The 70,752-nt window shown below is 47.8% G+C and overlaps 3 protein-coding genes, 1 non-coding gene and 1 pseudogene across 4 annotated transcripts; all 5 read right to left on the bottom strand.

The window, feature by feature from the left end:
• Nucleotides 1-1,481: 1,481 nt before the first annotated feature.
• Nucleotides 1,482-4,314, bottom strand: CCDC8 (coiled-coil domain containing 8). The gene has a single exon (XM_068992663.1). It carries the CDS (start codon nucleotides 3,648-3,650, stop codon nucleotides 2,046-2,048), a length of 1,605 nt encoding a protein of 534 aa, XP_068848764.1. The 5' UTR covers nucleotides 3,651-4,314; the 3' UTR covers nucleotides 1,482-2,045.
• A 14,708-nt stretch (nucleotides 4,315-19,022) lies between these two features.
• Nucleotides 19,023-19,625, bottom strand: PNMA8C (PNMA family member 8C). Its single transcript, XM_068991782.1, is given in 3 exon segments — nucleotides 19,023-19,069; nucleotides 19,072-19,420; nucleotides 19,422-19,625. Coding segments are annotated over 3 exon segments (600 nt in total).
• Nucleotides 19,626-22,815: 3,190 nt separating this feature from the next.
• On the bottom strand, nucleotides 22,816-24,672 carry LOC138096844 (actin-related protein 2/3 complex subunit 3 pseudogene; annotated as a pseudogene).
• A 4,560-nt stretch (nucleotides 24,673-29,232) lies between these two features.
• On the bottom strand, nucleotides 29,233-29,305 carry TRNAR-UCU (transfer RNA arginine (anticodon UCU)). The gene has a single exon. It is a non-coding gene; the product is annotated as a tRNA-Arg (tRNA).
• Nucleotides 29,306-46,099: 16,794 nt separating this feature from the next.
• PNMA8A (PNMA family member 8A) lies at nucleotides 46,100-48,094 on the bottom strand. The gene is made up of 2 exons (XM_068993098.1): nucleotides 47,909-48,094; nucleotides 46,100-47,623 (listed from the first exon to the last, which is right to left on the bottom strand). The coding sequence occupies exons 1-2, from the start codon at nucleotides 48,092-48,094 to the stop codon at nucleotides 46,100-46,102; spliced, it is 1,710 nt and encodes a 569-aa protein (XP_068849199.1).
• Nucleotides 48,095-70,752: the final 22,658 nt, after the last annotated feature.

Raw genomic sequence — 70,752 nt, 5'->3', positions numbered from 1 at the left:
GTCCCCTGGGCGCTGGAGGGAAGGGGTGAGGCGGGCGGTTGCCCGGTGGAAGCGCACTCAGGAGGCAGAACATCCCGTGCAAAAGCCCCAAGCCACTGTGGAGATTAGGGTTTATTCATGTGTAACTCTTGAAGCCTCGGGTGCCAGGATTCCCTGCTGGGCATAGAGGGACCATGTCTCCAAACAGGCCACCTGCCTTCACAGGGCTGCCCGTCTAATTACATTCCACGTGACTGGAGTTGTGAACTCTGCCGAGGTCCCTGGGGTCGGAGCGTGCAGACATGCCGAGAGCGTGTCCCCTTCCCGGTCCTGGGACCCCTAGGAAGAAGCTGTCCCGCCCCTCGGTCTGCTCAAACGGAGAGAGGGGCATCCTGAGATTCTCGGGAGTGTCATCTGGTCCTGAAACGGCCCGGAGGGAGAAGCCAGACACCGATAAGCTTTTCCCACTGTCAAGTTCTCTAGGGTCCGGAGCCCACGAGGCCCCGCCTTCCTCATTGCAGGCTCGGTCTCACACAGCATGCCCCGCCCCGCTGAGAACTAGGCCTGCGGAGGAAGCGTCCACCTAGGCAAGCGCTGTCGTGGCCTGTTCATCCACTAGGAGGCGCCCTAAGATCAATAGCTTAAATCATGAGCGCCATTACCCTTCTTGGGGTCCACCGCTTTGAAGTTCCGCCTGTTTTCTAAATGCCAGGCAGCCCAAAACTGACTTTCTAGTAAAGCTGCAAAGTAAGGTCCTGAGACCAACTGCATCCGCATCTCCTGGGAACTTCTTAACAATGCATATTCTCAGGCCCACCCCAGACCTACAGGTCTACTGAATGACGTCTAAGAAGTCCAGGCCAGGACTGCAGCCTGTAGGGAGGACCCAGCTGGGCTTTAGCCCTACCTCTAAGAATTTCCCTTTATCCGGCCTCTATCGAGGCCGGGGCATGGTTATTTGCTGTCTGTTTTCCCCCACGTTAGGGGGACACAGACAATACAGAGAGAAGTCCCCCAGCTCCCAGGGTGTGTAGCAACCCGATTATAAGCTCACTGTAGCAACTTGATACACTGCTCACTACCACACCACAATCCAGTTCTTTGGCTTGTTCCTAGTGCAATGATTTTTTCCCAGTGTATCCGGTGACCAAGCTGCCCCAGATTCTTGGGCCGCATAGCCTGCTCTAGCAATTCACAGCTCTGATGTGAAGGGCCCCTGAACCCACACGTTGGACATGTTTCCCAAATTATTCTTCTGTATGTGGTAACCAAGAAGGGATGAAGCATGTAAACTGCAGGACCTGGACCCACCAAGTCTGCAGAACCCAGGTGGGAGTGGCAGGAAAAGTGACTTTAACACGGGTAGGCATCACGGACGGTGGGAGTAAAGGGGACACGAGGCTGTGACAAAATCACCCCGGAGCATTTTTCAGTTGCCAAGCCAGAGCCAAGAAATAAGCTGGTAAATATTTTTATTTGCATGTTGACCTGCGCCCTCTTTTCCAGTTCCAGGAGGCAGTGAGTGAAAGTGTATGGGCAAAAGGGGGAAGAAAAAGGGGAAGAGGAAGGGATTTCTCCTTTGCCTCGCTCCCTTTTCCAGGCTGAGCACCTAGAGTTGCATTTGAGGAAGTTAAAATCATAGGGGATGCAACTCCATTGTATGGGTTTCTTTCATTACATTCCTTGGGTTACTATAGAGAGTCTGTATTTTTTTTTTTTAAAAATCAATGCAAAAAAAAAAAAAAATCAATGCATAGGGAATTCCCCGGCAGTCCAGTGGTTAGGACTCAGCACTTTCACCACTGGGGAGACCTGGGTTCAATCCCTGGTCAGGAAACTAAGATCCCACAAGCCATGTGGGAAAAAAGAGAAAGAAAGATAGAAAAAAAAAATCAATGCATAGAAAATACAGTTTTAATAAGAAAGGGACATTCGGTAGAGTCGTGAGAGGCACTGCCAGGCCCTCATTCTACCTCCATTTTCAAGTGTGGAGAGTTAGACACATGCCGTGAGGGACCCACACTGCGGCAGGTGCTGAGGTCCTCCGCGGCCCCCCTGCCCTCACCTCACAGCTGGTCCTCTTGCTCTCCATGCTCTGCCTCCGCTCTGGCCTCGGCCCGCAGGACCCTGAGGCTCCTGGCCTCGCCTGCCCTGGGCACTCTCTTGGGTAGTGTGGGCAACCGAGGAGTGTGCCAGAAGGCTCTCCGGCGCTTCCGAAACCATGAAAAGCGTCCGGGGGTCTGGAACCTCACTGTCTTGACTGGTTTCCGGGTCCGAGCTCCTGCAGTGGCCCCTGTGGCCCTTCCGGCAGCTGAGGATTCAGCCTCCTGAACAGCCGGGGTCTCTGCCCTCTGATTACAGGCAGCTTCTGCCCTCTGGACCGATCCAACTTCTTCCCCATCAGGTACAGCCTCTGCTCCCTGGACAACCGGGGCCTCTGCCCTCGGATCCTCTGCAGCTTCTGCCCTCGGGTCAGCCGGGGCCTCTGCCCCCTGGACAGGTATGGCCTCTGCCCCCTGGACAGCCAGGGCATCTGCTCTCTGATTATCCACAGCCTCTGCCTCCTGGACAGCTATGGGTCCTGCTCTCTGATTATCTACAGCCTCCCCCCTCTGATTACCTATAGCCTCCCCCCTCTGATTAGCTATAGCTTCCATCCTCTGATTACCTATAGCCTCCACCCTCTGATTACCTACAGCCTCCCCCCTCTGATTATCTATGCCCTCCCCCCTCTGATTATTTGCAGTCTCCCCCCTCTGATTATTTGCAGCCTCCACCCTCTGCTCATTTGCAGCCTCCCCCCCCTGAGCTCTGGAAGCTGTTTCCTCCCTCCTGCGACGTCTGAAGGAAGCCCAGTTGATCTGGGGCCTCCATCGCCTTGGGGGGGTCTCAGCCACCCGCCCATCTCGTGCATTTCCCAGGTTACACCCCAGGCTGGCGCTGCCTGGCACCGATGCACTGTCCCTCTCCACCCTGGTAGAGGCCTGCCTGGCCTCGCCCACCCTGGGGCTGGACTTCGGTGTCCAGCCCTTCACCCTCCGCTTCAGCTTCCCCCAGGACACCTGGCTGACACACTCCCGCCACCTGTCCGCTTTGGACTGCTGGGGCCCTGGGCTGTCGTCAAACATGGGTACAGGCAGGTTCACCCGGCGGCGGGGAGGAGGCGCGCTGGCTTTCTTCTCCCCTCGCCTGAGGAAGGCCTCCACCAGTTCCTCATCATCCTCGCTCTCCAGGTCGCTTCCGAGGAACTTGCTGCCCAGGTAACTGACGGGCATTTTGCGCACCTTCCTGCCACGGCCGGCGCCTTTGCGGCCCTTGTCAGCCTTGTTCCTGGAGGTCTCGAAATCGCTGAACTCGCTGTCACTGGCGTTACTGCTGTCATAAGTGCCCACGACCAGCCGGGGGGGTGGGGTCACCATCTGCTGAACTCTCCTCCTCACTCGGGGCTCCTTAGACTTTCTAGGGGGCTGGGGTGGATGCGGGGTGCTCTTCTCGATGATGCGGGCCACGTCCTCCAGGGTGCGGCCCTCTTCTTCCAGAAACTGGATCAGCCGTTCCCGAAATTCTGCCTCCTTGGTGGCTGGCTTGGAAATGACCCTCCAGACGCCTCCGGCCAGCCGGACCTCGCGGGGAATGAGCAGATAGTCCACATCTTCCCCAATCTGCAGCATGCCCACGGTGGAGTCCTCCTCCCGGCGGAACACCTTGCCGATTTTCTTAAAGGTCCCCACGGGCTTCAAAGCTTCCACGAGGACGTCCAGATCCACGTCTTTGCAGACGTCCGGGACGCTCCAAAGGATGAGGCAGTCGGGGGACGGGAGGAAGCCCCAGGGGAACCAGCCCCCCACATGGCTTTTCTCGAGCGTCTTTAAGATCTCCAGGGTGAAATCTGGGCTGGGGGCAATGAGCCCAAACTGCTCGTAGCCTCGAGTCTTGGGCGAGGAGAGGGGAGTAGGTTGCTCTCCCCGCAGCGCTGTCCAGAGTCTCACTTCCCACTTTTCTCTGCAACAAGTCCGGTCTCGATCCGCTCCCCGCGAAGGATTAGTGGGAATCAATTTCCAGGATGCTTACGTGAGCCCGGGTGAGGTCAGTTCTGAGGCTCCCAGCCCACTGCAAGCTGCAGACGCGGTGTCCCGGCTCCAACTGCGGGCGCAAGGGCTGTCCGGTGGTTCTTCCTGTGCCACAGATGCGCCTGGAACTTGAGAGAGGACTTCGCAGACAAAGGCGGCTCAGCCTTGGCTATTCAATATGGCCGAGGCGCTCGGAGGCCGCGGCGCAGCTCCCCAGGAGGGTCTCCCACTCCTAGGCAGGCTGCCACCTCAGGCCAGGCTGACCTTGCCGCGCCTCCCGCCTCCCGGCCGAGGAGCGCGCGCGCGGGCAGGAAGTTCCTCCTCGCCGGCCCCCAGGATGGGGCCCACCTTCCCCCTTCTCATCTTACACTCCGGGACTCGGGTAGACTGACAGGGGGGCTGTCCACTCCCTTCGGGACGCCCTCATTCCCCTCCCCCACAGGGGTGTGGCTGCGCCCCGGGCCTCTCTGAGGCCCCGTCTTCCAAGCCGATCGCCCCGAGCCGAAGCGAAGCCCACGTCAGCAGCTTTTCCCGGGAAAGGCGGCCGTTCCCAAACCTGCCATCCCAAACGTGCGGGTTCCAGCCAAGCCCGGAATGTGGGCGTGCAAATGGGGCAGTCCCTCTGAAACCCGTTGGCATGGTGTATTACTATTTTAAAGTCACGTGACTTTTGGTATCAGCACTTCCTACCTATAGACCCAAACAAGTGGGTAGAGAACTTGGTACCAGCTCCAGGATGGAGCTTGGCACACAGTAGGTGCTCTAGAATACTTCTGAGTGAATGAATGAATGGTTGGATGGGATCACAGGCTTCAGTGGACAAGAGACTGAGCAAACTCCTGGAGATAGTGAAGGACACGGAAGCCTGGCTGTGCTGCAGTCCATGGGGTTGCAAAGAGTTGGACACAACTTAGCCACCAAACAACAGCAACCTGATCATCAGTAGAAACTCAGTTCTTTCAGTAAAATATTAGGCAGCTATGAAAAAAAAAAGTAACTGAGGATAGTCACCTTTTATGGAGCACTGCAGCTGCTGCTGCTGCTAAGTCGCTTCAGTAGTGTCCGACTCTGTGCAACCCCATAGACGGCAGCCCACCAGGACTAGCTATGTATTAATACTAGACATCACCCTATTAATACAAATTAACGCATGAAATCTTCACCAAAGCATTATGAGACAGGTAATACGATGCTCATTCCCATTTTACAGCTGAGGAAATAAAATCACTTGCTCAAGGTCACATGAGCAAGAAGGATGGGAACCTGGATTTGAATCTCAAATAGCCTGACATGTGGAAGTGTGTGTGTGTGTGTGGGCATGTTCACATGCATAGGCCAAATGGCATAGACAGGAGCCTGTTTTCTTTGGCTGTATGACTGAGTGAGTGAAAGTCACTCAGTCGTGTCTGACTAGTCCCTGGAATTCTCCAGGCCAGAATACTGGAGTGGGTAGCCATTCCCTTATGCAGGGGATCTTCCAAACCAGGGACTGAACCCAGGTGTCCCAGATTGCAGGAGGATTTTCTACCAGCTTAGCCACAAAGGAAGCCCAAGAATATGGGAGTGGGTAGCCTATCCCTTCTGAGAATCTTCCCGACCCAGGAATTGAATCAGTCTCCTGCCTTGCAGGCAGATTCTTTACCAATTGAGCTATCAGGGAAACTTTGGACGTATAAATGTTGCCAACAGTGGCTGTGAATGGGGAGGGGGACGGGGGACCCCCAGAAGTGGCAGGCATATGTACTTTTCACTCTATATTGTTAGATAGCATAGATTTTTTTTTTAGCAATCGAAAATGTTCATTAAAATAAGCTAAATTAGGACTTACCTGGTGGCTCACTGGTTAAGACTCCGTGCTTCCAATGGCAGGGGCACAAGTTCAATCCTTGGTTGGGAAAGTTCCACGTACCCTGCAGGTCAACCAAAATAAATAGTTACACTTTTGAGGATTTCAAGGTTTTTTTTTTTTTTTTTTTTTTTTAGTTAAATTAAATAGAAGGTCCTCAGATGTGGCCACAGACCTACGGGGTCAGAATCCCTGGGACTTGGGGCCCAGGATTTGCAAAGCTTCCCAGGTAACTTTGGAGGCCCACACGTGCCTCCTCACTGTTCATTCAACAAACAGGCTCACTGCCACCTCAGGGCCTTTGCACAAGCTGTTCCCCAAGTCCAGAGAGTTGTGTTTCCCCCTCCTCTTGGCACTCTCCCTCTGCTCAAAGGTCATCATTTTATAGACGTCATACTGCACTGCCCTCCCCGTCAAACTATTGGGTGACCTCTACCCTCGCCAGGGCCTTCTAGCCCAAGAATCCTTAACCCGTTCTGTGCCATGGACCCTTTTCAAGATACTGTTTCAGTACGTAGGATTGCGTCCATGAGATTACAAAGGAGAATGATTATAACGAAATAGAATTGTTAAAGAAAAATCCCAGCAACAACAAAATCTGTAAACTAACCACGTTAACATAAGATAAAAATACGTGTAATTTTGTTTAAGTCACCACGTGTGATTTTATTTCACTCTTGAAGGAAACACGCAGATGTTTAGGGAAAGTGGGAAGGGAGCTAAAAGAACGGAAGGGAAAGAGGGAAAGAAGGAAGAAAAATGCTTGAGGGCGGGGGAATGGGGGGACGGTTAAGGTCTCAGCGAGGCCTTGGCACAGTTATTGGCTCATTCCGGTTGTTTTTGTTTTCGCAGAGTCGGGTCGTTAGGCTTCGCTGGGTTTTCTCCTCCTCCTCCTTACAAACTCCATCCCAGTCGCCGCCGGGCTCAGCCCCCGCCGGGCCTCCCTTTTGCACAATTTCTCGCCTAGCCGCCCAGCGGTCTCCATGGCAACGAGGTGCGCTCCTCCACTCGGGTCCGCTCTAAGGAGGTGGGCGGAGGGTGGGGCGGGGCACTTCTCAGCTTATTACTTCCCTAAACTTTATTCCCCAAATCGGCTTCCCAGAGAAGCTGTTTTCTGGAAGCTAAAAATCTCTAGGACACCTGTGGTTGAGGAAAGCTGGTTTAAGAATCCAACTCTGAGAAGCCAAGCCTTCCACGTGAGAATGACCTCGCAGATTAGGCGTCGGATTTTGTAACCGGTAAAAATCGTGTGTGTGGTGGGGGAAGGGGTGGAGGATTATCCTAGAAATAAAACCCTCAAATGTTCAACATTCTTACAAAAATTGCCAACCCCTTAGCCGTCCCGCTGCTGGGTGTTTTAGATTGCCTTCTTCTCTGGCAAGCTAGATTCTTCAGCCGCCCCAGAAAAAAATGATAATTATAGCTCCCACTTGTATTCTTGTTTAAAAGAAATGAAAAAAATCCAAAGAGGATGGAGGAAGAAAACAAAACGTGGTTCAGATTTCTCTACCCAGCTATACTTGGTTGCCACTTTAAAAAAACGATAATAAAAGTGACGCATTTAAGAAAACGCTGAAGTTACAGAAAGGTGTAAAATGAAGAATGGCTCCCGCTCCCAGCCCCAAGCCTGCAGTCTCTCTCCACAAAGTAACCACAGTTAAATGCCTCTGTACTTTTCCAGAAAACAAAACAAAACAAAACTTCTTGCATGGGTAGAATTTATTTACCCCATGAGGATTTTTAATATCCTGAATTATTTTCATCGCATCACTTACTTCCTCCTGGTATCTTCTTGTTCATTTATTTATTGTCTCACCCTATGAAAATACTGGGGATTCCCTGGTAACTCAGCTGGTAAAGAATCGACCTGCAATGCAGGAGACCCCAGTTTGATTCCTCAGTCGGGAAGATCCGCTGGAGAAGGGATAGGCTACCTACTCCAATTTTCTTGGGCCTCCCTGGTGACTCACATGGTAAAGAAATCCACGTGCAAAGCAGGAGACCCAGGTTTGTTCCCTGGGTTGGGAAGATCCCCTGGAGAAGGGAACGGCTACCCACTCCAGTATTCTGAGAGAATTCTCAGTATTCTGGAGAATTCCACGGACTGTATGGACCGTGGGGGTCACAATGAGTCGGACACGACTGAGTGGCTTTCACTTTCACATGAGAATACTAGCCCCATGAGAGCAGGGATATTTGTCTGCTTTGTTCAGTGCTGAATTCACAGAATCTAGAACAGTGCTGATGGGAGCTCGAAATATTTGTTGAATGAATGAGTGAGGGGATTGGGCTGGACCTAGTGCTGTAAAACTTGCTTTTTTCACTTAATAGCATGTCTTGAACTCTTTCCATATCAAGCAGATCAATCTCAGTTTTTCTCAACAGCTTTCCCCCTTGTGTAAGATAATTCATTTTTTTCGAGTACCTATTTTGCCCCTGACCCTGTGTATTTTCTCTTTGAATCCTGCAACCCCTCCGGAACAGGTATTATTCCCATTTTCCAGAGGAGGAAAACTGAGGCTAAAGGCAGTCACACAGCCAAGAAGTGGCAGAGCTTTGAATTACTCAGGTTTCTGAGGTTCTAGCCCTGTACTATTTTATTATTATTATTTGCCACACTGGATCTTCATTGCAGCGTGCAGGCTTTCCTCTCTTGTTGTGGCCCCCAGGCTTCTTGGTGCGTGGGCTCTCCAGTTGTGGAGGGCAGGCTTAGTTGCCTGGCAGCATGGGGGATCTTAGTTCCCTGACCAGGGATCCAACCAGCGTCACCTGCATTGCAAAGTGGATTCTTAACCACTACACCACCAGGCAAGTCCCCTGCCCTACACTCTTAAGCTCCTTTATCTGTCCTGTTGCCTGTGGAGGGTTCGGGGTGGGGAGCAAGGTTGACAGGCAGTCTCTGAAGACTTCCTTCCCAGGTGACGTATGTAACCTTGGCACAGTCACTCAGTTCAGTTCAGTCACTCAGTCGTGTCTGACTCTTTGCGACCCCATGGACTGCAGCACGCCAGGCTTCCCTGTCCATCACTAACTCCCAGAGCTTGCTCAGACTCATGTCTATTGAGTCAGTGATGCCATTCAGCCATCTCATCCTCTGTCATCCCCTTCTCTTCCTGCCTTCAATCTTTCCCAGCATCAGGGTCTTTTCCAATGAGTCAGTTCTTTGCATCAGGTGGCCAAAGTATTGTAGTAGTCTCAGCTTCAGCATCAGTCCTTCCAATGAATAGTCAGGACTGATTTCCTTTAGGTTGGACTGGTTTGATCTCCTTGCTGTCCAAGGGACTCTTGCCACAGTCCCCATGGGAACACAGTCCAAGGGACTCTTGGCACCGTCACTAGATTTGTCCTAAACGCACATAAATCAGATCCCTGTCTAGAATGAATAGGATATAAATTATCCACACTTTTAAGACAGATACTACTGGGTTAACTGACAGCACATAGTAGGTCCTCAGCAAATACAGCAGGAAGTAGCCTTGTGGTCCACACTCTGCCCACATAATCAAGTCACTCCCACCTCCCACCCTCCCTAATCCCAAATCTAAAGGCTTTTGATGAATACAGAAGCAAAGCTGGCTGTAAGAGCAACCATATATTTAAAGAAAGATTCATTCATTCATGTGGTATATTTCTCTAAAGTAGTGATTCTCAAATCTGGTTGCACACTATAATCGCTGGGGAGAGTTTTAGAAATCCCATTTTCCTGAGTCTAACCTATTGGATCAGAAGGTCTTGAGGTGGGGGGTCTGGTACTGCATTAAAAAATCTCTCCAGGGACTTCCCTGGTGGTCCAGTGGCTAAGACTTTGCACTCCCAATGCAGGGGACCTGTGTTTGATCCCTGGTCAGGGAACTAGATCCTACATACTGCAACTAAGACCCAGCACAGTCAAATAAATAATAAATACATATTTTTTAAATGTCTATTTTTTAAAAAGTCTTCCCAAATGACTCTGATAGAGGTGATGGCTGGTGGGGCTGGGCAGAGGTAGGAGAGAAACTGAATGTCCCCATAGGAACCTGACCGACTGGAAGTGCCACAGTACCAGCAAAAAGCCAGATTGGAAATTAGGGTTTGTCCGATGTTAGCAATGGAGACAAGCCCTTTAGAGTGGTGGAGGTGGGGAGGTCTCTCAGGTTGAAAAATATCTACCCAAAGATTTTTCACCCTAATTCCTGGAATTTGAAAATGTCGCTTTATTTGGAAAAAGGGTCTTTGCAGATGTCAGTCAAGATTTGAGATGAGATTGCCATGGATTATCTGGGTGGACCCTAGCTGCCATCTGGAATGTCCTTATAAGAGAGAAGCAGGACTTCCCTAGAGGTTCAGTGGTTAAGAACCTGCCTGCCAGTGCAAGGGATGTGGGTTCGATCCCGGGAAGATTCCAAATGCCACGGGGCAACTAAGCCCATGCACCACGACTCCTGAGCCCATGTACTACATACAGCTACTGAAGCTTGCAGCCTAGAGGCCATGCTCAGAAACAAGAGAAGCCATCGAAACGAGAAGCCGAGCACCGCAGCTGGAGAGTAGCCCCTTCACGCTGCAGCTAGAGAAAGCCTGCACACAGCAATGAAGACCTAGCACAGCCCAAAGAAAAAAGAAAAGAAAGAAAGAAGCAAAGGAAGAGGATGCAGACATAGAGAAGAGGCACAGAATCAGAGGAGGCGATGCGGAGACGGAGGCAGAGGCCAGAGTGATGGGGCCCCAGCCCAGGAACACCTAGAGTCACCAGAAGCTTCAAGAAGTAAGGAAGCCTCCTTCGTAGAGTGTCTGGAGAGCACACAGCTTTGCAGACACCTTTATTTTGGACTTCTGGCTGGCAGGGCTGTGAGAGAATAAATCACAGTTGTTCTGAGCCAGCTGGTCTGTGGTCATTTTTTACAGCAGCCACAGGACAGGAACCCAGACCCCCTAGTGTAGCTACTAATTCTTCAGATTCCAATGGAGAAAACTTTAAATTAAAACCTTCAACTTTTATTCCTTGACCTTGTCTCTGCAGAATAATTATTGCTGAAGTGAAAGAATTCTTACGCTGTGTCCTGACCCCCAGCAGGCTGTTTTCGGTGATGGGAACCTTGGAAACGTTTTAAAATGCCTCCTGGGCTGGCCTGCAGAATTTCTGTCTGCTGCCTGCCCCTGGTTGCCAGCCTCATACTAGGGCAATCCAGTGGTTAGACCTCCCTTCTCTCAGGAGTCAATTAAACCTTTGGCGTTTATGTATCTTTCACTGAACTTTCTCGCAAAGTCGTCTCCTCCTTACTGACCACTTGATCTTACAGACAACATCTTTTTGAGTCTTCTTGACCACTCTCAGCAATAGGTACTATTATTATCAACCCATTTCACAGATGGGAAAAATTGAGGCATGGAAATGAAGTACTTTACTCATGCAGCCCACCTCCAGACCACCCCACTGTTTATTTCATTGTCAGCTTTACTGAAAGTATGCTTTACATCTTATACAACATATTCTTTTTAAAATGTCCCCTGTGGTAAGTTTTAGAGTCATGATCACCACCAGAACCCTAAAAAAACCCATCCCCCCAAAAATATATAGAACCCCCCAAACTTCCCTTGCACTTTTTGTGGCAGTCCCCTTTTGCCTACCCCCCGACCACTGATCTGATTTCTGTCCTTCCAGTGCTGCTTTTGCTAGAATTTTATATTAAAAGAATCATATAGCATGTACCCTTTATGTCTGGCTTCTTTCACTTAACATCTTGATTTTGAGATTCATTTGTGTTGCTGTGTGTATCTGTAGTTCATTTCTTTTTGTTAGTTATATGTGATTACTCCACAGTTTATCTGTTCATTGTCAGTGGAGATCTGGGTCCTAGTGGTTTTATGATTAAAGTGTGTTAGTCTCTCAGTTGTGTCTGACTCTTTGCGACCCCCTGGACTGTAGCCCACCAGGCTCCTCTGTCCATGAGATTCTCCAGGCAGGAATACTGGAGTGGGTTGCCATTTCCTACTTCAGGGTTTATGATTATAGCTGCTATGACTATTTCAGAGCCTCTGTTTTTCACTGCAGGTTGTATAATCTCTGGTTGCAAAGAATCTATAGCATGGGTACCGGTGGCCCCACTTTACAGATAAAGAAACTGAGGCCCAGAGCAGTGAAGTCAGCTCCCTGAAGGCACACAGCTAAACAGGTGGCAGAGTCAAGAGTTGAACCCAGGCCTGTGTAGCTGCGGATCCTTTGCCTCTCCCTCTATGGTGTGTGCTGTTGATGCCAGCCACAGCTGGGTACTACTGTCTCTTGAAGGTCAGAACTTTGTGGATTCACCAGCCTGCCCCTTGGCATCCCACATTCCAAAGCAGCCTTTTGTCAGCACACAGAGAACATATTGTCTCCTGAAGGAGCTTGGTACATATTTGTCAAGTTCCGGAACCAGAGATCTAATACCAGGTTGACGTGTTCTTTGTCAACGCAAAATGCCAACCAACACTGGACCCAGGATCCCAATGGCCCACACTGAACAGCTTCCCCCTGTCGGTCACTGCTAAATCATTTACACATCTGAACAAATTTAGTCCTCCCATAAACCTGGTGAAATAGGTTACTATTATCCCCATTTTACAGATAAGCAAGCCGAGTCACCGGGGGTTAAGTGGCTTGCCCAGGCTCACGCTCTGCAAAGTGGGGGAGCCAGGACTTGAGCCTAGGCCATCTGTTCAATACTCCTCCTCACCTTCAAACCTCCACATACCAGACATGCTCCTTTAACTGGCAGGCTGCCTAGTGAGGAAACCAGTTAGAGGAATTTCAGAGTTAGCTCCACTATGCACTTGCAGAGATATTTATCTGTGTTGTGTCAAGGTTTTGGATCAGGAGATATGGACCTGTAAGTCCCATAGCTCAAGGGATGGGAGGATACAACGAATTAATGAGGATGAAGGACTCTGCCCAGTGCCTGCAACACAGGATAGCTGTTACTGTTTTTATTCAAGAGAAAATTTTCACCTTTCCCATCAGCCACTGGAAGCCTGTGGGACAGGAGAAAGCTGTGTGTTTTGTGTTCTGCTGGCCATGAGATCTGATAACACCCCTTTTCAAAAACAGTGTGGGGGCTTCTTTGGAGGCTCAGTGGTAAAGAATCCACCTGCCACTGCAGGAGACACAGGTTCGATCTCTTGCCCGGCAAGATTCCACATCCCAGGAACAGCGAAGCCCCTGCACCGCAACTGTAGAGCCTGTGCTGTGGGTCCCAGGAGCCGAAACTACTGAGCCCACGTGCCCTACGGCCTGTGCTCCGCAACAGAAGCCACCACAATGAGAAGCCTGCAGGCCGCAACTGGAGAGCAGCCCCTGCTAGGGAAAAGCCCACACAGCAACGGAGACCAGCACAGCAAGAACAAATAAATGACGTTATTTTAAAGATAAAAACAACGCAGCCCTGGAAAACTTCGGGCACCCCACAGAAGCTGTTTTCAAAGCTTTTTTTTTTTTTTTTTTAGCAGTCAGATTGCTTCTCCAAATTAAATCTACCTTGGATCCCCCAACACATCAAAGAATGGGCTATGATTGCACTGGATGTTCATGCTCAGTTGCCAAGTCACGCCTGACTCTTTGCAACCCCATGGACTGTAGCCTACTAGGCTCCTCTGTCCATGGGATTTCCCCCAGGCAAGAATACTGGAGTGGGTTGCCATTTTCTTCTCCAGGGGATCTTCCCGACCCAGGGATCGAACCCACGTCTCCTTTGTCTCCTGCATAGGCAGGCAGATTCTTTACCACTGAGCCACCTGGGAAGCCGTTTATTTTATAAGTTCCTATTTGTATGATATAGCATCAACCCCAATGAACAATGATTTTTAATTGAACCCACGTTTTGAAAACGGGTTTACAAAGGCCAGTCGCAACCTTCCATCAGCTAGCACATCCAATTTACTTAGGGTTTGCAGTGTGTCAGCCGTGTCTGGACCCACACTGATAAGTAGCTTCAAGTGGCAACTGTTTCATGCAACAGTTCACATTACAATCTCAGGATACTCTTCAATTGGTCTAGAGAAACTCGAAAGAGAAGTGGTAGGAGTTTGGGGTTTTATGAGCAGCGTTGAACAATCACTCATGTGATGTCTACAAACGTGAATGTTTATGGGAAACACCCCAAGCCCACGAGAAGCACAAATGCAGTTGTTGTGCCCAAGTCACAAAATCTCCCAATGACCACCAGGGAGCCGGTATCCAATGCAAAAGCAAGAGAGTTTTTATTACCAAGCTCGAGCTGGGGCTCCCACCGGCACCAACGCAGCGGCTATAGGGAGGGAGCCCCGAGTTTTGGGTTATACTGCTTACATAGGGAATATTCAGGTGAAAGGGTAACAAAAAGGAGTATTCAGGCTGAAGAACTACTGATTGGTTTCCCTCTTCTGTAGGGTTGTGTGTGGATTTCTGATTGGTTTTTTTCACTTACACGGTGAATCATTATTTCACAAAGGTAAATCATCACTTCCAAGGTAAATCACAAATCCTTGAACTTAAAGTCAGGACATTTATCCTAAGGGCTGATTGGTTTGTGCACAGCGGGGCAAGTTTAGGCAATATCCAAAGTCTAAGTCTGTTTGTCTAGTACCTTTGCAAAAATGGAGTTATTTTACAAAATGGAATAGCTTAGGCTCTTCACAGTCTTTTTTTTTTTTCAAATGCAGTCTTAATACTGCAATATGATGAGAAGAAATGTCACACTGGCCTTTGTTGCTATACAATGAATGTGCCTTGATGGGAGAATACATACTCCACAAATGAATGTGCCTGAGGGTTGTGTAGCCTTTATTCTGTAAACTCTGAGGGAACAAGAGACAAAACAGTACAATATTCTGTGAGTGAGTATGCACAGGTTGGCAATTTACAAGGAATACAAAGATGAATTGTTCAATCTTGTCTGGCTCTTTGCAACCCGGTGGGCTGCAGCACGCCAGGCTTTCCTGTCCTTCACCATCTCCAGAAGTTTGCTCAAACTCATGTCCATTGACTAGGTGATTCCTTGGTGGCTCAGATGGTAAAGAATCTGCCTGCAATGCAGGAGACCTGGGTTCAGTTCTTGAGTCAGGAAGATTGCCTAAAGAAGGGAATGGCAACCTGCTCCAGTATTCTGGCCTGAAGAATCCCATGGACAGAGGAGTGGGTTACAGTCCATGGGGTGGCAAAGAGTCTGGCACAACTGAGCAACAAAGATCAGTAGAGAGCTCCAAACTTTCAGACCATGGACGCTTTTGCAAATTGTTCAAATATACCTGTGAGGATGGCAGGAATGGCTTTATCCCAACCATTGACCTAAACAAAGGCTTCCGAGGCTGATGGTAGACAGCCAGCTTGCGGAACGGACAGAAATCAGAATCTTGCAGGCTTTGGATCACGTCAAAGCAAATGAACTCTGAAACTTCCTCAGTCTTGACAGCCGCTGTAAATGCAAGGTCTTAACAGGAGTTTCTGACTGCCTGAGGGTGGTGGCTTGCCTGCATCCTGGCTGCCAAGGTGGGGGCATGGGGAAAGGACTTCCACCTCTCGGCTCTGGGAGGGGGGAAAAATAGAGGTAGCCTTGCAGAAATAAGAAAGGGGATTGGATGCTGGAATTCACAGACATGACTGACACCCACCATCATAATACACTGAGTGGCAGGGGAGGGGCGCCGTCTCCACTATTACAGTTTGGCAGGTAAGGATCTGAGTCTGTCTCTGTAAATTGCACTTAAACATTATTTATTTATCTGTGGCTGTGCTGGGTCTTCATCGCTGTGTGGGCTTTTCTCTAGTTGTAGAGGGGGGCTACTCTCGAGCTGCAGTGTGTGGGCCTCCCATTATGGTGGCCTCTCTTGCTGTGGAGCACGGGCTCTCAGGCACTCAGACTTCAGCAGTTGCGGCCCGGGGCTCTAGAGCACAGACTCGCTCAATACTCTGGCCCAGAGCACGCAGGCCCAGCTGCTCTGCGTGGCATGCGGGATCTTCCCGGACCACGGGTCGAACCTGTGTCTCCTGCACTGGCAGGCGGATTCCCCAGCTGCATTTTAAAAAGGAGATTCAGCTCACATCTCTGAAGACCCTTGAGCTAATGGAAGTTTGCAAACTTCTAAGTCAGATGTCCTGACAGGAGCTCTGTCTATCCACAGACACTTGCCTTTTGCTTGATTGATTTTCACTGTGGTTTTCCCTCACCCTTACCGGGGACTCAGCTTATAGACTTGGGGGCTACCCACTAATGTTGTAGTTGTTTTTTTGCCATGCAGGCACGTGCGATCTTAGTTCCCCAACCAGGGATCGAGCCCATACCTCCTGTAATGGGAGGGTGGAGTCTTAACCACTGGACCCCCAGGGAAGTCTGTAAATTGATCATTCTTGAAGGTAACCTCTATCATTGCTGGTTTTGGACCATTCCCTGGAAGCCTCGTCTTTTGTTCTTTAGAGAGTAGAGCACAAGTTGAGCTTCTGGGATTTAATTTGGGAAGAACCATATCCTCACCCCAGATCTCCCAGGTGGCGCTAGTGGTAAAGAACCCCCCTGCCAATGCAGGAGACGTAAGAGCCGTGGGTTCGATTCCTGGGTGGGGAAGATCCCATGGAGATGGGCACGGCAATCCACTTCAGTACTCTTGCCTGGAGAATCCCATGGATAGAGGAGTCTGGCGGGCTACAGTCCACGGGGTCGCAGAGTCGGACAGGACTGAGTGACTTAAGCACGTGCACGTACACGTACCCTCACCCCAAGCGCCACTCAGAGCAGAAAGGTCCCACCACTGATCAATCCTGTAAGGGAGACCCAGCCTGTAGAAGACAGTGACAGCTTTTTTCAAGTCACACGCAGAGCGGTGAGGTTTCCATACCTGGTAAGGAGGCGCCTCACATTCTCTGCGATGGTATCTGCTTGCCTTGTGCAAAAGGGTGGCCCATTGTGGACAAGCTTGTACCAGATGTATATTAGAGGTGAAAGACAAAGTTGCTCAGTTGTGTCCGACTCTTTGCGACTCCATGGACTATACAGCAGGCTCTGTAATGGAGTGGGTAGCCTTTCACTTCTCCAGGGGATCTTCCCAACCCAGGGATTAAACCCAGGTCTCCCGCATTGCAAGGAGATTCTTCACCAACTGAGCTATCAGGGAAGCCCAGTCCTTATAAAAGACAAAACGAAACAAAAAATGGCTCTAGACTTTGCAATGGGCGGATTTCCAGCAGATCCCAAAGCTGAAGGGGTCTGGGCCCCTCCCCGCAATACCCACCCAGCAAGAGGGTTTGTCCCCAACATCAGGCCGCCATGAATGGCAAAGGGGATCGTGGCCTTGCTCCCAAGCACGGATCTCCCTGAAACGTTCTTCCTGCTTGGCTATTCCTCAACTCTGGTAAGAGACCTTCTGCAAAACCCTGGAATTCCAGACCCTATTTCCTCTTCCACTTCTCGAAAACACCTGTTTACGCAGGCGCCAGAAGCAGGCCACAGTCTCCATAGCAACCCTCGGACCGGCTGCTAGGCTCCAACTGCGACTGCGCAGCTGGTATCCCGGCATCTCCGGGTTGTTCCAGTCTGTGGATCTTTGGGACTCATCCTCACTCAGAAGTTACCCTCACCCCACTCAAATAATACCCACATGCGTATTCAGGTATCACTCCCACAGCTATTTCCTTTTCCAGATCTTTCAGACCCAGGGAATGAACTCAGGTCTCCTACATTTGCAGGCAGATTCTTCACCTTCTGAGCCGCCAGGGAAGCCCCAAATGTTGTGCACAACTACTCAGATATTACCCATTCGAGTTTATGTACTCATTCATACTTGAGATGCCACCCACACACTCAAGTGACCCATGCTCCCTCATATGTATTCAACTATTCAAACAACTCAGACGTTACCCACATGTACTCAAATATTTAATATGAATGCTGCGAGGGCAAGGTTTGGGTCTCTTTTGTTCCCTGATGTATCCACAGTCCCTGGAATAGTGCCTGGTGATGCTTTCAAACTGCAGAGCTGCAGAAGACTCTTGAGAGTCCGTTGGACAGCAAGGATTTCAAACCAGTCATTCCTAAAGGAAATCAACCCTGAATATTCATTGGAAAGACTGATGCTGAAGCTGAAGCTCCAATACTTTGGCCACCTAATGTGAAGAGTTGACTCACTGGAAAAGACCCTGGTGCTTGGAAGGATTGAGGGCAGGAGGAGAAGGGGGAGATAGAGGATGAGATGGTTGGATGGCATCACCAATGGACATGAGTTTAAGCAAATTCAGAGAGATAGCAAAGGACAGGGAAGCCTGGTGTACTGCCATCCAGGGGGTTGCAAAGAGTTGGACACGACTTAGCGACTGGACAACAACACTGTAGGTGTCCAGGAAACATTTGTTGAGTGAATGAATGATTCATACTCAACCAGATATTATCCACATCTGTTCTCATGGTACCCACACCCACTCAGAGGTTCCCAAGTAACTCAAACATTAACCACTCACTAGCAGGGGTGTGAAGAGAAGGTGATGGCATCCCACTCCAGTATTCTTGCCTGGAAAATCCCATGGATGGAGGAGCCTGGTAGGCTGCAGTCCATGGGGTCACTAAGAGTCGGACATGACTGAGCGACTTCACTTTCACTTTTCACTTTCATGCATTGGAGAAGGAAATGGCAACTCACTCCAGTGTTCTTGCCTGAGAACCCCAAGGATGGGGGAGCCTGGTGGGCTGCCATCTATGGGGTCACACAGAGTCGGACACGACTGAAGCGACTTAGCAGCAGCAGCAGCAGCAGGAGGGGTTTGAAGGTAGAACCTTGTGTTGGGTACGCTCAGTTCTATATCCCCAGCTCCTGGAACAGTTCCTGGGGCATGGTAGGTGTGCAATGCACACGAATGAATGGACCAGTGATCCCCACTCAGCTAGATGTTAACCGCACCCGCTAAGATGCCACCCACGAGTTCACTCAGATAAAAATACCCACCTTCACTCACACTAGTCAGATGTTACCCATTCTTACTCAAAAGTTACCCACTCTCTTGAATGATACCCATCCTCACCGCATCATCCACACTACTCACATTCCCCAAATTTACTCAGAGGGTACCCACCTTCCCAAGTTGCTACCCACACCCACTCAGCTGACGCCCAACCTCACTCAGCTGCCCCCAACGCCCACCCCAGGTCACCTCACAGCTCCTTGTCAGATGCGTGGTGCTGTCAACGGTTTTTCTGTGCCTCCCCTTGCCTTTCTTGCCATTTCCAGCCTTGCTTTCCTTCTCTGGGGAGTCCAGAGGTGGCACTTGGATCACCCTGTCGGTGGCCCCAGCCCCCCGCTTCTTCCCTGGCCCCTACACAATGCACTTCCTGGCAGGAAGCTCTTTGGGGCCCATCACTGTTGGACGCAGCTCCTGTCTCAGGACCCCGGACACATCCTTCACTGTCCCGCCCTCGCTCTGCGGGAAGAAGGTCGGTTTGGTCAGGAACTGCTTCTGGGGCATGTAGACCACGCTCCATGTTCTGCTGTTGCCCTTGATTTCCCTGGGGATCACGGTGTAATTGATGCTCTCAGCCAGCCTAAAGGTGGACTGCTCTAGAGCTCTCTTCTTTCACAAAGGCCTTTCCAGCCACTTCAAAGTTTTAGGGTCGGGGTGGGGGACTTATGATCTCTTCAAACTTCTCATGATTTCAGTCTTCTGGGATACCTCGGATCATCAGGGACTTGTAACTGTTCACCTCAAGGGCCTGGTACCCATGCTCCAACAGTGCAATGTCCTTGCCCCCAAACAGCATCTTGCCCAACTCTCCAAGGGGCAAGTATGCCTGCTGGTGCACACCTGAGCTGCCTTGGGAATCAAAAAAATTATCCATGATGCCATGCTCAAAGGTGAAGGGAGAGGCCTCAGAGGGCCCAGTTTGTCCACTTTGGTCAAAGATGCCCTTGGCCCTGCCCACAGGGCTGCAGGTGTCCAGCCTTCTGTAATCTTCCTCCGAGGAGGTGCTTAGGAATTCCTTAGGGACTTCAACAGTGTGAAGCAGGGGGTGGGTGTCTGCCAGCGGTCTGGGGGATCTTGAGTCCTAGGCCAGGCTGCACCGTGGAGGGTCTGAAGATGCTGCTCCCTCGTTCTTGGCGGTGGTCTTCAAAGGTCTGGCAGGCTCTGGCACGATTAGCAGATCTGGGACTGCTGATCATTCCGGGGCTGCTGCCCCTGGGGTGTCGTGGGTGGGTGTCCAGCAGGCAGGAAAGCTCCTTCTTTGCTACTGGCCTAAAGGCTGCCCTCACCTCCCTGTGGCCTGGCCAAGACATGGATGCAGCCGCTCGCAGCACTGACTCCCACAGTGACGTCACCGCCTTCTGCTCCGAGGCCCAGCGGTCTCCATGCCAACCGTTAGAGCATTGCCTCTGCTGGTCACTCTGCCCAGTCGCGTAGAAATCAGAGTCCGAGGGGCTCATTCAGGGATGAGGGGGTCAGCCACCTGCCTTCAGAAGTACACTCTTTTCTCCCTTGAGAAAATGACTGATTCAAGAAATCGTGGGACAGGGAATATACAAGATGATCTCGTAACATTTTGGGGGTCAGAAAGTAAGGAAATACTGAAAAAATGATGAAAACAGGTGGAAGGGCACAGAACCAGCTTGAAGCGCTCCCACAGGGCTCCTATGGGTCAAAGCTGCATGTTTTGAGCATCAAGGTTATAAGTGAGGGCAACAGATCATATCCCCTTGAATAAGACAGGGATCCATAAATCCGTGTGGATATAAATAAATGGATAAATGGAAAGTTTGGTGGAAGAGTGTGGGCTGTTACTTTTTCTTGTACAAAACATGAATCAAGAAGAACACAAATATCTCCTCCCACCTTCCTGGGCCACAGTGGCATGTGAGATCTTCCCAGACTGGGGATTGAACCTATGTTGTGTGCCACGGTAACACAAAGTCTTAACCACTGGGCCACCAGGAAGTCCAGGAGCAAGTGTGTTCAACTAAAAAGATCCTGCATGTCACAGTGAAGATCTCCCATTTGCAACGAAGATCCTGCCAGCCCCAAATAAGACTCAATGCAGCCAAATAAATAAATAATTTTTTAAAAAAGAAGAATTCTAAGAGTTCTCAACACAAGGAGAGAAATTTTTTTTTCTTGTTCTTTTCCTTCTTTTCTTTTTATTGAGAAGAGGTGGATATTGGCTGAAATTACTATGGTAATCATTTCACAATACAGTAAGTCAAACCTATATGCTGTACCCCTTAAACTTATTCAGTGTGTGTTAGTCACTTAGTCGTATCTGACTCTTTGCAACCCCATGGACTGTAGTCCGCCAGGCTCCTCTGTCCATGGAATTCTCCAGGTAAGAATACTGGAGTGGGTTGCCATGCCCTCCTCCAGGGGTTCTTCCCGACCAGGGGATCAAACCCAGGTCTCCCAATTGCAGGCAGATTCTTTGCCATCTGAGGGAAAGAATCCCTTGCCACAAGGGAAGTCCAAAACTTTTACAGTGATGTATGTCAATTGTTTTTCAATAAAACTGAGGGAAAAAGAGACTTGTAATAAAGATATTTCTAACAAACTCCTTGCAAAAAACTTTTTTTGCCATGAATTTATGAATCCTTGAGGCACCATTGCATATCCCTGGGTTTACGCACATTCCAACTTGAGAGGGAGGGGACCAAACGGTTTGGTTATTGGATCCACCAAAATTGCCTGAGAAGTCTTCCTGTTCCTGGCTCCAGGCGACGTGTTGGGCATACTTGAGTGAATGAAACAAACTCTGCTTTTAGGAGTTTAATCCAGTGGTTATGACTGGCCAGGCCAGCCTGTTTACAGCCAGGGAGAGAAACACTATAATTATCACGAATATAATATTCTGATACTTGGTGTGGGATGTAGAATACAGAGTATAATAATTGGGACATGTTTTGCTGAGGTTTAAAGAAAAAAACTAAATAAAATATTCTGGGGAGATTTGAGCAATGGATCCTATCTGGACTCACCCAGGAAGGCTTCCTGGAGGAGGTGACACTGGACGGGATCTTGAAGGACACATATAATAACCACAACAACAGTATTGCTTTTAAAAGGTGTCATCACTGTAACTTACATAGGGTATGCTGTGTGCCAGACAACATTCTAAGCCCGGCATCTGTCATTTAATTTTTTTTAACCACTTTTAAAAAAATTCAAATACGTTTATTTACAATGTTGTGTATGGTATAGCCATAAAATGGAATATTATTCAGCCAAAGGAAGGAGTGAAATTGTAATACATGCTTTAACATTGATAAGCCTTGAAGAACCGCAGCTACGGAGCCCCAGCGCCCCTGCTCTGCAACAAGAGGAGCAGCTGCAATGAGAAACCCACACACCACATGGAGAACACTCCCTGCTCGCTGTGCCTAGAGAAAAGTCCTTGCAGCAACGAAGACTCAGCACAGCCAAAAAATAAATAAATAAATGAAAGTATTTTAAAAATAAATAAAAGTCACACATGCTCAACAGTGAAAGTGAAAGGGCTTCTCTGGTGGCTCAGATGATAAAGTATTCGCCTGCAACGCAGAGGACCCAGGTTCGATCCTTGGGTCGGGAAGATCCCCTGGAGAAGGGAATGGCAATCCACTCCACTATTCTTGGAGAATCCCATGGACAGAGGAGCCTGGCGGACTACAGTCCATGGGGTTGCAGAGAGCCGGACATGACTGAGCTACTAACACTTCCACACTTTATTCCTGCTTAAAATGGTTAATTTTATATTACATGAATTGTACCTCAGTTAAAAAAAATTTAAATGACTCTCTCTTTGGCTCAAATGTTTAGAATATTGGTGGTCTATTCACTACGATGGGGAAACTCTAGGGAGAAATGAGCTATGAGGTCAGGAATTCTGTTTGGGGGGGTGGTTCTTAAATTTGATATGCCTAGCAGACATCCAAACAGAGTTAGACATACAAGCCTGGACTGCAGGGAAGAGATGGGGCGGGGATGTAAATTTAGAAGTCATTGGCACATGGGAGGAATTTTAAGCTGAGGAGCAGGGTGAGATCATCTAGGGAGAGAGTGTGGAGAAAGGAGAGAAAATGGTGGATATATCAGGCAGAAGAGGAGAAAATGAGAGAAAGGATTAAGGATCGTGCCAGAAGGGAGAACCCCAAGAGTATATATTTGAAGAACAAAGAAAGGAATAAGAAAAGACTGGAACTGGCCCAAATATCCGTTTATAGGGGCTTCCCTGGTGGCTTAGTCGGTAAAAAAATTCTGTTTGCAATGCAGAAGACCCAGGTTTGATCCCTGGGTTGGGAAGAGCCCCTGGAGACGCACAGGGCAACCCACTCCCATATTCTTGCCTGAAGAATTCCAGGGACAGAGAAGCCTGGCGGGCTACAGTTTTTGGAGTCGCAAGAGTTGACTTAAAGACTAAACCACCATCCCCACCATCCATCTATAGACTGTTTAGCAAATCATGGTACATCCATATAATGGGAGACACACACATGTAAAAGAAAAGCAGGAGAGAGTTCTCTTTGCTGGGGTGGCAAGATTCCCTCTCTAGGAATCAATGTACTAAAATCCTCAAGATGTACTGCTTACATAACAAAGCAAGGTGTGTGTATGTTTAAAGCCAAGGGAAGAGTTACAAAGAGAAAACAATCCATGCCAGAGCAACCTAGCAGATGCGACTGTAATCCAGTAATCAAAGCAAACATCCCCAGGGGTGAAATATACTGAAATCAGGTGCCCTTGCAATGACAGACCAAGGAGGACATGTCCAGGGAATCACTTGCGGGGAATTCCTGCCCAAAATGCATCTGATCACCGGGAGACACCAGACAAACCCACATGCAAAGTCATTACACAAAAGAGGCCTGCCCTCTTCAAGGCGTCAGGGTCACAAACATCCAGGAAAGATGGGAAGGGGCTCCAGGGTGAAGGAGGTGAGAGAGACGACTCTGTGCAACTTCCGGTCTCCCATGACATCCCAGGCTGGGAAAACACAGTTGCTGGAGAGGATATGACTAGGACGATTGATGAGACTGAATATGGACTTTGGATTGGATAAGCGTGTGGTGCTAATGTTGAACTTCCTGAATTTTTAAAAAGTTTTTTTTTTCTTTACCATTGTTAAGTATCAGCTTAATACTGCAGACATTTCAAATCACCAGTCAACAACTCATTCTTCCCCACCCATCCTACCCCAAATTCTTGATAAAGAGCTCTTCAAATAAAGACACACACTCTTCTCTCCTCTGTATAAAACTTTAGGAAATAAAGGCAAAGAACTGCATACATCTTGCTGCAAATGCTGCCCACAGCTGTGGAGACAGTGGTGCCTATATTGTCCACGTCCTGAAAGACTCTTGTTCATGAATTGTCCCTTCACAAAGCAAGTCCACCACTTGCTGGGTTTATCATTCTGAGAGTCAAAAACTTTCTCACAAAGTCTCAGTCCAGCCTCTTGCCTCAGCCGTTGTAAGTAGGCCCTCATCACTTCATCTTCCTGTTTGTCTGCAGGTTTGGTGTAAATGGCATTAAGTGGAAAACCAGGCTCTCTGGGAATGGGAAAATTAGTGATTCCCAGTGTATACATTTCTTTCTCGCCTTGGCTTTTAGAAGTGCACTTTTGGAGTTGCTTCAGACACTCAGAAATGTAGAGTTATGTATATCAAGGTCCTATCGGCTTCATTCTTAATTTCATAGTTTTTGAAGAAGACATTGGCCTTAAAGTAATAGCTTCATTCCCAGTATCTGTCTCTTTTGTCTCTCTTGGGGCAGGTCCTTTGAACTGACTTCTGATGGGCAACAATGAGTTTGGTGTCAGGGTCCATGAAGGAAGAGTAGTAAGCTGGCATCTTGGAAGCGCCCGGATCTCAACCATGACAAAGAGAATCTGGTTAGAGCTCGGTGGTTCTGGTCTGGTCAAGAAAATAGTTTTTAATTTAGGTCTTACTCTCTTTTATTTCATTTATTTTTATTTTTAGTCTTTGCCGGGTGGCATGTGAGCTCTTAGCTCCTGGACCAAGGATCAGACTTGTAGCCCCAGCACTGGGAGTGTGAAATATTTACCACTGGACCACCAGGGAAGTCCTGAATTTCTTGATTTTTGATAACTCCCATGGTTCTGTGAGAAAAAGTCCCTCTTATTTTTAGAGAAGGAACACTGACAGACTGAGGGGTAAAGAAGCATGACGTATGCAGCTTATTCTCAAAAGGTTCTGAAAAAAAAGAGAGAGAGAAAAGGATGGAGGATGCAGTATGTCAGTTTCCTAGGGCTGCCATATCAAAATGCCGCAATCAGGATAGCTTAAAACAATAAAGATACATTCATTCACTTTTCTGAGGCCGAAAGTCTGAAATCAATAAGGCCATGCTTCTGCAGCTTCTAGGGGAAGTCATTCTTGCCTCCTTGCCTCTTCCTAGCTTTTGGTGATTTTTTAATTTACATACTTTTATTTTATTATTTATTTAGGCTGCACTGGGTCTTTGTCAAGGTGCATAGGATTTCTCGAGCTGGGGCACTCCAGGGGTTCTCTAGTTGCAGTGACGCCAGTTCAAATTCTGGATCGGGAAGATCCCCTGGAGGAGAGCATGGCAACCCCCTCCAGGATTCTTGCCTGGAGAACCCCACGGACAGAGGAGCTTGGCGGGCTACAGTCCAAAGAGTCAGACAATGACTGAAGTGACTTAACAAGCATGCTGCTGGCAAGTGGATCTTAGTTCCCCAACCAAGGACTGAACCTGCAGCCCTTGCATTGGAAGGCAGACTCTTTACCATTAGACCACCAGGGAAGTCTGCTTCCGGCGGTTTGCTGACAAGCCTTGGCTTTCTTTGGCTTGCTGCTGCTGCTACTGCTGCTAAGTCGCTTCAGTCGTGTCTGACTCTGTGCGACCCCATGGACTGCAGCCTTCCCGGCTCCTCCACCCATGGGATTCTCCAGGCAAGAGTGCTGGAGTGGGTGCCATGCCTTCTTCGGCTTACAGCCGCACAACTCCCATTTCTCACTCTGTCACGTGTGCCTCAGGCTTGATTCACATGACTGTCTTCTTACAGGACACCAGTCACATGGGATTTGGAGTCCGTTCTACTCCAGCAAAACTTCCACTCAACTGATTCTGTCTGCAACCACTCTTTCCAAATAAGTTCACATTCTGAGCGACTGGGGATTATGACTTCAAGACTTCAATATATCATTTTGAGGGGAGGGACACATCTCCTAACAGGAAGAAAAAGGGAGGGCTGCGGAGAAAGAGAGAGAGGGAATGATGATTTTATACATGGCAGAAAATTACAGGGATGCAGTTCTTAGTCCCGGTTTGCACCTCAACTGTAAGCTTGAAATTATTTCAAAGTAAGAATTTAACCAGCACAGAGTGGAGAGGATTTCAGAGAAGGGGAGGACGGCCAGATAAGGGCAGAAAAGCAGCTGTTTTGTTGACTTTACACAACGGAAGCCCCTGCACTTTGGTAAAAGTCACCCCGTTTGAGAATTGGGGACAAGAATCAGATACAGAGGGTTGGAAGAGTGAGTGACAGGTGTATTTGTCCAAACCCAGGGATGGTGGTTCTTTAAAGGTGTTTAAAACAGGGGAAGGACTTCCCTGGCGGTCCAGTGGTTAAGACACTGCACTTATGCTTCGAGGGGAGCAGGTCTGATTCTTGGTCAGGCAGCTAAGATCTCACATGTCTCCAAGCCTGCCCCCAATTTTTTTTTAAAAGAAAAGGAGAGGTGGTAGCTGGAGGTGGGGGTCAGGAAGGGAGTCTGAAAAAACAAGAAATGATTGATGCAAGAGAGATTGTTAAACAGGTTAGCGTGCGAGGGAACCTTGCAGGACCCCATTGCAGAGAAGGGACTGGCTTTTGGTGGAAGTGTGGCCATTTCCTCCAAGAACAGAAGAGAAAGACAAGTAAATGTTGGCAAAGGCGAATTTCAGGCTGAGAATCTAAAGAAGCAAATTTTAATTTAATTTTATTTTTAAACAAAAATTTATATAGTGCTAACACACCAGACCCTGTCCTAAGCAATTTGCAAATATGACTCATTTTATTTGCAGAAAAAATCCTCAGAGAAAGATATGGTTATAATTTCATCCCCATCTTGCAGATGAGAACACTGAGGCCCAGAGAGGGGAAGTGTCTTCCTCAGGGTCACACAGGTGGTAAGAGGCAAGTTTTCCTGGAGTCGGGCAGTTGAGCTGCAGAATCCGACTCAAACCCTACCCCATAATACCTCTGCCTGTCTCGCCTCTGTTCTTAACAAAGAAAGATCCGCGCTCAGCAGCTGGGAATTTGAGCTCGGTGGGGGCACTTGGAGGTTCAAGGACAGTGGAGAATCACAGCCACAGTCTTGGAGAGGAAAATTTTCTAGAAAAACAGGAGGGTTAGGCGTCTGAGGTTTGTGGTCCCGGGCTTTCTGTGAAATCGAGGAGGCTGGCTGTGGGAGTTCTCCCTGCCTCGTGGCAGGCCATGGCATTTGGACGAGCAGCAGGGTCGGGAGGGGGCCCTTCCCCAGGCCCCAGCCCATCTGCAAATTCTCCATGCGCTCTGGAATCTGGCGCCGTCTGGCCCATTGGTCCGTCCAACCCGCCCACCTGGTGCTGTTGGAGCTGAGCTCTGAACAAGCACGTCCCCAGGCTGAGGGCGAGGGAAAGGCCTGGAAGGGTGTTCACAGGCCAAGGTCCAAAGGAAACAAGTTCCACTCCAGGAGCGGTAGCCCACTGGCTGGGGGTGGGGCGCTGTGGGGATGGAGGGAACGGAGGGAACGCAGGGCCCAGAATTTGGAAGCTTTGCTTTGAACCCACGGGACTGGGTAGGGGTGGGGGTGGGGGGACAGTGGGGACAGGAGCAGGGGTGGGGCTGTGGCAGGTCCCCGCCCACGGTTCTGGCGACTAAAACAGGCCCGGGACTCTGGAGTCAGCCAGATGGGAGTTTGAATGTCAGTGCTGCGAGTTACATCCAAGTTTCTGGATGTAACCTGAGGCTCTGTGGAGGGCCCAGTAATGTCCCCCAACGCCAATTGCTATGCTGATCCTGCAAGCGTGTCACTTCCTGTGGCAAAGGACTTCACAGATGTGACCAAGTTAAGGATCTTGAGATGGAGAGAGGAACCTAGATTATCCAGGTGGATACCCAACAGAATCGAGAAGATTCCTTGTAAAGAAAAGAGCGAGGCAGGAGGGTCAGAGTCAGAGAAGGAGGGAAGCCAAGTTCCAAGTGATGCAAGAAAGGGCCCTGGGCCAAGGAGTGCAGGCGGCCCCTGTACGCTAGAAAAGGCAGGAAAGTGATTGCTGCCCGGAGCTCCATAAGGAACACGGCCCTGCTGACCTGCAGAGACTGCTCACCTCCAGGGCTTAAGACAATGAATGTGTGCTGTTTTAAGCTGCTGAGTTTGTGGTGATTTATTGTTGTGGTGGTGGTGTTGTTCAGTCGCTGCTCGCTGTCTGACTCTTTGCTACCCCGTAGACTATAGGATGCCAGGCTCCTCTGTCCTCTGCTGACTCCTGGAGTTTGCTCAAATTCATGTCCATTGAATTGGTGATGCTGCCTAACCATCTCATTCTCTGCCACCTCCTTCCCTTTCCTCTTGCCTTCAATCTGTCCCATAAATATATATATGTGTGTGTGTGTGTGTGTGTGTCTATGTATATGTGTGTGTTCTATGTGCTAAGGTGCTTCAGTTGTGTCGAACTCTTGGCGACCATATGGACTATAGCCCACCAGGCTCCCCTGTCCATGGGATTCTCCAGGCAAGAATACAGGAGTGGGTAGCCATTCCCTTTTCCAGGGGATCTTCCTGACCCAGGGATCAAACCCAGGCCCCCTGCACTGCAGGTGGGTTCTTTACCGTCTGAGCCACCAGGGAAGCCTTTATATGTTTATTCAGCTGCATTGGGTCTTAGTTGCGACACACAGGATCTCTGTTGCAGGGTTTTTAGTTGGGACCCCTGGTCCCCCTGCATTGGGAGCATGGAATCTTAGCCACTGGACCATCAGGGACCATCTCCATTTTGGAGAAGGAGAAAAAACAAAAGAAATGTATAAACGCTATGGCCGATAAGATGGTGGTAAGTGCCGGTTAGCTAACAAATCAAGAAGGGGGCCTGATAGAGCTGGGGCACTGGGTCAGGGAAACTTTGTAGAGGAAGGGACATTTCAGTAGAGACCCAAAAGAGGTGAGAGAGCAAGTCTTGTGGAAATCAGGAAAGAATCTTGGCAGAAGGTTTTAACAAGTGCAAAGGCCCTGGGGCAGGAGCATGCCTGGAGTTTTCAAGAGAAAAAAGCAAGAAGGCTAGTGTGGCTGGCAGTGACAAGTAGGGGGAAACAGGGCCAGAGAGACGGCAGGTGGAGGCTTTGGGTCCAAGGCAAGGTCTCTGGCTTTTAAAAAATCTTTTGGCCGTGGCATGTGGGATCTTAGTTCCCCAACCAGGGATCAAACCTGCGTCCCCTGCATTAGAAGTGCAGAGTCTTAACCACTGGACCACCAGGGAAGCCCCAAGGATTCTGGCTTTTATTGGGAGTGAGACAGAGAGAGACACAATCGGACTTCAGTTTTAAAGATTCCCTCCGGCTGCTGAGTGGGGAACACACCGCGAGGAATAATTGTGATCCCAGTCAAGCTACAATCATAGGAATAATAATAGGGTTTGTTGGAGCAATAAACGAGGCTGTGTTTGTAGAGCAGGTGCCTGGCACATATGTTAGACTCTAATTATCACTGTTGCAATATTATTGTTGTTGCTGTTATTTCTCCCTTGTCACAGCAGATTTCAGAGTCACAGCTTACCATGGATTGTCCCCCAGGCTGTGAATCCTAGTCCCCAGAGAGTGGAATCATCCTTACCCCTCCCAGGACCTCTTGTTTCCTTCTCTCACACTCCCTTATTCATCACAGTCATGACACTGGACTCCAGCGGTTACTATGGTAACCCAACAATTGTTCCCTGCCCCCTTCTTCACTACCCACTTCTGGTTTTGAGGCTGAAAGTTAGGGACTCATTTTTCCAGCATTCTTGACTTCTACTCACAGTCATGTGACACCATTATGGCCAAAGAGATGAAAGCAGAAGTCAGCTGGGAAGCTTCTGGTAAACCTTTGTGTCCCTGATAACAAGACTCTTCCTACCTTGACTGTAGATGTGATGGTCAGAGTTGTGGCAGCCATCCTGTGGTCATGAGGCAACAGTGATCACCGTGAAAGTCAACACTCTGAGGGATTATGAGGCAGAAAGACCAAGAACCTGGGACATCAGATGTCACTGGAGCAATGCCTGAAACTACCTTCTTCCAGATTTTGTGTTATGTGAGAAAAATAAGTACCTGTTTATTGATATCATCATTTCCTAGTATTTGCCATCACACACATTCTTTACAGAAGAGAAACTGGCCCAGAGAGCCGTGGGCTGAAACTCAGCATTACCCAGACGGTTGTTGGAGGTGCTAGGACACAAGCACAGGAGGGGGTGGGCTCTCAGACCTTAAGACCAGAGAGAGACAGCCTCAGTTCTTCTTTGGGAAAAAAAAAAGAGAGAGAGAGAATGTGGGGAATGTGGACTTAGAATGTGCCAGGAGCTTCTCCTGAAAAACAAAAATTGGTCTCAGATTCAAAAGATAAAGCCAACAGGCAGAGACACGCAGGAAGAGTCAGAGACAGAAACACGTACATGCCCAGTCGTCCTCAAAGTGCCAGCAGACAGACAATAAAGCCACCCTGCTCTGCCCACATTGTATTTCCAAGAGCCAATTCAGCTTTTTAAAAACAGAAGCCTGGGGTGGGAGGGGATTTAAGAAAGAGGGAAAATACGATACTCACGGCTGATTCACTTCGTTATGGCAGAAACCAACACAACGCTGCAAAGCAATTACCATCCAATTAAAAATTAAAAACCAGAATCCTAAGCTTCTAGACTGAAAACAAAATAGCCTAATAAATACAGCCTCTTAACCCAGTGCAGTCAATACACAGGGGAAGATGTTTGCTATCAGTCTTCCCTGGAAAGAGACTCTCTGAATTTTACACCAGAATCTACCTGTGACTTGTAGGTCCAGAGCTGGGGAAGGAATATGTATCTTTCTATGAGGTAGACTTCACCTGGGGAAACCATAAACTTCATTTCTCCAGTTGTATCAGTCAGTCAGGGCAACATTAGCTGCTGTAACAAACAAACCAACCCCCAAATGTCTAATGACTCAAGCAATGTTAGGAATTCATTCTTGCTCATGTAAAGCCACGGTTGTTCTTCATTGCAGATGATTTTCCTCAAGGGGTTCTCAAGGAACTCCAAGAACCCGAGTTCCTTCCACCTTCTGGCTCCCCCATGTTCACCATTTGGCTTCTGAGGTTCTGGGGGTCATCTCTGTCCCAGCTGGCTTGAAAGAGGAACAGATTTAGAAAATCATGGGCAGGAGGTTTAACTTCCCTTCCATTCATGTTCTGTGGCTTAGAACTCAGTCATGTGGTCACACTTAAATGCAAAGGAGGCTAGGAAAGTGTCTTCCCGAGGTGTGCACGGCAAAAGAAGGAATTGGGCTTGCAGAACTGCTAGGAATCTACGTCATGCTGCACAACCCTAAAGCAAAAATAGAAAACACAATCACAGGTCGTATAATAACGATGATGATGCGGTCAAATGGGATGTTGGTCTAGCTAGCACCCCGTTTAGAACCACTACCTTCATGTTGCTCAGGAAATCATGCCTCTCTCCATCTCCTCCCCGCTATTCCCACAGCATGAACTCTATATCTGGTCCCAGGGTCAGCACACAACCCACTGAGTCATGCACAGCTCAACCTGGGGGTTTTCCTAGAGTGACTCAGAGAGGGGTCTCTCTTTCCTCTTGCCCCTGGATGAATCTGGGAGGACAGAAGCCCAGAGTTGCTGCAACTGTGCTGTGAACACAGCCAACGCCCCAAACACTCTAGAGACAGAGACCATCGCTCAGTGCCTGGACTCTGCCATGCCTGAAGTCAGACTGTCCTTGAATTCTGTTGGCCAAAAGAATCCCTTTGTAGTGAAAGTCACTCAGTCGTGTCCAATTCTTCGTGACCCCATGGACTACACAGTCCATGCAATTCTCTAGGCCAGAATACTGGAGTGGGTAGCCTTTCCGTTCTCCAGGGGGATCTTCCTAACCCAGGTCTCCCGAGTTGCAGGTGGATTCTTTACCAGCTGAGCCACAAGGGAAGCCCAAGAATACTGGAGTGGGTAGCCCATCCCTTCTCCAGTAGATCTTCCCAATTCAGGAATTGAACCAGGGTCTCCTGCATTTCAGGTGCATTCTTTACCAACTGAGCTATCAGGGAAACTGAAAAGCCCCTTTGTACAAAAATTTTATTTTATGTAAGCCAGTTTGAACTGTGGTTCTGTTATTTGCAGTGGACTAATGTCCATTTAATTCCCGGGTGGCTCAGCAGAAAAGAATCTGCCTGACAATTCGGGAGTCTTGGGTTCCATCCCTGGGTCGGGAAGATCCCCTAGGGAGAAAGTAATGGCAACCCACTCCAGTATTCTTGCCTGGGAAATCCCATGGATAGAGGAGCCTGGTGGGCTACAGTCCATGAAGTCAGTCCATGAAGTCACAAGAGATAGGACATGATTGAGCCAATGAGCAGGCATTTATGCAATGAAACTATTGGTACTCTCAGTATTACTCTAATTATAATAATAAAAAGTTAAAGGGACTTCCCTGATGGTCCAGTGGTTAAGAAGTCACCTTCCAGTGTGGGGGACTTGAGTTCATTTCCTGGTAAGGGAACTAAGAGTCTACGTCTGCATGTGCGCTAAATCGCTTCAGTCGTGTCCAGCTCTGTGTGACCCCATGGACGGTAGCCCGCCAGGCTCCTCTGTCCACGGCATTCTCCAGGCAAGAATACTGGAGTGGGTTGCCATGCCCTCCTCCAGGGGATCTTCCCGATGCAGGGATGTTAATGTCACTTACATTGGCAGGCGGGTTCTTTACCACTAGCACCACCTGGAAAGCCCCAGGACACCTAAGCCCGTGCGCCACAGCTAGAGCGTCCACGTGCTGCGACTGCTGAGCCTGTGTGCTCTCGAGCCTTGGAGTCACAAAGACTCAACACAGCCTAAATAAACAAACAAATAAGTAAATGTGAAAAAAAAAATAGATGGATCCTGCGTCCATCTGGAGAGTGGAACTGCTAATATTTCTTAACAGATCCTGTGTGATACCTAAGCGTACAGGAAGATGGTTGTCTGGCTACTTCTCCTGTTACCACACACACATATACACAAACACACACATGTATCACACCAACATAAATGCATACAGTTGAACACACATATGCACACATATACACGTGTACTTATCCAACCATGTACATACGAATACTCATAAATACATATGCATTTATACACACATACACACCCAAATATACATACACTTACACATGTACATACGACGTATGGACTTAAACACATGTACATACACACCAGTACACAAGGCACACACGTAGAGAGAGAGATGTGCTGGGATATTCATAAACATTCCTTCTCTTTTTGAAGGAAAAATGAGAACATGTTATGGTCTTTGGCTTCAGCGGAGGCAGAGGAGAAGGGTGATGGGGTGGGTGCTTTCTATTTTCAATTTTGCACTGCTTGAATGTCTAACACTGTGCTTACCTTATTTTTAAATGTCCACAGGGGCTATTTCAGCAGTGGGTTAATGGGTCATTTCTCATTTTCTTCTTTATATGGCTCCTTATTAAATAAAACCAAACCACCACAACCTAAAAATAAAATGTGTTGGAAGCCAAGACCATATTATTGGCAGCAGCCACAGTGATTTTCTTTTCTTCCCCACCCCCTTGCTTTTTCTGCATCTCTGACTGATCTTGTAAGTCTGTCACTGAATAAAACACTTTCAGCCATATCGGAACAGCCCAGTACCGGCACACCCGTGCCTGTGAGATTGTTTAATCCAGCAGCTGCCACCTCTCACATTCCTCAGGCTCCAAAAACCGACAAGAGCATCTGCTTAGGATTTATTCAGCCTTGTGACCTAAGAACTTGGTAACAAATGCCTGGGTAACAAGTTTGAGCACAGTGGTTTTCTATTCTAGATGGCTTCAGGTTGGCAAGTTCAGAGTATTTCGCTTGTGAGTTTCTCATTTGTGGTAAGAAATGACGAGTTTCACAATTCTGCTCAGAAACTAAAAAAGAAAAAACTCACCGCACTGCACCATTTTGACTCCTTCTGGATCTGCGTTACCAGTATTAGAAATGACAAGAGTTTCACAATTTGATCAGAAATTTAAAAAAAAAATTTCCCCACCACACCACTTTGAATCCTTCTGGATCTGTATAACAGAGATTAGAACTGACAGCTGTTTAAAAATTGTTAACAACAACAACAAAGAAAATTGTTACCAGAGCTGGGAGATTGTTGAAAAGCAAGTTGAGACCAGCTCATTTAACAACCATGAAAATGTTAAAAAAAAAAAAAATACAGCAATGAATAAGTTTTGGAAATGGAGGAAGGAAGAAAAAACACACCACTGGAATGATTTCCAATCTACCCATTCAGTCTGTCAGTCAGCTTTTTAGACTTTTTGATTCTTTGATCTTATCCAAGCTTTAAAATTCAAATGTATCAAGTTTGCCCCTCATAGTTTCTGAGCTCTGTTTTTCTGCTTAGAAAAAGATTCTGCCAACTTCTAAGTACATGTTTTGTTTGGTTTTGTTTTCTTTTAAGTGCAGGCTTTGATTCACCATTTTTGTGTGTGTGTGTGGAGTGCTTGATTACTTCGTGGTTTGCCTTTCAATTTTGGATCCATCTGGATTTCAGTGAAAGGAACACAGAAATCTAGCTTTTATCCCTTCAGTCTCCAAAGAAAGGTTTGGACACGTGATTCTTATCTTGCCTGCTGAATTGCGACACTGCCTTCTTCAAAACTGAAAATCTGGTACTTGTGGGCCCCAAGTGGTTAGGATGGTTACCTATTGATGACGCATTTTCTTATCTGATAGGGCTTAATCTTGCCTCCACCATGCACTTTGCTTCTTCAAAACTTATTTGTTACTCTCGTATGGTAACAATTTTCAACACTTTATCTAGCAAGCATATGTCAATTTTCAGGAGGTGAACAGTGGGGCACTTTCATTTTAGAGTCAATAAGAATCTCAGCTGTTCACAATGCTTAGCCTGAATGTCAAAGTCACGGGTAGGCACCCAGCTTATGTCCCCCACAGCATACAATCACGAGTCAGTGGTTACACATTCACTGGCTGTTATAGAATTATTACTTAGAGATTGGAACCTCCTCCAGGACGGCCGTGCCTGAGGTTTACTTGTCATAGAGTTGAGCGTGACAAGGCATGTGCTTTGTGGAAATAGTTGGTGGAGTTTTGCAGGCACGGACCTGCCCAGACCAAAAGTGTTTAAAAACTAACCAGCATTCACAGGGATACACCTTCCAAGACAAAGAGGCTTTATAAGAAGTGCAAATATTTGTCCATAAAATGGTAGGAAATGCTGCCAATGACAGCCGAAAAATCTGGTTAACTTAGCAATATCTGTAAATGTGGTTTGGGGGTAATTTCACTTTTTTTTTTAAGTACAGTGTTACCTTTCTCTGAGGAATCACCATGACAGCCGGGACTCCGGACACATACAGTAATTCCCCTGCTGTTGCTGCTGCTAAGTCGCTTCAGTTGTGTCCAACTCTGTGCAACCCCATAGACGGCAGCCCACCAGGCTCCCCCTTCCCCGGGATTCTTCAGGCAAAAACACTGGAGTGGGTTGCCATTTCCTTCTCCAATGCATGAAAGTGAAATCGCTGAGTTGTGTCCAACTCTTCACAACCCCATGGACTGCAGCCCACCAGGCTCCTCCATGGGAGCTCCTCCATGGGATTTTCCAGGCAAGAATACTAGAGTGGGGTGCCATTGCCTTCTCCGTAAGTCCCCTACATATGAACAAGTTCCATTCTGAGATGGAGTTTGTATGTCCAACAAAGATAGTCCAGGTACCCAACTAACACAATCTACTGTATAGTACTGTACTGTAATAGGTTTATAATACTTTTGCACAAATGAGGCATTGAAAAAGCACAAAAAGAAAGAAAACAGTTTTAACCTTACAGCACAGTACCTTGAAAAGTACAATAGTAGAGTACAGCAGCTGGCGTGCAGGTGCTAGCTTTGAGTGAACGAGCAAGAAAAGTTACTGACGGGAGGAGGGCGGGGAGGTGGGAGATGGTAGAGCTGAAGGGTCATCAGCAGTAGGAGACGGAGGGCGAGACGCAATTTCACGCACATCTGACGTTGATGGGACACACGGGACACACGTCTTTGAAAGTTTGCAACCTGAAGGTTTGTATATAGGGAACGTACTGTATTCTAGAAAACTGACTGCTCAGTACAGTGGGGCTCAGTTTTGTGTGCTCGCCGAACCACCCCACTTCCATTTTGGTCAAACCAACCACATCCCCGAATTTCTCCATAAACTTCCTGCCCACAAGGTTCCACCCTTTGAGGGTGTGATGGATTCTGTGTGTTCGAGGTCAGCGCCATTGTCTACTACATGAAGACGAGGACTTTTCCAGTAGGCAAATGTGTGACCCTGGTGGAACTCACAGTTGTCTACACCCCGTTGTGTCTTCATATACAGGTTCTGGAACCTTCTTTCCACCAGGTCTTCCTTAATACCCACTGCAGTTTCCTCACCTGCATGAACCAGCCTCAGTTCCGGGCTGTTTCAGGGAGGGTGAAACTCTGTGAGAAAATGACCCAGTGTGATGCTAAAAAGTTTGTAGGAAGTGAAAATGTTAGTCGCTCAGTTGTGTCCAACTCTTTGTGACCCCTTGGACTGTAGTCCGCCAGGCTCCTCTGTCCATGGGATTCCCCAGGCAAGAATACTGGAGTGGGTTTCCATGCCCTCCTCCAGGGGATCTTCCTGACCCAGGGATTGAAAAAAGGTCTCCTGCATTATAGGTGGATTCTTTACTGTCTGAGCCACCAGGGAAGCCCCCTGAAGGAGTTACCACGGGATACATTTCGACTACGTTGCAGGAGAAAACTGCTAGCAGCAGGTTCCCTGGGACCCCAAACAAAAGTCATTTTGAACATTTGACAGCTGTTGCCAAATGGCCTTTAAACCAGTTCACACTCCCACTAATGGTGAGTGACACTGTTTCATCACACCCTGGCCAGCACTGGCTATTACGCAACTTTTGAACGTTTGTCAGTCAGATCAGTGGACAAAGGAATGTCCCGGTTGTTTTCTAGACTCTCGGCTCTACTCCACTGATCTCTCAGGTCATCCTTATCTCAGTCCATTCTTATCTCATGACTGTTTCTTTAGCTGGGCTTCCCAGGTGGCGCAGTGGTAAGCAATCCACCTGCTACTTCAGGAGACTCAAGAGGCGCAGGTTCCACCCCTGGGTCGGGAAGGTCCCCTAGAGGAAGGAATGGCAGCCCACTCCAGTATTCTTGCCTGAGAAACCCCATGGACGGAGGAGCCTGGAGGGCTACAGTCCATGGGGTCACAAAGAGTCCGACCCGACTGATCAAGCACGCACCCTTTCTTTAAGTGTGATGTTGAGCCTCTTTTTATGCGTTTACTGTGGACGTTTGTTTTTCAATAAACTTCCAATTTGAGGTTCTTACCTATTTTTCTCAACTGTTCTTCTTTCTCTTAATCATTTAATAAGCACGAAAAGGGAGGCACGAAATCCCTATTTGTCCCCAATTTGTCACTACCTTTTGACTTCATGTTACTTTTTTTCCCCTCAGGTAAAAACTTTTAACTTTTCTGTTAGTCACAGTGGTGAAGAAGCAGGGTTTCTTTGATGGTTTTGGGTTATAGGAGACTGGAGCCCCTTGCTGGGTCTCAGGGTTGCCTACATTTAAGTAAGATCTTTGCACTTTGCAAGTCCACTCAGCTTTGACAATCTTCCTCCCCTCCAGATGATGTGGATAAAAGGGAACCCTCCTACATGGTTCGTGGGAATGTAAACTCCATTGTGGAGAGCAGTATGGCAGTTCCTCAGAAAACTGAAAATACAATTACCATAAGACCCAGCAATCCCAGCAATCCCACTACTGGGCATATATCTGGAGAAAACTCTAATTCTAAAAGATATATGCCCCTCAGTGTTCACAGAGGCACTATTTCCAATAACCAAGACACAGAAGCCACCTAGATGTCCATTGACAGATGATTGGATCAAGAAGATATACATAATGGAATATGACTCAGCCATAAAAAAGGATGAAATAATGCCATCTGCAGCAACATGGATGGAACTAGAGATGCTCATACTAAGTGAAATAAGTTGGGAAGAGAAAGACAAATACCATATGATATCACTTATATGTGGAATCTACAATATGACAAATTAACCTGTCTATGAAACAGACTCAGACTTGTTATTGCCAAGGAAGAGGGGCCTAGGGGAGGAATGGAGTGGGAGGTTGGGGTTCGAAAATGGAAGCTATTATTTATGGGCTGGATAAACAACAAGGTCCTACTGTATAGCACAGAGAACTATATTCAGTAGCCTATGATAAACCACGATGGAAAAGAACACTAAAAAAGAATATATACATCTGAATGGCTTTACTGTACAGCAGAAATTAACACAACATTGTAAGTCAACTGTACTTCATTTAAAAGATTAAAAGAAAACAATTTAAAAAAAGGAAAACTTCCTCCCCTTCGAGATGATCAATGATCCACCCAACTTTCCCTCTGCAACTTTTGCAATTTTATTTTCTACATTTGATCCGTCTGGAATTTATTTTGATATCAGGAGTGAGCTGGTTTTTCCCCAGTTACCTATTGTCCCAAGACTACTTTTGCATAATTCCTCTTTCCCAGGCCAGTTTGAGACTCCACCTATACTGCCCTCTTTGCAGATTTTGGTCGCTCTGTTTCTTCAGTCTGTACTGAACTATTGTTATTATCGCAGGCTCATCACACAGTTTAATATTCATCAGATAAATAGTCCTGCAGCCAGGCCTCTTGCACGACTGACCTATCTCTCTGTTTTCTGCATGTTTATTTTGGATGTTTCCCTCCCTATTTCTACATGTTGACGGTTTTAAAAACAGCCAGCCTGCCCTCACAGGAAATGCTTCAGTTAAGGGCGTACGGAATCATGGAAAAAGAGTGGGAGGGAAAGTTTTGCTTCAGAGATTTGCCCTTGAACGTTCTGTAAGTACTCCCATTTCTTATCAAGTGTGAAAGTCACAGGGGAAACACCCAGAACAAGCCTGGAGCGTGAGAGTGGGCCTTAATTGCTGACATTAGCTACACATTGACCAATGTTCCCACTGAGGTGGGGGCCCCACGGCTTTACTTTACTTGAGCGTGACCAGACTTGTACTCTCTGCAAACCCTTTGGCTTTTCCAGTTTTGCAAGAATAGAAGAGCCCAGGCTGGAATTTTAAAAACTGACCCTTGGGAAGCTTCAAAACTTTCCAACTGAAAACACATTGATGAAAAAGAGACTCAAATACACATCGAAAGAAGATAGCAAAAGCTTTCTTCCAAGATCTGCAGCGTGGCTCATTTACTTGGCAGCCAGAGATGATGTGGCGTCTGCAGCCAATGAGGACATTTGGCTCCGTGGCTTTTTTTAGGGGGTGAGGGGCTTCACCCCGAGGCATATGGGATCTTATTCCCCTGACCAGGGAGGGAACCCGTGCCCTCTGCTTTGGAAGGGCAGAGTCTTAACCACTGGACTGCCAAAGAAGTCCCTTGTGGATTTGCTAATATAGGGAAAAGTGTAAAGGAGGATCTCTACAGTGCCACCTCCCCCTGAAAAGGTCCATGATCCAGACTTTTTTACTACAGTTTTTAAAAATAGCATTGAAATTCACATGACATAAAATTAACCATTTTAAAGTGTCCAGTTCATTGGCATTTAGTAATCAGTTCGGAGAAGGCAATGGCAACTCACTCCAGTACTCTTGCCTGGAAAATCCCATGGACAGAGGAACCTGGTGGGCTGCAGTCCATGGGGTCGCTAAGAGTCGGACACGACTGAAGCAACTTAGCAGCAGCAGCAATCACAGTTTGGGGCAACCACCACCTCTATCTAGACCCAGAATATTTTCATCACCCCAAAAGGAAACCCTGAACTCATTAAGCAGTAGAAGTGTGACAGTCTTAGGGGAGCCCGTTTACCCTCCCTGCAGCCCTGACGACCATTATCTAATTTCTGTCTCCACAGATTTCCCAGTTCTGGACATTTCATATAAATAGAATCACACAATATGTGGCCTTTTGTGCCTGGCTTCTCTTACTTTCCCTTCTCCAGGGGATCTTCCCGACCCAGGAATTGAACCGAGGTCTCCTGCATTGAGGTTCAGCACCATGTAGTGTATGTCAGCACTTCACACCATTTTATGACTGAATATTGACTACTTAAAAAAACACCCAATATGGGACTTCTCCAGTAGCCTAGTGGTTAGGACTCCTGCTTATACTGCAGGTGGCACGGGTTTGATCCCTGGTTGGGGATCTAAGATCCCTCCAGCTGCAGGTGCAGCCAAACAGACAAAACACCCAATATGAGTGCATGGTTAGAAACCGACAAAGAAGAGGCAGTCAAAACAAAGTATGGACAGCTGAGAAGCCCCCCCTTACACCCTTCACCTGGCCTCCAGCTGGCCTCCACCCAGTCCCAAGCTCTAAGGGTGAGCATGCAAGCTTAGTCACTCAGTCATGTCCGACTTTTTCAATCCTACGGACTATAGTCCACCAGGCTCCTCTGCCCATGGAATTTTCCAGGAAAGAATAGTGGAGTGGGTTGCCGTTTCCTCCTCCAGGGGATCTTCTCTACCCAGAAGTTGAACCTACGTCTCCTGTGTCTCTTACATTGCTGGTGGCTTCATTACCAGCTGAGGCACTGGGGAAAACCCATTCCCATTCTAAGGGCAGTCACTATAAAATAAATGTATGTACCTGTACCTTCCTGAAACAAATATATTTGTATGCATTTGTTAACATAACAACATATGTTTATTTCTTCTTATAAAATATTCAACAAAAGAGATCCTAAGGCATCTTTTTTTTTTTTTTTTTGGTAGCACGGTTTGTTCACTGCATAATATGGCTTGGATGAAACTTACTCCGCAAGGTGGATGGGGAAGGGGATGGGTGGGGGATGGGCAGGGTGCAGAACAGAGTTTGATGGGAGGGGGAGGCTTAGGCATTTAGGAGGCTGCACAGGTGGATTCCATTTGTGAGAATGAATCCAGCTGAACACGTATGATACACCTACCTTTCAAGAAAAAGGTTTTAAAAATATGGCCTGACAATCAGCGCTCAGAGATCCATTTTATCCTGACAACCGCACAGTGTTCTTTTCTATGGTGTCACATAAATCTTTGGAAGACTATTTCCAGTTTCCGCCTCCCTTTTACAAAAGCGCTATAATCAGCAGTCCTGGCATCCCTCAGCACAGTTTGATGAGCGTGTTTTAAACTCTGATGGCCAGAACCATGTCACTCTCAGGAGGATGTACCGATTTCCATGCCTATTAAGAACATTTGGGTAGAGTCTGCTAAGTTGCAGGTTTTTTCCTTTCAGCACTTTGAATGCATCGTGTCATTTTCTTAAAAACAAACAAACAAGGAATAGCCGGTAGCCTGCTCCCCCAAACTCTCTCCAGCACTGGGCACCCCTAAACTTTTGCATTATTGCCCAGTTGTCATGTGAATGATGAGATCGCATGACTGTTTGGCTTTGCACTTATTTTAATCATGCATGGAAGAGGTAGGGAAGCAGGGTGGTATCTTGGATAACAGCCTATCTTGGAAGCCCGGGCTCCAAACCCGGGCTGTGTCATTTGCCGGTGGAGTGAACTTAGCCTGGTTATTGACCTCTAGATGATGTTTCCTTGTCTATAAAACTGGGGAGCAGCATAGAAGCACCTCCCTCCCCGTTATTATTATTATTAGGCTTAAATAAGATATTGTGGCTTCCCTGGTGGCTCAACGGTAAAGAATCCACTTACGATGCAGGAGCTGTAGGTTTAACCCCTGGGTCGGGAAGATCCCCTAGAGAAGGAAATGGCAACCCACTCCAGTATTCTTGCCTGGGAAATCCCACGGATAGAGGAGCCTGGCAGACTACAGTTCAAGGGGTTGTGCAAAAGAGTCAGACACAACTGAGCGACTAAAGAACAATTACTTCTCTTTTTATCGAAACACTTATTGATTTCTTTTTAAATGTACTACTATGATCCTTCTGAAAGGTAATGGCATACAAAGCAGGAAGTAGAGAACCCTGCTTTAGCAAAGAACTTCAGTCCTTTATTCCAAATGGCCGTCCAGTTTTCCTAACACTAGCTATGCTTAGAAAATCCTCTTTCTCCCCTGCTAACTCAAAATAAATTTCTACTTCTGGACTCATTATTCTGTCCCACTGTTTTGTTGGTCTATTTCTTTCTTTCTTTTTTTTTAAATTAAAGAGCATAATTGATTTATAATATTGTGTTAGTTTCAGTTTTTCAGTAGTCACGAACGGATTTGAGAATTGGACCATAACGAAGGCTGAGTGCTGAAGAACTGATGGTTTTGAACTGTGGTGCAGGAGGAGACTCTTGAGAGTCCCTTGGACACTAAAGAGATCAAACCAGTCCATCCTAAAGGAAATCAGTCCTAAATATTCATTAGAAGGACTGATGCTGAAGCTGAAGCTCCAATACTTTAGTCACCTCATGCAAAGAGCCAATTCATTGGAAAAGACCCTGATGCTGGGAAAGATTGAAGGCAGAAGAAGAAGGGGGCAACAGAGGATGAGATGGTTGGATGGCATCACTGATTCAATGGACATGAGTTTAAGCAAATTCTGGGAGATAGTGAAGGACAGGAAAGCTTGGTGTGCTGCAGTCCGTGGGGTCTGTCTTGTTCCTGGCTGTCTCAAGGTTGAAGGTGAAGTCGCTCAGTCGTGTCCGACTCTTTGCGACCCCATGGACTGTAACCTACTAGGCTTCTCTGTCCATGGGATTCTCCAGGCAAGAATACTGGAGTGGATTGCCATTTCCTTCTCCAAGGGATCTTCCCGACCCAGGGATCGAACCAGGGTCTCCTACATTGGAGGCAGACGCTTTAACCTCTGAGCCACCAGGGAAGCCCTCTGATGACCAATACATTTTGGCTAAACAGAGTCATGAGTGGATGACCAAACTGTACCTTCTGTCCCTCCTGGCTGTATGCAGGCCGCTCCTCCCAGCATCGCCCCACCCCCACCCCCTTGCCCTGGAGCACCTCTGGCCAGGCCTTGCTCCAGGGTACACCACAGACAGAACAGAGACAGTTCTGAGACATGCAAGAGGCAGTCTGAGAGGCTTCCTTGGAGACTTCCCCTGTACCCCACGGAGCCCCATCCCTGGACCTTCCCCCACCTCGGGTCACGTTCCCCCCACTACCAATCTTTCCTGGTGGATTGGGTCTAACTGGAGGGAGTGACTGCTCCGGGGAGGTACTTAAACATCTCGGCCAAATCCGGCTTTCCCCCTAGAGGGGCGGAGGTGAGGATCCAGTAAATTAACCTCTGACCGGGGTCTTTGTGTGCTCACACACCAGGGTGGAATTAGCTCCCCTGTCCTCAGAGTCCAGTTTCCCTTTGGTCTCCAGGGCATCACGTAACTCTGGTACAGTGGTCACCATGGTTCAGGGGTCCCTAACAGGGGAGGGGCTTGGGCAGAAGGAAATTTAACTGAAAAAAACCCTCAATTTCTGTCTGAGGGGAAGAGAGGGTTTTCATCTTCTAGCTGCTTTTAAAAGTAAACTCGCCCTTTCAGGTAATCCACACCACCAGTAACTTGTTCTAGAAACTTCTAGAAACCCCAGGATCTAGGGTGGGGGGCAGTTTTCACATTGGTAGCAGGTCATACAGCCACCTGCAGCTCTCTCCAGAGGCTATATGTCTGGGGACAGATATCTTGATGACTTTGTCTCATGGAAAATTGATGATTCTTCCAGCTTGAACCCAGGTTTGACCAGAGCTCACGCTGGGGCTCCCCAGGCAGCGCTAGTGGTAAAGAACTGGCCTGCAATGCAGGAGCTGTAAGAGATGAGGGTTCAGTCCATGGGTTGGGAAGACCCCCTGGAGGAGGGCATGGCAACCCACTCTAGTATCTTACCTGGAGAATCCCGTGGACAGAGGAGTTTGGAGGGCTACAGTCCATAGGGTTGCAAACAGTCAAATACGACTGGAGCAACTTAGCATGCACACGCCCCAGGCTGGGAGTCCAGGACAGTGTGTATCGTTCAGGGTGGGGGGAACCCTTTCCTCAAATTTAACAGTTCATGCCGCTGGCATCTATAAGAGACTCAACAATCACTTAGTTTGCTAAACTTTATTTGATAACATGTACATTTACATTTACTAATCATGGTATCAATTTGTTAACACAATGAAGCCCTCCCTAATGGACCTGATTTTGAAACCAGGAGCTGGAGAGCCACAGGCTTGAAAGGCCAGTTCACTCCCACGTTTTGTTTTGCTTCGACCCAAGGATAACCGTGATACACACAGACGAAGAGCTGCAAACGGAAACCGTTTCCTTTTTTCCTGCATCCTCAGGCTCATCCAGAATTTTGAAATGAATTGTCACGAGAAAGCCGCTCAATCACTAACAACACCTAACAACTGTTCACATCCTTTATCACAAAAACGTTAAGTCACGAGATAGACCACAAAACGGAATGTGAATTACTGTGCGCCGTGTTGATACGTTTTGCCATCAAACAACGCAGCATCACAGTCGGACAGTAACATGTGGATTACCAAGGGAAACTTCTGTCAGTGTGTTTGTTTGATGACAGGGCATTTGCAGGACCAACTTCCCCCACTTGGAACCTTTCCTATCAGCTGCATTTACAAGAAAATTAGATTATATGCAAATAGACGGTGAAATCAACAAAATGGATACCTGTACCGAAACACTGATGAACACAAGGTAACATTTTGATAGTCTCTGGTGTGACTTGTTTGGCTTATCATACATTCAAATAGTCACTTTTTAAAAATAAATATGTGAAAAAGTAGACTTGGATTACTTCTTTGAGCGCACTGTGGGCTTCCCCAGGATACTGTCTGGAAATCATTGAGCTCGAGTAACCTGGCCCTCCCTCTCCTCCTGCACACATAGGAGACAAGGCATTCTGGTCTATTCAGAGGGCACCAACGATCAGCCAATTTTAAAAGAATATTTTCCTATGATGGGAGATTTGGTCTTCAGCCTCAAAGAGAGTCTGCGGGGGCATGGGATGGAAGTAGAGCCAGGGGACCCAGGAATGGCAGAGTCCGTCCCTCCCCATCATTCTTTTTTGGCTACAGGTTTCCTGCAAGGGTTTCACCCAAATGGGAATCCAAGTACCAGCTTTAGTAACAGAACCTTAAACCAAACACTTCAAGGCGTAAGTGGGTAGGGACCTTACCACCTTCTGGTTAGAGAACTGGAGGATGGACACTGAAAACTAGTAGGAGTGAGGAAGTGAGGTCTGCAGGGACGATCCTGACTTAACCTACCCAGGGGTTAAGCAGAGAGAGGATATAAGGGAGCAAAGGGCTGCCTACCTCTTTACCTCGCCAGGCCCTGAAGAGAGAGCTTGGCTCACCCTCCAGAAAAGGAAGCAGGGAAAGGGGGAGAAAGGCCAAACATAGGCGACCGTAACAGTGAACCCGCCTGTCAGTCAAGTGAATGTTCTAGAACTTTCCAATCTACTTCGTGACTCTCCATCCTCTGCGGCTGTGTCTAGGAGGAGGTGAAAAAGCAGGCGCAGCCGAGGAAAAAAAGCACAGGGCTATGCCTCCCCCCCAACTCCTTCCACCTAAGACCTTACACACCATTTACCTCTGAGAGTCGGATCTCTACAAAGTGAGTTCCTAAAACAGTCCAAGGTCAACAAGTGCAACTTTATTCCTGACTTCGAGCCTCTTTCTTGGTCTTCTTTCAACTGCTCAGGTGCAGATGGGCCCCACTATGTTCTGTGGATAAGTCAGAACAGCTCAAGGGGAGAAGCAGGGTGTGTTAGGAAAGATTTTTCACTTCCTGAGACTTTCTAAGTCTTTGAACATGTTGATCTCCCAACCAGGCCTCCAGAAACTCCAGCCTCAAGGCCTCCTACTCTGTCAAACAACATGACCCCAAACACTGCCATCCTTATGGAGGGAGACGGGTCAGACGAAGGGAGAGATGACTGGAGAATGCCACGGAGACACACTTATCTACAAGGGATGGCTGAGTGGGTTTGCTCCGACCTCCTGTCTCCATAGGGGTCCCGAGGTGTCGGCCTTCAGGAGCTCCTAGGACGGGGGGTCAGGGCTCTCGGCCTCCGAGGCCTCAGCTGGTGGCTCACCTGCTTCCTCCACTGCACTGGGGCCCTCACCCACCATCTGCCCCTCTGCCCCCTTGGGTTCCTGTGCCCCCGCCTTCCTCTGCTGCTCCTCCCCCTCCCTCCACTTGTTGACACACCCCAAATGACTTCTGATGCCATGCTCACCACTGGGGGCATGAGGAGGGCCTTGTGGCTTGGCCTCTGGACCCTGTGAGGCTGAGGGTGGTGACTCCTGGGGCTGAGGGTCCCCGGGGGCCTTCTGGTCCGGTGCATCCCGGCCGAGGCCTGGCCCTTTCTTTGAAGCCGCTGGCTTCTTCCTGGGGTCTTCTGAATCGACAAGGACATAAGAGACAGGGCCCAAGCTCACCTTCTTTTTCTTCCTCATGTGGGCAGGGCTCTTTGCCAAGGCCCAGCCCATGGCGTTCTTCTTTGGGGGGCCCTCCAGAACACCATCTTGGTCTGACTCAGAGGCAACTCCCTGGCTTGCAGCTACACGAGGGGGGTTGCTGGGAAACTTCCAGGCACATTTTACTGGGGGCTTCTTCAAAGCCGACCCCTCCTGCTTCACACATGGCTCTTTGTTGCTCCTGACACGTTCTAACATCTCCCTATTTTTACCACCATCAGCTGCAGGATGCTTCAGGGAGGCCAAGCTGTGGGAATGGCTGCCTTGGGATTTCTTCCAGGGCACTGGTTCCTGCTTGGGAGTTTTTTTCTGCTTCTTCCTTCTGGAGTGAATCAGAGCTCCAGCCTTTCGAACCAAAGGTTTAGGACCATCACCCCCATCTGCCACGTCATTCCAGCCATCCGGGTTCTCCATCTTCAAGGCAGAGCCCCTGCCCCTCTCTGCGGCCCTCCCTGGCTCCTTCTTGACCTTCCCCCGTGCTGCTGAAGCCAAGGATGCTACCACTTGGGGCTTGGCAAGCTCTTGCGCCCTAGCTTCCTCCTGGCTGCGTATTTCGGCATCCATATAGTAAATGATTTGCACCACAGCCCCCAGAAGTACCCCCAAAGCTTCTGCCCAGTTCTCGGGGGACCGATTCTGGTTCTGGGGTGGTGAGGCCCTGCTGAGTTCAAGCTGGCGCACCACATCCTCCAAGGTGGGCTCCTCCGTGTACAGGAATTCATTCAGGTTTTTTAAGAACTCAGCATCCTGGGTGGGATCCCTACAGACCACTCTCCAGATGCCCCCCCTTCCTGGGAACTCCCGGGGTATGGCCCTCAGATTCACACCCTCCCCAACCTCAACGAGGGCAGCTTTGGTATTTTCTTCCCTCAAAAAAATCTTGTTGAGTACCGAGTACGGGCCCAGCGGGGAGAGGACCCCATTCAAGGTCTCCTCGATTTCCGCTTGGCCACAGTCCTCTGGGATGCCCGTGACCAACAGGGACCTGTGGATGTCCGCTTCCATCCCCCGGCACCAGTCCTCCAAAAGGTTCGCCGCCATGGTCGTGGACACCGCGGGGCTCAATTCCCAGGTGTGCTGAAGCGTCTACGAGGCGGACCGCTCCTGCAGCGGTCCCTAAGCAGCAATCCTGAGAGGTGACAGGAGAGGGCGGTCAGAGAGCCGATAAACACGGCCAGGTTCAGAGATCTCAGCTGCCCCCTCCAAGGTGGGCCTGCAAGAAGCCTCGCGCTTTCCCAGGGCCTTCCTCCCCAAACCGGGCCCCGGGTGCTCACACGTGTCCTGAAATCTGCCGAAAACCGCGCTCAGCCCCTCCCACCGGGCCCGCCCGGCAGGGATACGGCAGCCCCACCTCTGAACGCCCAGACGAGCCAAGGAGGAGCCTCCGGGCTGGCCAGGTGCCAGCTCGGGCCGCTCCAGCACGGATGCTCTGGACGAATGGCCCGGGACGCCAGTGTCCGCCCCCGCTAGGACTCCAGGCGCCTCGGCTAGGTCCCAGCAACCGCGCGGAGCCGAGGCAGGCATCTCAATGCGCGCTTGCGCACTTGCTCCCGCCATCTGCCCGCGGTCTCCGTGGCAACCGGTGATTGCCTCCGAGCCCGTGAGCCAAGCAACTGGGCCTGGGGAGCGGCTGGATATTGACCGACCCAGGGATTTAAATGTTCTCCGATTGCCCCTCCTGACCCAGTCTTTCAACCCTTCTCTACTCAAAATGTGGGCCTCCAGGATGGGGGTTGGAGGCGCTGACTTAAGTGGCTGTGCCAACTACCCCTCTTATTCTCCTCCTTCCTGTTGGGTTCAGCCAACAGAACCCCTAGGAGACATCAGAAAGCGTAAGGCGAGAGGAGAGAGCGCCTTCAAGCCCCCTGAGTTTCCCTAACAAAAGCCACAGTTCTTGTTGAGAGCCGTCTCAGCTACATTTTTTTGTTCCTGCAATATCCAGAAGTTTCTAGAAATGTCTTGACTTCCCCCCCCCCCTTCCCCTCCAAGCCTGGGAATAGTGCTTCACATTTCCTTGCCGGTTTCTTCAACCTCCTGCCTTTAGCCAACCCCTTTTGTTTTGTTTTGAACACCTTTATTAACAATTAATGAAACGCTCCTCAGTGACTCAGTTTGGGTTTTTCTGTCAGGCCCTCAGTGATACAGCTAGCAGTGAGGCTTCCTAACTGTTAGATATTAGACTAATAATTTGAGCTCTCTGCTGAGTTCCTTGCTCTTCTTCACAGGTTCAATGATTTTCTGAGAGTTTTCCTGCGACTCAGAAAAATTACAGTGTTCACAGTTACAGTGTTGTTGCTTAGTCGCCAAGTCGTGTCCGACACTGTTGAGACCCCCCACGGACTGCAGCCTGCCAGGCTCCTCTGTCCATGGCATTTTCCAGGCAAGAACACTGAAGTGGGTTGCCATGCCCTCCTCCAGGGGATCTTCCAGACTCAGGGACTGAACCTAAGCGTACTACTTGGCAGGCAGATTCTTTATTCGCTGCTGCTGCTAAGTCACTTCAGTCGTGTCCGACTCTGTGTGACCCCATAGACGGCAGCCCACCAGGCTCCCCCATCCCTGGGATTCTCCAGGCAAGAACACTAAAGTGGGTTGCCATTTCCTTCTCCAATGCACAAAAGTGAAAAGTCAAAGTGAAGTCGCTCAGTCGTGTCCGACCCTCAGCGACCCCATGGACTGCAGCCTACCAGGCTTCTCCATCCATGGGATTTTCCAGGCAAGAGTACTGGAGTGGGGTGCCATTGCCTTCTCCATTCTTTATTCGCAATTATAGTTTATTACAGGAAAAGTATACTGCTTAAGGTCAGCAAAGGGAAAGAAAAGGGCAGTCTGGGAGAGAGTTGTATAGATGGGCTTACTTTTCCCAGCAACATGTGACAACACGTAGGGAGTATTAACCAGGGAAGCTCACCTGGCCTTAGTGTCCAGAATTATTTTTTCCTGAGTTCATGTGCATGGAGCACACTTGTGATTGACCTTAGTTACTCAGCCTTCAGTATCTTCAGAAATCGAAGAGACGCTGCAAGGCCCAAGGCCACGACCATCACTCACATTTCAGTACAGGATCCTGTAAGGCTTAGCAGTTACCCAGGAGTCACAGAAGGGCTAGTTGGTTCTTTGAAATGGACAGGGTTTGGGGACTTCCCTAGTGGTCGAGTCGTTAGGACACCAGGCTGCCACTGCAGGGGCATGGGTTCAATCCCTGGTAGGGGAACTAAGATCCCACATGCCATGCACTGTGGGCAAAAACAAAAAATAAAATGAAAGCTACAGAGTTTGGACAACCCAGATCTGTAAAGTCTTCACTGCACGGATGCCTGTAAGTGTTTCAGTCAGGGTTCAGTCAGAAAAGAAGATTCTGAGTTACGCATTCCAAAATATTTGAGAGACAATTTTAAATTTGCTATATATATATATATGTATGAACATACAAATATTTATTTGTAATTACATATATAATATACAATTACATGTAATCATAAATATATATTTGTATGTATGTATATACGCATGTCTATATGTGTGTGTGTATGTGTGTTAAAAGAAGTCAGCCGCTCGCCCCTTCTCCCATCAGTGAACCACCCACAATTACCAGTGGATCTAAAAATAGTTCTGAAGCACCCTTGGTAGGAGTCCTGTCTGTGGTTTCCATGACAACACTTCCAACTGCAGTTTCCATGACGATGGGTCCCTGCAGCCCCGACCCTTTCACCTATCTCTGCACTTCAGAGTTACCTTGGCATCCTCTTCTCCTTTTCACCTTAAGGTTTTTATTTTGTTTTCCTGTGTATTTTGGATGAGAACCCACATAATTTCCATAAATACTAAGGTCCCAGGGGCTCTGGGCTTCCACCCAGATTTCCCCTCCCGAGTAAGTTGTAGTAACCCACCCTGGTGGTTCTGTGACTCATCTGACTGGTTCTAGCCAGTTTGTGCTGTAAGAGCTCCTTCTTGCTCCAGAGTTTCTTCAGTTTGTACTTTCTAAATGTCCTAGGACATGGCTTTCCCCCTCACCGCTAACCTCCAGACTGCCAGCCTCAGCATCTGATGTGAGTCTCTACACATATTTCTCCAACCCATGTAATCATTAAAAATACACAGACCCTAGGGAAGCCCCTAGTGGTCCGGTGGCTAGGACTCTATGCTTTCACTGCAGAGGGCCAGGTGGGCACTAAGATCCCACATGCCTCGCAGCATGGCCAAAGCAAACAAACAAACAAAACCTACAGACTGTTTTCAAATACCAATGATTTATTTATATTTTTTAAAGTATTGTTAAAATACTCCAGGAAAAAAACCAGGAGGATAGGGGGATAGATGGAACAAACTGGCTGAGAATTGACCTTGAAAAACTTTGTTACAGATGGAGGTCATTGCACTATTCTTTCTGCTGTTGTTTTCATTTTAAAGTTTCCAAAGTGAAAAAAAAAAAAGTTAATGAAAGAAAGAAAATGCCTTCTGTCTTTGGTATTTTCTTTTGTTGTTGTTGTTTTTTCGCTAAAATGGTTCACAGAAAGAATAAAAGTCGTTCCCACAGGATTTTATTGTTTTGATCCTGACTCATAAAATATCATAAAACATCTTGTACTGTTTATCAGAGAGACAGTAGTCTTGAAGCAGGATCTTATTTCCCTGTCCAGGGATTGAACCTAGCCGGCCAGTCCACCAGGGGCTAGAGAGTAGAAGCAAAGTTCCCCAATTCTTACCCTGTTTGAAAGCAAAAATGTTTCAAGGAGGCAAAATTGCAAACAGGTACAAAGTTTATTATTACAGACATGGGGACACAGCACAACGTATAGGAGAGCACACAGAAAAGCAGTTTATTCATTTAAGTCAGAAGCAGGGCAGGAATACACACCCAGAGAGGTGTGCGGGCTTCCTGAACGAGGAGGAGCGCAGTAAAGAGGTGATTTACATCCCTCTTACAGGACAATCCTTCCTGGTCTTTGTTTACATTTGACCAATTATCTTGTTTCTCTCTTCACACCTGCGTGGTCTCAGGACCCTCCCCAAGACGCGTGCGCAACTTTTCTCGAAGATGGGTCTCACAGGTCCAGAGGGTTGGACATGGCACGTCCACACTTAATTTAGGCTGGAGCCCCCCTCCTTTTTTGACCCCCAAGGAGACTTCCTGCGTAGACAGGGAAAGTCTTCCTTGACCTCAGGAGTGGTCATCCTGTCTCTTTGCTTCAGCAGAGCTCAGCTTCTGTCACTAGCTTTGTCCTTGGAGTGTCTGGGTGACAAAGCTTCAATTTTACTCCACTTGACAAGCAAGGTGTCCAGACCAGAGGCCCATCTGTTTCCTACTTCAGCACTACAACTTTCTTGCTTTCTTTTTTAAAGACTTATTTGTTTATTTTTATTTGTGGCTGCAATGGGTATTCAGTGCTGCACCTGGGCTTTCTCTAGTAGCGTCAAGCGAGGGCTGCTCTCGAGTTGAGGTGCATGGGCTTCTCATTGCGGCGGCCTCTCTTGTTTCCCAGCACAGGTTCTAGGTGTGAGGGCTCAGTAGTCGTGGCGCACGGCTTAGTTGCCCTGGACAAGTGGGATCTTTCCAGACTAGACATCAACTGGTGTCCCTTGCACTGCAAGGCAGATTCTTAACCATTGGACCACCAGGGAAGCTCCAGTATGACAGCTTTTAAAAGTAAAATTCATATTGTTATCTGGTTAGAAAGAGACATCCCACCTCTCCTTGTTTTGTTGAAATCATTAACCAAATAAATATATGCCATGTTCTTTATTTAAATAATTATTCTTAAATTCTAGAGAACTGTCATTATTAAGTACTTAGATATATGAAAAAAGTATACATAATAATGGAATGAATGCCTGGTGATTTATCCACAACCCCATCCCTAGCTTAAGAACTGGAGCATTTCTGTGTTCATTTTGGTCTCTTTCAGCCTTATGCTGTGCTGAGCTAAGTCGATTCAGTCATATCCAACTCTTTTTTGACCCTGTGGACTATAGCCCCCGAGGCTCCTCTGTCCATGTGATTTCCCAGCCAAGAATACTGGAGTGGGTTACCATTTCCTCCTCCAGGGGATCTTCCTGACCCAGGGATCAAACCCAAGTCTCCTGTATTGGCAAGAAGATTCTTTACCACTGAATCACCTGAGAAGCCCTCTCCTCCTCACATACCTTCACAAAAATCACTATCGCACCATACTGACTTATTAGCATATAAGTTAGCATCACTGTGTAACAAACAGTTCCCAAAGTGGTTTAAAGGTAGTACATACACCATCTAAAGTTGTAATCCCCTTTACAGTGGAAGCCCCCTAAGGGTAGACACCTTGCCTGTCTTCTTCACCAGCAGATTCCCAGAATCGAAACTGTGTTTGCCGCAGAGGGACATTTAATCGTTCTCTGTTGAATGAATAAATGACTGTGTCCATTGACTGTCTTGGGTTGGAAATCAAGTCAGCCACTTGGACAACCGCTGGAACTCTGAAGCCAGAGAATGAGACACTTTCTCCAAAAATAAATAAACAAGAAGGAAGAGAGAGGGTTGCCTCTGTCTGCAGTCCTGGGAAGGAAGCCAGAACAAAGAAGTGCTTATTCTTCAGTGTAGACAGGTAAATAGTAAACTCCACATGAGAGACCCGCCCTCCCCTGAAAGAGGGAGAATTTTTCCCCCCCCCCGATCATACTCAATGAGGCCAGTCACTCCAGATAGCCATAAATACTGTGGGTGGCCACTCCCGGGAAACTTCCCGGCCTGCCGTTTCTCTGCCTCCTCTCTCTCAATTCAGGTCCCCGTAGCCAAATCAAGGTCGGAATGAATATTCACAGGTCACGACCTCTCCTCACCCCCTTGCCCATCACCCCACACATGTGTGCTTTCAAAAATCTCCACTGCTTGTAACAGATCTTACCACAGAAATTTACTTTTTATCCTGGCAAGCTTTCCCACGGATTTCTTGAATTCCCTCTCCCTATTGGTCCAGCTAAAAGAATTGCCAGGTGATCAGTGTCAGTGAGAGCCATCTTCTAGGACAACCCCTGTTGGTCTGGCTGCAGTGCATGCTGGGACCCAGAGACAGGAAGGGCCAGAGGTAGGGGAGCTGTAATCGGGAAGAGCAAATCTGACTCCATATTGGATCTGTTTCTTTTACTTTAACCTTCTTGTTTTATTGCTTCTAAAGGAATGTCGCCTATGGTTTAAAGTATGCATAATGGCCCATCTCCAGGAATGAACATCAAGCTAAAATACCTTGGTTTAGGGAATTCCCTGGTGGTTCAATGATTAAAACTCTGTGTTTCCAATGCAAGGGGCGAGGGTTTGATCCCTGGTCGAGGAACTAAGATCCCACGTGCCATAATGTGTGGCCAAAAATAAATAAAATAAAATACCTTTGTTTAGCTCATGGGAAACTTCCTGATCAGGCACACCTGTGAATGGCTGCAGGAAGAAATGAACACATCTCCTCTGGAGTCTGGCTGGAACCAGGAAATAGTTAAAATAACTTACCACATTTTGGGGAGGCTTTCCTGGCTCAGTAGAAAAGAATCCGCCTGCAATGCAGGAGACCTGGGTTCAATCCCTGGGTCAGGATGATTCCTGGGAGGAGGAAATGGCAACCTACTCCAGTATTCTTGTTTGGGAAATCCCATGGAGCAGGAATCCTGGCTGGCTACAGTCCACTGGCTCTCAGAAGAGTGGTCATGACTGACTAAACATCGTCACCTTTTTTACTTCCTTACCACTCCCTCTTTGTTCTATAGAATAAACTAGCATCCCCCCAGGGAAGATGGTTCTTTGGGACACTAGTCTACCATCTTCTCAGCCTGCTGGCTTTCCAAATAAGGTTGCCATTCCTTGCCCCAGTGATTCTTCTCAGTTTATTAGCCTGTGGTAAGAAGTACAAGCTTAGACTTGTAACAGGGTGAGTTGAGGGATGGATCTGAGCCCCTGAATATGCCTACAGGCTCTTGTAATCATTATCATCATTACTACTATCATTATGATATTAATATGTAAAATTACTGTTATTATTAAAGTACAGTTCTAGTACTGTTTATGCAGCAGTGAACAAGGCGGACAAAACCCAGGAGCCTGGCAGATAAGTGGAATAAAGTCTTTCCAGACGAGGAAGACAGCCAGGGCAAAGGCCCAAGGGCCGGAGAGCATGAGATGTTTGAGGAACACTAAGGAGGCTAGTGGCCTTCCCTGGTGGCTCGGACAATAAAGAATCTGCCAACAATGCGGGAGACCTGGGTTCAAACCCTGGGTGGGGAAGATCCCCTGGAGGAGGGCATGGCAACGCACTCCAGTGTTCTCACCTGGGAAATCCCCATGGTCAGAGGAGCCTGGAGGGCTACAGTCCACGGGGTCGCAGAGTGTCAGACACGCCTGAGTGAGGAAGCACAACACAAGGAGGCGAGTGTGGCTGGGGCAGAGGGAGGGAGGGGGAGGAGCTGCAAGTTGTGATGAGAGTTGTGATCAGAGGTGGGAGTTGTGATCAGAGAGTCCTCTCGGGAGGACTTGGCTTTTTCTCAAAATAACATGGGAGACACCATGGGGTTCTAAGCAGAGGTATGATCTGATCTGAATTTAACCCTCACGACAGGCATGTGGACTAGAGATTATCAACCCATTATAAAGATGAGGACACTGAGGCTCAGAAACCACACATCCAGTTTGTAGGGAAGACAGGATTTGAACTTACAACTGTCTGACTTGCTGTGCCTCTAACTGGGGACTTGGACCTCAAGCAGAGAGGGTAAGGGGGGCAGTCTGGTGACCCCGGCTTCGGAACTGAGCAGAGCAGACTGGGGAAAACGAAGATCCACAGAGTTCCCTGAGCAGCGCTGTGTCTGGCAGAGATGGCCAGCTGCTCTCATTAGAGACCCTCCTCTGTCCCATTGCGTGCCAACCAGAGAACAAGCCTCATGGCCAGTCCTAAGAAATGTGATTATCCAAGACCTCCCTGGAGAGGATCTGGACTCTACCTTTCTTGTTCAGCTTGGATTCCTCCCATCATTGTAAGGTTTTCTGGACTCTCAGAGACCCCTGGGCTTCTCTATGCAAGACCTGGGTCACGCGTGACCTGGATCACACCTCCTTGTCCTTCAGGACTCAGCTTCTTCCAGGAAGCCCTCCTTGACTGCCCAAACTGGGTCCAGTACCCCTTTAAGGCTCCTTTGGCCCAACTCTGCCCACTCTGGAGATGGGTCTGTCTCTCCCACTGGATCATGAGCCCTGGGAAGGGCGAGCTGGGGCTGTCACTGGTCACCACTGTCTCCCCAGCACAGGTCAGACACAGAGGAAGGGCTAGGGGAATACTCTTATTGAAGAAATTTGCCATAAATTCCCCAAAGACACTAATGCAAGAGGGAGGAGGTTTAAGGTGATGGTTAAGACAACTTAGGTCAAGCTCAGGCTCAAACCCAGACTCCATGACATCAGAGTTGGGAAATGTTGAACACGTTGCTTCATCTCTCTAAGCCTCAGATTTTCTGCCTGCAAAATGGGGTGCTGGAAGATTCCGGGGGATGATGATACGAATAATGGGGTCTGGCACACAGAACTCACTCAGCACATGTCAGCTTCCTTTACTATCATCATCCAAGATGGGGAAATGAATGATCTTCCTGACAGACGCTTGTTTTGTCTTTACCTAATTTGGGTAGGGTGGGGAGCAAGCAATAAGTGGTGGGTTTTTTTTTGTTGTTCCTTTGCCTTTTTGCCAAGTGGCATATGGAATCTTAGTTCCCCTGAAAGTGAAAGTGAAGTTGCTCAGTCATGTCCGACTCTTTGCGACCGCATGGACTGTAGCCTACCAAGCTCCTCTGTCCATGGGATTCTCCAGGCAAGAATACTGGAGTGGGTTGCCGTTTCCTTCTCCAGGGGATCTTCCCCCACCCAGGGATCGAACCCAGGTCTCCCGCATTGCAGGCAGACGCTTTAACCTCTGAGCCACCCGGGAAGCCAGGGATCAAACCTGTATCCCCTGCAGTGAAAGCACAGAGTCTTAACCTCTGGCCCTCCAGGGAATTCCTAAGCAATAAACTTTTAAATCTGATTATAGAACACTTAAAAAGAGTGATCCATAGCTATTATGAAATAAAACACTGAAAAGAGTATTCAGTACTCTTTTCCCACAAATTTGTGTTCCACGGAGAATCTTTTTACCATCTTTTTAGAGGTAAAATCTCGACTCTCCTACAATCATAAAGTGGACACACGCCAAACATCAAGAAAGCTAAAATGAATTTCCTTCATACCTAGAAAACTGGCTTCTCCCCACATCAGGAGAGGAAAATTATTTGTCCACCAAGACAAAATTCATTCACGTGTCTGAGGACAGCGATCATTTGCATTGTTTTGTTATCTGCAATTTACAGAGAAGTGAAGAATTGAAAGATTCAGAGACCTCATAGAATCATAAAATCTGAGAAGGGTGGCAGATCATGTCGAATTTTCCAGCAAAGCCACCTGTCAGCTTTTTAATATATGTCAAGGTCTTTCACAAGTTTTCCCATCAAAAACAACAGAATACAAAATATCCGAATTCATCTCACCTATTATGTTTTAGGAAGCTTTATTCTCTAAGGGGTGTGTCTGTGTTCTGGGTCACAATAAAATATATTTCTTACCATGGACCATGGTCAGTGTTGTGTGAAAGCCACTCGTGTGTGTGTGTGTGTCTGACTTTTTGCAACTCCCTGGACTATAGCCCACCAGGCTCCTCTGTCCGTGCAATTTTCCAGGCAAGAACACTGGAGTCCTATTCAACACAACCTAATTAACTACTCCCCTGTGGATGAACTTGGCGGTTGTTCTGCTGATTTTTTTGTGTGTGTGCTATTTCGGATGAACAGCTGAGCAGTGCCGGTGAGGAGGTTTGGTTTGTACATTGCTTGGAATCAGATGGGACTTCTTGACTTGTTGGAAACAATTATGCTTTTTCAGAGACAAGTTCTCTGGCTTGTACATTTTCATTGCATGGAACAAGAATCTAAAATAAACCCCGATGGTTCAATAACACAGACCTGGCAACTCTATCCCCTCCCAGGGCTGATCTGAGCTCTCTGTCTCTCTCTCTCCCCTTCTCTGGAAATAACCAACAAAACCTTGGGATTATGTGTTGCGGGGAGAGATGTGTTTTCATCTGAGCTGGGGCTCAGGTTACAGCCACCAGCTGCGGTCCCTGAACTTTCTCCGGCAGCCCTCTCCACTCTTAAGGCGAAGAAACAAGCTTCCAAGGGAGGAAACGTGGCCAGGAAACTGGGAGGCCCCATGTTCTCTTTCTTTGCTTGATTTATTTTTCCTAAAAAAAACAGCCACGCGGCAAAATAATCCATATGGTAAGATTGCATGAATCTAATGCTCAAAGATAGTCAAAGCTATCGTGTTGAGAGATGCATGGTTTTGTAATAAACATACATATCTACAGAAAACCAAGGAATTGTTTATCACAAAGCAGAGTATGATTTACCCTGGGAGAGAGAGGAGTCTGTGATGAACAGGACACATGGGGCTTCTGGGCTGATCATTTCTTTTTTTTTTCTTTTCTTTTTTATATTTAAGTGACACCCCCCCCCCACTTTTTTTTTTGGCTGTCCTGGGTCTTGCTTGCTGCACGGGCTTTTTCTCTAGTTGGCGATCGGGGGCTCCTCTCTAGTTGCGATGTGCAGGCTTCTCATTGCAGTGGCTTCTCTTGTTGAGGGGGGCAGGCTCAAGGGTGTAGGGGCTTCAGTAGTTGCAGCTCAAGGGCTCCGTAGTTTCAGTTCCCATGCTTTAGAGCACAGGCTCAGCTGTTGTGATGCACAGGCTTGGTTGCCCCGAAGCATGTGGGATCTTCCCAGACCAGAGATTGAACTGGGGTCTCCTGCATTGGCAGGCAGATTCTTTACCACTGAGCCACCAGGAAGCCCCGACCATTTCTAGATGAGTCATCGTATCATGGAGTCTGTTATGTTTATTTGTTAAACTATGATTGGGGCACATGTCTGTATGCATGTTACATATTCCATGACTTTTAAAAACTTTTTCTTTTACAAGCAATCACTCATTCAGGGTACAGTAGTAAAGTGCCTGTTACGTCTGTCTTCTAGAACATCCCACGAATGAAAATCTGAACCTAGCAGTACAAGCACACATTTTAAAAGCACTCATAAAACAAATGCACAAAACAGTCAGGTGAAGCTTCTCTCGTTTGTGTCGTGGAGGCCGATCGCATTTCTTCCCGGTGTCTGGAAAATGTCCCGTGGTGAGAATAGTCTTGGCCGGGGACTAATCCTTAAGTAAAGGGAAAAAGAGAGAGAATCAACTGTCTTATTTATTTTCTAAAAGATGATGTGTTTTGTTGTCTTTGAATTCTTTGAATACTAAATTGTGTTTACGTTTGCCAAAGGTTACAGATATCTACCTGAAGATGGCAACATGGCAGACGGACAACTGGTAAACCAAGCTTAAGAAACAGCATGAAGAGAAGCAGATCATAGTTTCTCCTGGGCTTGAAAGATATCAGGTGGAGGGGAAAAATCACATATATTTGGGGGTGGAGGAAAAGGGACCCTCCTATACTGTTGGTGGGAATGCAAATTGGTACAGCCTCTGTGAATAACAATACGGAGTTTCCTTTAAAAAACGAAAACTAGAGCTAACATATGACCCTGCAGCCCTACTCTTGGGCATACCTCCGGAGAACACTCTAATTCGGACAGACACATGGACCCAGTGTCCATGGCGGCACTGTTTACAATAGCCACGATGTGGAAACGACTTGGAAGATGAACGAATGGATCAAGAAGATGTGGTGTGTACAATGGACTCGTACTCAGCCGCAAGAAAGAATGAAAGAATGCCATTTGCAGCGACACGGATTGAACTCGAGATTATCACATGAAGCGAAGTAAGTCGGGCAAAGACAAATATATGATATCACTTGTATGTGGAGTCTAAAACAACGATGTAAACAAACTTATTGCCACAAAGAGTCAAACGTGACTGAAGCGACTTAACAGCTGTATAGCATAGGCAACTATATTTAATGTCTTGTAATAACTATAATGTAAAATAATCTGAAAAAATTATATATATAATTTTAAGCATACAGAAAATATATATTTAATATATTTGAAACCGAATCACTTTGCTGTACACCTGAAGCTAATACAACATTATAAATTAATTATATTTCAATTTTTTAAAATGACATATTTAAGTCCTAAATGCCAAAAAACTGGGCTGTGGAGGACATTAAGACAAAAAAAAAAAAGACAGAGGGGTCATGGGAATGAGGAACACACAGCTGACCCATGACTAGAGAGATTTTATTCCAACTGAACTAAGATTTATTCAGAAATGAGGCCACCTCCAAGGCCACCCACTCACACACCAGGAAGGTTTTGAGCTTAGAGGTTAAAGGGAAAAATGAATCAGTTGTATATCTTTCTTTTTCTTTCCTGGCTAGAGGTGGCATTTCCATTTAAATGCTCCATGACCATCTCACCCTATTTAGCCCACTTATTTTTTTTCCCCAGTGCCAATTATATAGCCATTCTTTATCTGACTATAAAATTCATGTATGGGACTTCCTTGGTGGTCCAGTGGTTAAGACTCCACATTTTCAATGCAGGTGAGCCAGGTTCGATCCCTGGTTGGGGAATTAAGATCCCACATGCTATGCAGCCAAAAAAAGAAAATTAAAAATAATGTATGATTGCTATGGAAAAACCTCAATAAACATGGAAAAACTATCCCTCTTTTTGGCACCATACACAATTTTAACATTTTATTGTAGAAAATTTCGCTAATTAAAGTTGGAATACTGGTTTTTATAATTAATCTCTCAATTTTTATTCATTTATATATATTTAATTGAAATATGATTGATGTACAATATTATGTTAGTTTCGGGTGTAAGAATACTGGTTTTAAGTCTTTGAGTTAAACTCAATTCTACAGAGGACTTTAAAATAAGCTATATCTGTCTTCTCATGCTATATAATAATAATAATGAAAGTGAAAGTCAGTCATGTCCGATTCTTTGAGACCTCATGGACGGTAACCCACCACACTCCTCTATTCGTGGGATTCTCCAGGCAAGAATACTCGAGTGGGTTGCCATTCCCTTCTCCGGGGGATCTTCCTGACCCAGGGATCGAACCCAGGTCTGCTGCATTGCAGGTGGATTCTTTACCATCTGAGCCACCAGGGAAGCCACTGATAAAAATAGCAATAATAGTAAAAACAACACCGTCACCACCGGGGCCCAGCGCTGCCATATGTGAGAAAGGAAGCTTTGTGTGGGGATCAGGACTCCTGGGTTCTGCTCCTGCCTTGTCACCAACTTGCCCTGCGACCTTAGCAAGTTCCTCCTCTTATCTGGCTTCAGCATCTTACCTGTGAAATGGGAGGATTGGAGAAAGTATAGAAATGGTTCACAACCCTGGCCGCATGGCAGAGTCATCCAGAGAGTTTTACAACCATGGATGCCTGCACCCCACCCCAGAACAACAGCTTCAAACTCCCTGAAGGTGAGACTAGGGCATCCTGATTTCTTAAATGTTCCCCAAGGAATCCCAATGAGCATCCAAGGTTGAGAATCACCATCCTTTATCTAGGGTTTGGAGTCAGTGGTTTTAAGCGAGAGTAGGACCCCAGATAAATTTGTTTTCTGTGTCTGTGAGTCTGTTTCTGTTTTGTAAATAAGTTCATTTGCATCTTTTTTGCTTTGTTTTTTGCTAAGGCTCAGCATGTGGGATCTTAGTTCTCTGAGCAGCGATTGAACCCAGGCTCTAGGCAGAGAAAACACAGCCCTAACCACTAGACCACCTGGGAATTCCTTGGACTTGAATTTCTAAAAGACACTCTTCAACCCAATACACTGCCTTAAGCAGAAAAGGCTTTTTTTTGGAAGGTTCAGAAGTGGGCTCAGACAGATTCTGACAGCTTGAAAAGAAGAGACTTATCTTGGAATTTGTCTGTTAGATAGTAGTTCTGTTTAATTTCCTTCTACTGATGCATCACTTCACGTGACTGGATAAACAAGATCATGTGGGTGGTGATTTTTGTGCTCTTTGTGATTTCGTTCCATCCCCCACCCCATTTTGCCTATAAATACTCCCTTTCCCCTTTATAACCGGGTTAACTAATAACTTTTGTACTTACTGCACACTTCACGTGTGCCAAGAGCTATTAGAAGCCCTTTACACGTCTCCCAGTCACCCTGCAAGGCAGATACTATTATCCTCATTTTACAGATGAAGAAACTGAGGCCCAGAGAGGTCACTGGGTCAAGATGTGGCTGTGCTCGAATCTGACATAGCCCGACACACCTCTATCGCCTGACACAGCCGTCCTCACATTCTGATTGTTCGTGGACACCCAGAGAGATACAGAGGTTATTTGAGGTATTTTTTCACAATAAAAAGGGGGAGACCTGTGATATACAGCCCTTCATGGCTCTTGCTGTGCTTACTCAAAAGGATCCCAGTCCGTACATTCTGAGCACCTAAGACCCCAGGGAGCTGTTGCACCATTGTTTTAGCCACTCTCCCAGCAAGGCCATTTCCCAGGGTCTCTGATATTCTGCCCACACAGATAAGCCATCCTGATTCTTGAAACCCAAGCCCCAGCCCAGCCTGGATTGCACTGCGCTAGAAATCTTCACTCCCCCCACCCCAACCCACTGTCTCGTGCACAGCAGTGATTGTCTCAATTTGTAGTATGTACTCAAGCCTTTCTTCCTTAAATGTAACAGGTCGAATTAGACCACTAATTAGTGGTGTGCTCAGAATGTTTTGACACTTCTTTTTTATTGGCCATGTGTCTTGTGGGATCTTCCTTCCCCCACCAGGGGTTAAATCTGAAAGCAGTGAAAGCTCCATATCCTAGCCATTAGACCACCAGGGAACATCCCGACATACCTTCATTTTTTAATGAGCTAGGGGGTTTCTGAAAAATGTGGATGTGGTTCTGACTTTTCTGGGGAATTAGAGGGACCCTGGAGAGTTTGCCTGGGCCTTGGTCACCTAAGCCTGGTTATTCAGTCTCCAGCCCCTCCAGAGAGCAAATTCAAGCAGCCTGACTTAAGACCCCACTCCTCCCTGAACAAAAACAGCTGTTTGGCATAAATCACACTGTTAGCTTAGACTCTCTGGCCCAATGCTCCAGGTTAACAAAGACGCTCTTATCAGGCAGGACTTTCCAAGTGCTTAGAGGTTCCCTCCCAGGAGACCAGTTCTTTTTTTTTGAACATGCAGGGATGGAGCTCATTAGGTTAACCCTTTACTCCACAGGGAACATGGGCTTCTGACGTGGCTCAGTGGTGAAGAATCCGCCTGCCAATGCAATGCAGGAGACATGGATTCGATCCCTGGGTCGGGAAGATCTCCTGGAGAAAGAAATAGCAACCGACTCTAGTACTCTTGCCTGGAGAATCCCACGCATGGACAGAGGGGGCTGGTGGGCCCCAGTCCATGAGGTCTCAAAAAGAGTCAGATGCAGTTTATCGGCTAAACAACAAGCAGCGCAGGGAACATCGCTGGAGCCTATGAGGAGGAGGCTTGAGTGCTGAGATTGGAGGGAGGGGCGCGGCTGGCCGCACACTCAGGGGCCTCAGCTCTCTGGGACTCTGCAAGGGGGGAGGGTGTGGGAGAAGAGAGACGGGGAGAGACGCTGGGCTCAGAGAGGAGCCCGTGCTATGGCGTTTTCTGGTAAACCCTGTTCAAAGCCTACTGAGTGTCCTTCTGTTCCTCGGTCACATGAACAGGCTATTCATTCACACACACACACACACCCCACACGTCACACAGTCACAGATGTGCAGACACACACCAAGACACAAAGACAGTCACAAACTCACAAACCATTACCCTCCCCTTTTAAAACGCCATGCGCTTGCTAGGACTTTCATACAATATTAACTAGATATGGGGACATTGCCTTGCCATGTTCATAATCTTAGGAGGAAACTCTTAAATCAAGTATGATGAAGTGTATGATGTAGCATTTTTTTTTAAAATCAGAGGCCCTTTACCAGATTGACGAAAAATAAAATAAAGTCATTCCCTTCTCCAGGGGATCTTCCCAACCCAGGAATTGAACCTGTGTCTCCTGCAATGGCAGGCAGATTCTTAGTCAGTGTGTCATCAGGGAAGTCCTCCAGTGTTTTTTTGAATCATAGGGGGCTTCCGTCCCCAAATGCAGCCTGTTAGTGCCTCCCAGGTTGTAGTTTCAAGTGTGCCAAGATTTTCAGGGAGGAAGCTCCAGAACTGGAGTTTTGACTCCAACCCAACCCTTATCTGGACCAGCCTAGCTGTCACTCACTACAACCAAGGAAAAAAAACAGTGAGTCACAGATGCGGAGTCAATAGGTACTGCCTTGTGGAGACCTCCTAGATTCCAGGAGGTGGAGACCTCCTGGGACCCCATCCTAGAGCCCATGGTGGTGTGACAGGGGAAGAGAAAGCCACTGGGAGGATAAAATTAAGAGAGATTTTTGGAAGAGGGGTTTGGAGCCTGGCTCATCCCCTGTGATGCCACTCGTAAGCTGTGTGACCTTGAGCTACTTACTCAACCTCTCTGTGCCTCCATTTACTCATCTGAAAGGGGGATCATAATAGAGCTTTCCTCCCAGTGTAGATGTAAGAATTGAAGAAGCTATTGTGTCAGTGTGCCAGGGACTGGGAACTGCTACCCTAAGGCTCCAGGGGAGAATGAGAATCCACAGCAGGGGTTCTCCAATGGGTGGAGCATCAAAACCACCTGGAGAGCCTTTTAAAATATAGATTGCTAGGCCTCTCCCTCAGAGTTTGTGATTCCCTAGGTTCCGGGTGGGCCTGACAATATGCATTTCTAAGTTGATCCAGGTGGTCTCAGGACCTTACTTGGAAAACCACTCAGTTCAGTTACGTCAGACTCTTTGCGACCCCATGGACTGCAGCATGCCAGGCTTCCGTGTCCATCCTGAAGCTTACTCAAACTCATGTCCATCAAGTCGGTGATGCCATCCAACCATCTCATCCTGTCGTCCCCTTCTCCTGCTGCCTTGAATCTTTCCCAGCATCAGGGTCTTTTCCAGTGAGTCAGTTCTTTGCATCAGGTGGCCAACGTATTAGAGAACTGCTGGCCTACAGTAAACTCCACCTTCCACAGACGTTCAAATCACAGGCAGAACTTTGGAGCTTAAGACGATGGACCAGTGCCCTGCACATCGTAAGCACTCAGGAAACTCCGTCAGTCACATGATCTTTTCTTTGAACACTACTTGATTTACAATGTCATTGCCAATCTCTGCTGTACAACGAAGTGACTCAGTTGTACACGTATACACATTCTTTTAAAATACTCCTTTCCATTTAGCCACCTGGATTTAACCGTCAGTCCCAGAGCGCCTCCTGGTGGGCACCGTGGGCGCACCCGTAGCCACCGGGGAGCGATTTTAACCAGCGGGGTTGGAGCGCCACCTGGTGGACACATGGGTCACGGCAACTTGGCTGAGTTGTCTCCGAAGGCCTGGGCTTCCCTGGAGAAGATAACGAATCTCCCTGCAATGCAGGAGATCCAGATTCGATCCCTGGGTAGGGAAGATCCCCTGGAGGAGGAGATGGCAACCCACTCCAGTATTCTTCCCTGGACAATTCCATGAACAGAGGAGCCTGACAATCTGCAGTCCATGTTGTTGCAGAGTCGGACACTTCTGAGCAACTAACGCACGCACACTGCAGGTCTACATGCAGGAGGGGCGGGGCCTCCTGTGTGAAGGGCGGGTCTTGCAATAAGGAAGGCAAGGCCTTGAGCCTCAGGCTTTAGGGAACCCGATAGAGGGAAAGGTAGGGGATCATTTTTCTATTCCTGGAGCCCTGGTTTCTTCCTCAGGCACGTCTAGGACCAGGTCACATCCTTGGGAGTCAGCCCCCGTCGGTTTGATTCGGCCTGGGGAGGGGGGACAGTTCCTCCTTGAAGTCCGAGCCTGGGGCACCCTCCCGGCCTATCTGCAGGCCAAGACCCACAGCCGACTCTAGGGACCTTTGCAAGCAGGAATACTGGCATCAGTGCTGTTCGAGAGAACTTTCTGTGGTGATGAAATCGTCCTGTACCTGCCTGGTATGGTAGCAAGAGGTCACGTGGAACTTTGAGCCGCTGTCATGTGGCTGAAATGAATGTTCAATTTTACTGAATTTTAATTACATCTTAATTTCAATCTCCCCCGTCCCCGTGGCCATTGGTTACCCTATTGAACAGAGCAGGTCTGAGCTCCATAAAGGACTTTGGCTTTGACCTTACTATAGGAAAGGTTTGGGGAAGGACGTGATTGACTGAGATTTGACTTCTTGGTCAAACCAAGTCATAAGCCAGGCCAGAGTCAAGTAGAGAGGAAACAGACTCCACCTTTTAAAAAAAAAAATTATTTGACTGCCCTAGGTCTTAGCTGTAGCAACATTATTCTGCCACATGGGAACTCTTAGTTGCAGCATGTGGTGTCTAGCTCCCTGATCAGGGATCGAACCTGGGTCCCCTGCGTGTGGAGCATGGAGTCTTAGCCGCTGGACCACCACGTAAACCCCTAAACTTCCCTTCTAGATGGGGGAAGTACCAGGCACACATGGGGAGGGGAAGAATTGACACTGGCCATTTGGGAGACGAATCTTTGCAGTGCGCCCTCTGGCGGCGGATGGCAGAGACGCGCTCAGACTCAGTGGGTCCCGCTTCAGAGCCACCTTCCTGACCTGTGTGAGCATCCGCCAAGGGCCGGTAATAAACTGGGGGGAAATACTGGCTTGAATAGAAAACTGTAGCGAGAAGAGTTCTGACTGCAGGTCACAGCTGTAAGGTCATTCTAATAAAAATTTGGACCAGAACCTTCTGAGAGCCGTGGTCACTTCTTCAACATTTTTTTTTTTTTTCTTCATTGACAGCTGATTGACCAAAGGGTATCATGGAGTAAAATGATGGACTGAAAAGGTGGATTTGTTTAAAACGTGTCCTCTGTTGGTTCCATTCGCCTAGAAGTCCGTGATCTTTCATTCCGCTGACACTTTCTAATCAAATTATTGCATTTTACGATCTCTGAGGCATTCATTTTAAGTTTTGTGTAGGGAGCGTGAGGAAGTATTTGCTGTCCGAAGCCAGAGGAAAAAACAGACCTGAATTTCTTCAGGCTTGGCAGACTGATGTTACTGAGTGTGTTCCAACAGAAAAAAGGGCAATGACTGTGGAATCTCCGTGCCCCCCCACCACACGCGTGCACACACACACACACACACACATACACACACACAGAGCTCTGCAAGTGCCTCTTCAGAGGGCAGTCTTTTCAGAGTTCACATAAAGACCTGCCTGAGTGTGGAAGGGGATTTACAAGTTGCTGTGTGATTGCTGGCTTGTGGGCTGAAATTCAGCAAGAACTCTGGGAAGTCAGGCTAAATGAGAGCAGATAGTTTGTTACTTGAATTTCCAAACACTTATTTGACTTTTTACAGATATTTCAGATCAGTAATGCTGGGCCACTCTTGCTATCTTTGCTATACACCTGAACCTACTACAACGCTGTAAATCAACTATATGTGTCTGCTTAGTCACTCAGTCACGTGCAATTCTTTGCAACTGCATGGACCAGCCAGGCTCTGAGGCAGGCTCTGAGCCCACCAGGCTCCTCTGTCCGTGGGATTCTCCAGGAAAGAATACTGGAATGGATTGTCATTTTCGTCTCCGGGAGATTGTCCTGACCCAGGGATTGAACTTGGGCCTCACGCATTCCAGGCAGATTGTTTATCATCTGAAATCAACTATACTTCAATAAAAATAAATACATATTCATATTTTTAAGGAAAGATGAGATCATCCTGAATTAGCCAAGTGGGCCCTAAATCCAATGACAAGTATCGTGGGAGACAGAAGCCCTTGTAAAGATGGAGGCATTGATTGGAGACAGGAAATGCCAAGAGAGCAAAGCTGAAAGAGGGGAGGAAGAAATCTCCCCTAGAGCCCTGCTGACATCTCGATTTCGAACTTCCAGCCTCCAGAATCGTGAGAGAGTACACTTCCGTTGCTTTAAGCCACCCAATTTGTGGGGATTTGTTACACAGCCTTAGGAAACTAGCACAGAGGTGGATCTAGATTGGACCTGGATGCCTCTGTCGATACACAGACAAGGACACAGCTGTAGACACGGCTGTAGCTCTAGATAAGGATACAGCTGTCAGTGTGGACATGGATGCACGTGCTTAGATCGAGACCTATAGACAGAGAGAACAAGATCTTGAGGAAACCCTGACCCAGGAGTGGAGCCCCTGGGCTAAGCACGGGGTACTCACTGCCAAAGGGAAGCTGCCGTGCAGTCACAGACACAGCCTCCCACAAACACTCCACCACCAAACTCTCAAGGTTTTCTGGAGAATCCGAGTATCTGAAATGGCTTTCTTTAGTGGCTCCAGCAAGTTTGCTCTCTCTTTTTTTTTTAAAGTAAGTAACCTAGAGATGAGTTATAGGCTTCCCTGACGGTGCAGTGGGAAAGAATCTGCCTGCCAAGATGCAGGTTCAGTCTCTGGGTCAGGAAGATCGCCCTGGAGAAGGAAACAGCAACCCGCTCCAGTATTCTTGTATGGGAAATCCCATGGACAGACAGGAGCCTGGTGGGCTACAGTCCACGGGGTCACAAAGAGCTGGATACAGCTGAGTGACTGGGCCTGCACACACACAGATGCGTTGTTTATTCTTATTTTTGGCTGTGCTGCGCCTTCGTTGTGCAGCGTGGCGGTGTGCAGGCTTAGCTGCTCCGTGGCGTGTGGGATGTTAGTTCCCCCACCAGGGATTAAACCTGAGTCCCCTGCATTGGAAGGCAGATTCTCAACCACTGGACCCAAGCTTGCTCTTTTCTGTTGCAAGTTTTCTGGATAATCGTTTTTGCCCTCCCACCTCAAGTGTAAAAACAAAACTTGTTTCCAGATGGCCGGAAGCTTTCTGTCTTATCTTTCTCATATAAATCCTGCTTTGTCTTTATGCCTTGCCAGCAGTCTGCCTCTCCTTTCAATGCTGATAACTGTCTTCAAGTTAGACACAGGCTTTGGAGCCCAGGAAAGAGGAGGGAAGTAGAAAGGGCTGGGGGAGGAGGGGTGGGCTGGGCCACTAGGGAGAGTGGGGAGGGGAGTGTCCACGATACCATTTTGAGGGTTCAGCAGCCAAGGCCTTTAAACCAAATCCAAAGAGAGAGAAACTGCCCCAAATGAGTCATGGGGCAGATCTGGCAGAGAGGCTAAGAAAACTCCTGTAAACATCCCTTTTGGGACTTCCTAGTGGTCTGTTGGCTAAGACTCCTCACTCCCTATGAAGGGGGCTGGGATTTGTCCCTAGTCAGGGAACTAGATCCCACAAGCCACATAGGAGTTCTCATGCTGCAGCCTAAATGCTACAACTAAGACTTGGTGCAGCCGAGTAAATAAATAATGAATTTTTTAAAAATCCCTGTGTTAATGACAGGAAGACTGAGGTCCAGATAGGCGGGGACATAAAGAAGGGTAAACGTCAAATTCTTTGATTCTGGCTCAGTTAAAATTGGTAGTTGAAATCAAATGATGCAAATTAGAAATACGTGCATCTTATACAAATGATTATTTGAAAAAAAAAAAAAGTGAAATAGAGAAAAGATACTCCCTTGGACTTCCCTGGTGGTCCAGTGGTTAAGAACCCTCCTGTGAATGCAGGGAACATGGGGTCGAGCCCTGGTCCCGGAAGGTTCCATATGCCTCGGGGCAACTGAGCCCACAGGACACAGCTACGGAAGCCCGCCCTGAAGCCCGTGCTCTGCAACAAGAGCAGCCACCGCAGTGAGAGGCCTAAGCTCCACAACTAGGGAAAGCCTGTGTGCAGCGACAGAGAGTCAGTGCAGCCAAATTAAACGAATAAATAGAAAGGGTACTCGCTTTACCCTGGTGCTGTACTGCCATCTGCTGGAACAGTGTTGTTACAAATATAGAACACGACGGCCCTGGTGGCTCAAACGGTAAAGAATCTGCCTACCAGTGCAGAAGACCCAGCTTCGATCACTGGGTAGGGACGATCCCCTGGAGAAGGAAATGGCAACCCACTCCAGCATTGTTGCCTGGGAAATCCCAGGAATAGCGGATCCTGGCAGACTACAGTCCACGGATCCCAAGGAGTCAGACACACCACACACACATGACCTTTACGGTGCCCCCAGACCTGAAAGAGCTCAGTCCCAGAAGGCGTTCAGTCGCCCAGCCGTGTTTGACTCTTCTCAAACTGCAGCACGCCAGGCCTCCCTGTCCATCACCAACTCCCGGAGTTCACTCAAACTCACGTCCATCGAGTCAGTAATGCCATCCAGCCATCTCATCCTCTGTCGCCCTCTTCTTCTGCCTTCAATCTTTCTCACCAACGGGGTCTTTTCCCAGTCCCCAAAGTTATCTAATGAGAAATCTTGAAAGGACAGATGGTTAACAAAAATGCTTTGAGAATTGCAAAGCCCTGAGGGATTTAGGAGCCTTTATTATCCATGGTAAGATTGCGAACCATCTGTCCTAAATGGAGAAAAAAAAAGATTATCCAGGTGGGATGAATTCTTATTTAACTTAAATCTTTATGTATTCTGTGTCTGATAGTCATGAAAATTCAGTTTGTCTATTTTGTTTGTGGCAAAGGGTCAAAAGATTTCCCCCACACGTTCCACTTTTAGCATTAGCGTGGAAGGTCTTATTACCACCCATTCAAAGAGCTCGGCCCCTTCCTCGCTCTGTCCTCAGGCAGACTGCTTGCTTGACTCTGTGCCTCGGTTTCCTCATCTGTAAAATGGTGATTCTTGTTGTGAGGAGCCAGCGCGTTCCTGCCTGCAAACGGCCTGACATGCTCAGTATTACTGCAAAATGGTTAAAGGCACAGACCTGAGCCAGCTCTGTGTTCAAATTCCAACTCTGCTGCTTGACGGCTATGTGAGCCGGGACACAGAACTTAATCTCTCTGCCCTTCAATTTGTTTCTCTGTAAAACGGGCATCTGTCCACACAAATGGACTTCTCTATGTAACAGAAACAGACTCACAGGCCTAAAGCACAGCTGTGTGGTTGCCAAGGAGGAGGAAGAGGGGGGAACGGGAGGATTGGGAGTTTGGGGTTAGCTGATGCAAACTATTATGCATAGAACGGATAACGAGGTCCTACTGTATAGCTCAGGGAATGAGATTCCGTTCTTGTGATAAATCATAATGAAAAGGAATATGAAAAGAAATGTGCATATATCTG

Source organism: Capricornis sumatraensis, chromosome 20 (genome assembly GCF_032405125.1).
Source record: "Capricornis sumatraensis isolate serow.1 chromosome 20, serow.2, whole genome shotgun sequence".
NCBI lineage: Eukaryota > Metazoa > Chordata > Mammalia > Artiodactyla > Bovidae > Capricornis > Capricornis sumatraensis.
Note: the sequence above shows the minus strand (reverse complement) of the source record. Positions and strands in the feature narration are given on the sequence as shown.

Excerpts from the sequence above, each read along its gene's own strand:
- CCDC8 (XM_068992663.1), bottom strand. The coding sequence starts at position 3,650 with ATGCTGCAGATTGGGGAAGATGTGGACTATCTGCTCATTCCCCGCGAG.
- PNMA8A (XM_068993098.1), bottom strand. The coding sequence starts at position 48,094 with ATGGCGGGAGCAAGTGCGCAAGCGCGCATTGAGATGCCTGCCTCGGCT. Across the intron at positions 47,624-47,908 it reads AGCCCGGAGGCTCCTCCTTG|ACGCTTCAGCACACCTGGGA; the intron begins GCTCGTCTGGGC and ends TCCGCCTCGTAG.